General features: G+C 37.8%; 4 protein-coding genes across 12 annotated transcripts; 3 read left to right on the forward strand and 1 right to left on the reverse strand.

Annotated features, from left to right (window-relative positions):
* The first annotated feature begins 489 nt into the window (after positions 1–489).
* Positions 490–8,213, forward strand: LOC103716216 (U-box domain-containing protein kinase family protein). The gene is made up of 8 exons (XM_039124898.3): positions 490–1,182; positions 1,258–1,370; positions 1,457–1,584; positions 1,759–2,212; positions 2,500–2,652; positions 2,734–3,261; positions 4,513–5,205; positions 7,853–8,213. The coding sequence occupies exons 1-8, from the start codon at positions 1,026–1,028 to the stop codon at positions 8,042–8,044; spliced, it is 2,418 nt and encodes an 805-aa protein (XP_038980826.3). The 5' UTR covers positions 490–1,025; the 3' UTR covers positions 8,045–8,213.
* Positions 8,214–11,370: 3,157 nt separating this feature from the next.
* Positions 11,371–24,786, forward strand: LOC103716201 (VIN3-like protein 2). 3 transcript variants are annotated; one of them, XM_008804111.5, is made up of 4 exons: positions 11,371–11,699; positions 18,613–19,279; positions 23,062–23,384; positions 23,483–24,786. In XM_008804111.5, exons 1-4 carry the CDS (start codon positions 11,681–11,683, stop codon positions 24,418–24,420), a joined length of 1,947 nt encoding a protein of 648 aa, XP_008802333.3. In that variant the 5' UTR covers positions 11,371–11,680; the 3' UTR covers positions 24,421–24,786. The 3 variants fall into 3 exon arrangements, with proteins under 3 accessions (XP_008802333.3, XP_089785259.1, XP_089785260.1); XM_089929133.1 differs by lacking the exon at positions 11,371–11,699 and adding an exon at positions 15,714–15,831; XM_089929134.1 differs by lacking the exon at positions 11,371–11,699 and adding an exon at positions 15,714–15,831 and having other exon boundaries at positions 23,489–24,786.
* A 1,874-nt stretch (positions 24,787–26,660) lies between these two features.
* Positions 26,661–39,736, forward strand: RPN12A (regulatory particle non-ATPase 12A). Its single transcript, XM_008804120.6, has 6 exons — positions 26,661–26,868; positions 28,891–28,969; positions 31,449–31,551; positions 37,280–37,543; positions 37,631–37,742; positions 39,347–39,736. Exons 1-6 carry the CDS (start codon positions 26,764–26,766, stop codon positions 39,485–39,487), a joined length of 804 nt encoding a protein of 267 aa, XP_008802342.2. The 5' UTR covers positions 26,661–26,763; the 3' UTR covers positions 39,488–39,736.
* Positions 39,737–40,048: 312 nt separating this feature from the next.
* On the reverse strand, positions 40,049–53,374 carry LOC103716188 (Protein kinase superfamily protein). 7 transcript variants are annotated; one of them, XR_015975775.2, is made up of 17 exons: positions 52,543–53,374; positions 50,859–51,157; positions 50,630–50,774; positions 49,538–49,653; positions 48,762–48,970; positions 48,600–48,659; positions 47,062–47,376; positions 46,888–46,928; positions 45,781–45,849; positions 43,238–43,338; positions 43,055–43,139; positions 42,877–42,975; positions 42,649–42,717; positions 41,518–41,649; positions 41,303–41,397; positions 40,633–40,852; positions 40,049–40,471 (listed from the first exon to the last, which is right to left on the reverse strand). XR_015975775.2 is itself a non-coding variant. In XM_088716776.2 (16 exons), exons 1-16 carry the CDS (start codon positions 53,158–53,160, stop codon positions 40,375–40,377), a joined length of 2,535 nt encoding a protein of 844 aa, XP_088572902.2. In that variant the 5' UTR covers positions 53,161–53,374; the 3' UTR covers positions 40,049–40,374. The 7 variants fall into 7 exon arrangements, 4 of the variants coding, with proteins under 4 accessions (XP_088572902.2, XP_088572901.2, XP_008802317.3 ...); XR_015975776.2 differs by lacking the exon at positions 48,600–48,659 and having other exon boundaries at positions 47,062–47,361; XR_005511188.3 differs by lacking the exon at positions 48,600–48,659.
* Between the last annotated feature and the right edge of the window lie 1,566 nt (positions 53,375–54,940).

The following is a 54,940-nucleotide window of genomic DNA, read 5'->3' on the forward strand; positions in this document are numbered from 1 at the left end:
CCGGCTTCCCTTCTTCTTCTTCTCTTCTTCTTTTCTTCCCATTTCCTCTTTTCTTGACCCGCGACTCAAGGGAGAGCTTCCCTCGTCGGAGTGCCCGAAAGGAGGGTGGGTCGTGGCTGGCCAGCGGCGGCTGCGGCCTGGCCGTTGTGACCAACCTCCTTTTTCTTCTTCTTTTTCGGTAGGAATGGGGTATCGACACCACATCTCCCACAGTGGGGCGAGGGTATCTTCGACATTTTCTTAAAAAAAAAAGGTCTTAGAAATCGAAAATTAAAGTTAGTATGGTTGTTGGACTAAAGATTTAATTATGGTTAACGGGACTTTCTGTTACACTGGTGTCCTCGAGGGTGGAAAATTAATTACCCGTTCTTTTCTTTCTTTTAACCATGATAGCAGCGGTTTAAATTAGCTGACGTGTTTAATTTTTATTGGATTAGTTGATAGACTAAGATGCGTACTAATTTCTCCGTCCGCGACGCAGGCTGACCCAGGATCCTCCCGGAGACCTCGCGTCGTCCCGCACAGGCGAGGCTTCGGTTTTTCCCAGCCCGGCCGCGGGGATCTCTCGCCGCTCGGCTGGCTCGGCTGGCTTCCAAACCACTCCCCGTTGGCGAGTCCGCCGGATCGACTCGCCCGACCCGCGGAGTGGAGGTCGATCAAGGGCCGGGTCAGGGAGAGAAGAGTCGGAGGCGTCGCATTGGAGTTGTGGACGGTTAATCGGTGCTAAAGGACAACGCAAGGAGAGATGTATATCTTAAAAAGCCCGTGGAGTGTAGAAAGAGCCAAAATTCTGGCCGTCCTAGGCTCTAGAAAATGCCGACCGGTCTTACCCAATCCCTTGATATTTCCAAACGGAGACATTTGAATAATATAACCCACCGAGAACGATTAGCTGATTCAAATCCTTGGCGAACATGGAGAACTGCAAAATCTAGTTTGAGTAAGGCCAAGATCTTGGTCATAAACATCAGCTGCAGTCCTGATCGAGAACGCAAAATCTAGTCTGAGTAAGTTTGGGCTCAAACATGGCAGTCCAGCAAGAGAAGGTTTATGTTGCTGTTGGGAAGGATCTACAGCAAGGACTTGGAACTTTAGGGTGGGCTCTTAGGAACTGGTCTTCTCAATCCGTTTCCTTTGTGATCCTGCATGTTAGTGTGTCGAAGGATTTGATATACACCCCATGTAAGCAATGAACACCAATTCTATTTCGGTCGCTCCTCCAACTGGGCTTAATGTGCTTATGAGCTTCTTTTTCAGTTGGGAAGCTTCCAACCAGTTCGGTGAATGATGAGATGTTGGAGGATCTTAGAATGAGGGAGAAAGATACAGTGGACAAGCTCTTGGGCAAATACATGGCCTTTTGTAGCAAGGTTTTATGTTCGACTGATTCTGATGCAACTGCTTATAAATTACTGGGTTGCATTCTACACTCATCACCATTTATTGGTGTTCACAGGTGAAACCAGAAGTATTGAAGATCGAGAGATCTGATGAAAGCATCCATAAGACTATCATTGAGTTGATATCTAGTCTTCAGATCAGGAAATTGGCCGTGGGCATCTCATTCACAAAATCTTTATCACGGTAACGAGTATCTTTATTCATTTCAACATTGGACTTGGCAAAGAATCGGGGAATGCCTGATTAATTTGGAGGATATATATGTTTATTCTTCTTTTCTTTTTATATTAAAAGATCAGATTTTGCTAATCCGCATGCTATTGATATATATATACGCATATTTTACCACCTAAATAGGAAATTGAAGGATGACACCAGTATCCCATATTATGTTCGCAAGCACAAGCCGGAGTTTTGCGATATATTCATGGTATGTGGAGGGAAGCTGGTTTTCCTTAGAGAAGAGGAAGATGGTGGAGACTACTTCGAAGATGAACAAGGAATGATGGTTGCCGATCTCAGGAAGAAATCCATGGAAAAGTGCTGTTTAAAAGGGTGGCTAGGCAAGATACTAAGTGATGGCAGCCTGTGTTGCACTGACCATGGATCTTCTCGTCTTTTGGCCTCGCCTCCTAACACTGTCATGCCTGAAGTAACTAGTAGGTGGGAAGATCATTGGGAAGAAATTGAGAACTATATCCAATGTCTGGTATCATCGAACCCTGAAGGGTCGTCGTTGGAGGAAGAGAATAAAACAATGTCACTTGGCTCCAAGGACCAGGCCAATCTGGAGACCACAGTTTCTGACATGGTAAGTATGAAAGGTTGGCTCCGTAGTACTGCCATTTTGTCAAATTAATCTTGGTAGTAAACATAGAGTTCATGTTGTCTTGGAGTGTAGACCACAATTATGCTAACATAATTAGTGTGAAAAGATTACTACAAGCGCGTGAAAACTGATCATTCTGGTGTGAAACCAAATCAGGACATCCTAGCGTATAGACTTGGACTTTGAAAACTAGAAAACAATGGTTACCAAAGTTGAGGTTACCCGGCAAGTCATCTATATAATCTAACACTGGTCTGTTGCTTCTCAAGAAGCGGCCCCCTATTATCATTAAGGGAATTGAAGCCTTGGAAGCCAAGGTTGAGGAAGCTCAGAAGATGGTGGAGGAGAAGAAGATCGAAGCAAAAACCGATGTTGAGAGACGAAGAAGAGCTGAATGGTTTACCTCCCTCTGTAATCAAAGGGTAATTAATTAAGACCTCTCTAAGCACCGGCATAGTATTTACAAAAATTCTATTTTTAAAAGCTCTAACACTTCGTTTCAGGCTGAGGAGATTGAAGCGAGTCTGAAACAAGAAATAGCTAAGCAAGCCAAGTTGACGGACGAGCTGGACATGGTGAAAGACCAACTAACAAAAGTCTCCGATGAAGTCGTCGAGAAAGGTGGCGTGTTAAAATCGATGCGCGGCCTTAACAAGGCTCTCATGATCAAACTCGAGCTGTCCTCGTGGGACAAGACACGGATCGAGGCTGAATTGGAGAAGGTGGTGTGCGCGAAAACTGAGATGGCTCGAGAGGCGGAGGAGATTCGCCGCCAAAGAGACATGCTGCTTCAAAAGATCAAGTATTACGAGGAGAGAGAGGCGCTTGCAGCGGCGGATGGTTCGAGCTGCGTTTACAGGGAGTTCACCGCCGACGAGGTGTGGAATGCAACCGGCGGCTTCTCGGAGCGCATGGTGATTCAAGCTGGCGCAGAGAGCATGCTTTACAAGGGAGTGATCGGCCATACCACTGTGGCAATCCAGTTCAAGACTGAATTCAGGTTGCAGTTCCCAGACGAGTTCAAGGCCAAGGTGATCAGCTTAACTTCAACTGCTGCATTTGGATTCTGTCACGACTTCAACATCCAGTTGACTCTTTGATTCTCTCTTTTAGCTCCAGTCCATGGTGCTGGTCTTCCTTTGGAAAAAAAAAACCTGAGGTCACTAGGATAGGCGCGATTTCTAGCAGATCATGACATCTAGTTATTTATCTTTGAAACGTTCCCCGGAGGGCTCTCCTTGCTTGTGGAAAATTTTATATTGGACTTTGGAGCCGCAAGCTCAGCGTATGGAACTTTTCTTGTGGCCAGCCACTAATGGAAACTTTGTAGTGGATTGGCATTTGAAAAGAGCCACGTAGTTTACCATGGACGTAACTCCAGGGTTCACATAGCATCCACTTGTTAGTTGAATATAAGTTGCAATATTGGCTCTTGAGTTTCCCACCAAATTAGCAGAGCAACGACCCCTTCCACTTTTGAAAATCTGAGCCTTATGAGTCAACTTTAGAAAGGTTTTCTGGAATCAAAATATTGGTTTCTGTCAGCTGTCTAGGCCTCCACTGCACCCAATCTCCCACACCCTGATGAAAGCAAGGTTTGAAGCATACAACCCCCGAGAAACTCTCTGGAACCTTCAAAGTTAGGTCTAACTTGACCAGTTATAAAAATTAAAAGGCCAAGTCTCATCCGTGTCCTACTGGGAACATGTACGTGCCTAGAACATGAAACCGTCCTTACAATGAGTTCAATCAAGATAAAGAAGTACATAGCCTCGCTAAATGAAAATATAAGCTAATTAAGATCAAGAGTTACATGACTACACTTCGAATTATAGTCTGGTTAAGATTTCTTCCAACTGAGGTCCCGGCATGCCAAGGCTTGAATAAGTGATCTTGAAACCATGGTGTCATTCGATGTAGCCAATGGGTCTCATCGTAGATGGAAGTCCAAGACATAAGTCACTAGAGCTGCATTAATTGAATTAATGCTATCTAATTGCTGAGGTTAGGCATGAACATTTATACAATATTTTCTTGAGACCAGCATCTCGTATAGATTACGGCTAAAAAGTCATCTTGTTTTGGATCTTGTTTGGCAAATTTTTTTAGTGGACTCGGTAGCACTTTTTAATTTTCTAAAAATATTTTTGAATAGAATAAAATTGTTTGGTAAAAAAAAAACAGAGAGCTTTTTTAGTTTCATCAGGTAGCTTGCTTCTTTTTTTTCTTTTTTTTTTTCAGCAAGAAGCGAACTTAATCGACTTTTGTCTCTTTCTACTCAGGTGGGGTGGCTCTGCAAGATCCGGCACCCCAACGTGGTCGCCGTGATCGGCGCCTGCGTGGAGCGCCGGTGCATCGTATTCGAATACATGGAGGGCGGCACCCTCCACGACGCCCTCTTCTCCTCCTGCCCCCGTCGGACCGAATCCGTCCTCCTCCCCTGGCACGCCCGCATCCGCGTCGCCGCCGAGGTGGCCTCCGCCCTCGGCTTCCTCCACTCCTCCCGCCCCCGCCCCGTCGCCCACGGCCGCCTCCGCCCCTCCTGGGTCCTCCTCGACCGGCACCTCTCCGCGAAGATCTCCGGCCTCCGCCCCTCCTCCGTCCCCGCCCCCGCCGCCGACGTCGCTTCCCTCGGTGCCCTGATCCTCCAGCTCCTCACCGGCCGAGAGGCGGACGCGGACGAGGAGGTGAGACGGACGATAGGACAGGGGAATCTCATGGGGATATTGGATCGGACGGCCGGGGATTGGCCGCTGGACCTCGCGGCGGATTTCGCGGGGGTTGGGCTGCGGTGTGCTGAGACGGCGGAGAAGGATGGGGACGGCGAGGAGGATGAATGGACGGCTGGGATGGTGAGGGAACTGGAAGATCTCAAGAAAAGGGCGGAGGAGAGGATGAAGGTGAGGATGGGTAAAGGACACCAGAAGAAAGAACAAGAGAATGCGCCCAATGTGTTCATTTGTCCCATCTTCCAGGTATTTTTTGTTTTTTGGTTTGTCTCAACTTCATCCTTTTAATGTAAACACTTCTTTTATCTCTTAATGTTAAATATTAAATGATAAAAATAATAAATAAGATTAAACAAGTATCATATGCATCCAATCTACTGCAAATAATTTTGATCATGGATCACGACCTTCTATCAAATCTTCTTTTTTTTTTTTGAATAACCATGTAGAATACACATGTCAAATATCATCAGATTATGGAGAAAGCCAAGGAGAGATTGTGATCTATATACATGATTGATTATGAATGGGATTCTTTTAAGTTTGGGAGAGGAGTAACAATTAGTTGGAGAGGAACATTGTTATGGTTACATTGGAGAAAATCAAAAGAAATTGGAGAACTGTTAATTTCCATGTATTTATTTCTTTTTTTTATGTAAGAGTTTTTTTTATAGATAATCATGAGATTTTTCTCTATTATCCTTAATTTTTAAGCTGGGATTTTATAAAAAATCTTGGCTTATCTCTTTGAAGTTTCTTATGGTTTACATTGATTGGATGGTTTTTTTTCATTTTTCACACTATTAACCCTTATTGCTTCTCATGTGTGGTCGCATGAGAACATTAAATGGATTGGCAATAATGGATGTCCAAGAGTTCCATTTTGTATGGTAAGACATGTTTGTTAAATCAGATAGATATCAAAAGGGATAGAATATTATAGGTAATTTATAATGGGAAAGACCCTTTGGAACAATATATTAGAATATTTTACATTGAGTTACAAACTTCTATGAGAAAATTTAATTTCTCTAAATAGTATACGGAATTAGTTCGCTCAAACGCACTCTAAAATTTAATAATTATCTGACTTAGAGCATTGAACTATATTATGTTGTGCAATAGCTTGTCTTAAATTTGGATGTATACATCAGTCTATTTAGATATTTTTATAGGAATTAGAGCAATTGACTGGCCATCTCTCAATCTTCTAAACGCCCACCTAAATCCCAGCCTAAGTTTTGGCTTATGGGCTCTATTGATCCGCATGAAGAAAAAAGATCCGCGGATATTTTTTTTTTCTCCCACAAGATTCAGATTGGAAGGTGTTGGATCGATATGTCCTTGTCTAAATAAGCTACTCAATTCACAAATCCAGTAGGAAATCTAGCCTAATCCTGCTGAATTACCCGACAGGCGCTCAAGAGAATGGGAGCAAGAAGCATGACCTTCATTAGTCACATTTGTGTAGCATCACATTCCTTCCATGAAACAAGACTCTATTATATATAAGCATGTACATATTGTAAGTCTTAGATTTGTCATCTCTAGATTTCTATGTTAATAATTATTTATATAAATAATTATATATGAATAAACTAAAGTTTTTGGAGGGGTAGATAGCACTGATTGTGGGAATGAATAAAATGGCCTCATGCGCATCTATGCCAAACTCGCCTACCCAAAGAAAATTACAAGTTTTGTTAAGAAAATATAGGCAACAAAGCAACTATTAATATAGAAACTTGTATGTGTGAATATTTTTATTTTATTCCTTATGCAAATACAGCAGTTTTTATTTTTCCTCATAAGTATCATTATTTGTGACAGCTGGTGGTATATATTTGCAAATAATTAATTCAACCATCTAGCATGATGACCAAAGAAGATGTTTTCGGTGTTATTTTCAAGAGTGTATAATTCATATTTGCTGTGATAAAGAAGAAAGGGCAGTCTAGTGTACGAAGCTCTCGCCTTCCATTCTAGAATATGTGGAGGGTTAGATGTACATAATATTATCCTCATGTGCAGAGTGGTTGTTCCTGTGAAGTCATCATAGAGCAACCTTAATGTTGCACCCAGGCTCACCCTCTTACTATGATAAAGAAAGAAGAACATAAATTTTGTGAGCGAGATAGTTATTCTTATGAGTTAAGCAACAAATCCATCATTATGGTATTTTCAAAATATACCTTGCCAAATAGAAAGTATCCTTGCTAAATAGAAGGTATTCTATCTTTTGCATCTTAGTAGAGCAATACGTATTTGTGCTCTTGTAAGTAAAGTCATTGTTTCTTCTTCTTCCAGCACTCATGCATAAGATAATGTGCAGTCGTTATTTAGGCTTAACTAGCTGATACAATATACTTTGATAGGAATAGGTGAGTGGTAAATTAATTATTATTGTTACAACCAAAGATGATTGTTCTGGCATTATTTTGAAGAGTGTATAATTCATATTTGCTATGACAAAGAAAGAAGAATGTAAATTTTCCTTTTCCACCACTCATGCACAAGATAACTGTACAGGAATAATTGAGTGGCACACTAATTTATTATGGTTATAACCAAAGATGATTGTTCTGGCATTATTTTGAAGTGTGTCCAATTCATATTTGCTACGATAAAGAAAGAAGAATGTAAATTTTATGAGCATGGCAGGTATTCTCATGAATCAAGCAATAAATCAATTGTCATGATATTTTAAGAATATACCTTTCCAAATAAAAATTATTTTATGTTTTGCATCTTAGTGGAGCAATATGTACTCGTGCTCTTGTAAATGAAGTCATTATTTATGTGATCCACTTCTTGGTATATGACTATAGAGAGAGCTACTTAAGAAGTTCTTATATTAACTTATAAATTTGCTTCCTACTTTCTTTTTATGTAGGAGGTGATGAAACAACCACATGTGGCAGCAGATGGATTCTCTTATGAGTTGGAAGCCATAAAAGAATGGTTGGATAGTGGCCACGAGACATCTCCAATGACCAACTTAAAGTTAAATCATAAGCATTTGATGCCAAATCATACCCTTCAGTCTCTTATTTACAATTGGCAGCAAACAAATCAATCCGTATAGATGATGAATAACTATAATTGACAATTTACAGGAAAATTGTTAAGTCATCTACCTCAAACTCAAAGCAAATTGGAAATGTCTTTGTATACCTCAAGTTTTTACAGACTAGAAGAATGTATGAAAACAGTATTCTAAAGAGTCATGAAGCACTCTAGTGCCTTTGCAAGTACACTACCACAAATGTTCAAAGTCATTGTTATATCTCCAAAATTTGCAAGGTTTGCAAATTTTTAGTCTTTTTCTTGAGGGGTATCTTATTTTGGAATGAGTGTAATACATGATAGTAATATCATGATAAACCTACTTATATAGTATCCAAATCTCGAGAAGGACTAGCTACTCAAGGGCTTGCCCCCCCATTCTATTATATGCATGTCTTGAAAAGTTATCATAAAATTAATCCTTCTTGATAGTAGGTTAGGTTTTTGATATTTGTTAAACAAATAATCTAAAGATTTTTTGACACAAAGGGACAAATGAGAAGCTATAAATAAACTAGCCATACCAATCTATTTTTTTCCTTGTGATCAAAATTATGGATAGAATCCACATGTCATACATTCTTAGTTTTGCATCAAACCATATAGCTTCAATTATGTGAAGCAACTTTTTCTAAGACAATTGAACCTAGCTAGTTACTTAAATTCTTAAGATTAATTATTAACAAATCCTTTACACAAAAATCAAGTATAAGAGGAATTACACATATCCTTCTTCAAAGGTGCAAGTGCAACTTATTCTTTTTGTGAATCTCACTTCTCACTTTTCTGTCAAATTGTCTTTCTTAACTTTGTATCTTTATCTATTCTTTAGCTTCCTCTGCTCTTGTTGGTGGAGCTATTCTTTAGTCATTTTCCTTTTACGGTTTTTCATGTTCTCTCTAATATTAAATGGGAGAAGGTTTTGTGACCAGACTACAAATTCCGTAATTAAAACACCATTTTTCTCCCAAATAAATTCTTTTAAGCAACTCCCTATTGTCTTGTTCCATTTGATTCTGTTATTTTTTTCGCCCATCTAGTAGTGATGTATATTGTATGTGTAAAGTGCTTCTATCTATAATGAAGTACCAGGATGTCTTGCTTCTCTTTCTTTTTTTCTTTTTTTCGTTTTTCCTTTTTCCTTCTTGTTGTTTGTTTAAAGGCAGCATTGCCCTTATCCACCCACATAAGTGATCAAAAAAGTTTTATCTAATTTGTCATTTTGAATTAAATTGCACATCTATTGCACCATGCTATTTTATTTTATCTATGAATATAGAACACTTAGTCTGAGGTTATTTCTACAGCAATTCTTTGCTTAGATACTCTTCATTTGATTTTGTTTCTTTCCATTCTGATTCCTTCTTTCTCTCACTTTTGTTTTAGTAGGAGAAAAATGGTATCCTAAAAGAGAGAATGTGTATATAAATTCACATTATGAGCTCTGAATATATTGGGTTTTAAGATCATGGCTATCCATCATATATTATTCATGGATCAACTGTATTCATTGTCTGTCTTGGTAAGTTTTTTTATGTCGATATTAAAGCTGGCCAACTATGACCTTAATCCTACCAAAAAAAGCAATGATCCCTCGAGCGAGATGTTTGTACCTTTTTTTTTTTTGCTAGAGAAGGAGATGTTTGTACTTCGCATGCCGTGAATCTCGTAGTGCATGGGGTTCCTTAATTGATAATTCCCCTTGGAAAAGACTGCAAGACGCCCTTGTCTTGGGGATGGAGCTCATAAGGTGGAACGCTTCCTTTGGCATGCGAGAGGCAAGGGGTTGGATACCCCGCACCACCACCTACCTAATCTTTTTAAGAAAAAAATTATAGGGCATCTTTTGAGTTTAGACCATATCCATTTAAACAAAAGTTATCAAAGTTTTAAATTCTATGTAATATAGTCCGGCTGTCTATCCCGTTGATAGAGTAAGAAAAAAAGACAAATATCTTTGATTTAGAAAAGCTAAATTATAGCTTCACGCAATCGCAAAATGCTCCGTCCTCTGTCATTCATCTGCCCGCACAGATCTCGAAGCACTCCTCCTCTCATTCATCCACCTGCACAGATCTCAAAGCTCTTCATCATCTATCATCCATCTACATGCATAGATCTCAATGCACTCCATTCTTTGTCATCCATCCGCTTACATAGATCTCAATGCACTCCTTCCTCTATCAGCTATGCATTTTGCACAGATCTCAAAGTACTTTATCGTCTGCCATCCATTCACTTCAACAGATCTCAAAGCGCTCTATCTTGCACAAAATATTAAAACGCTCAAAGCATTCTATCCTCTATCATTCATCCGACTGCATAAATCTCAAAGCATTCTATCCTTTATTATTCATCCAGCTGCATAAATCTCAAAGCGCTTCATCAACTATCATCCACTGCACTCAAAGTGTTTCATCCTCTATCATCCAATTATCTCAAAATGCTTATTCACTATCATTCATCCACATGTATAGATCTCAAAATGCTCATTCTCTATTATCTATCCATCTGCACATATGTCAAAGCGCCCAATCCTTTATCATTCATTCACCTGCATAGATCTTAAAGCATATCATCAATCCATTTGTATGGATCTCGAAGCATTTCAACCTCTCGTCTGTCTTTCTGCATAGATCTCAAGGTATTACATCCTTTGTCATCTATCCACTTCTACGGATCTCAAAAACGAGTAATACTTTGCTATCTATATGATTGGGTAGATCTCAAAGTACTATATCTTTTATCACTCATCTACCACACGGATCTCAAAGCACTATATCCTTGTCATCCATCTGTCTTCAGAGATCTCAAAGCATCCATCTTTTATCATTTATCTTTTGTACGAATCTCAAAGCATTCAATTTATGTGACTCTGATTCTCTCTTTCTTTTAATTCATGCTAAAATAAAATTCCCATGCTCTAAAATAATGAGAAGTGTAGTTTTGAGATTTTATGAAAGTTTGGTTATCGAGTGATCCTTATATCATAATATGTTGTAATGGAGATAGATAATCGGATCATATTGCAACAGATTTGAAGTTTTGGTGATTAATTAATATTTTTAAAATTTTTGAGGTCTAAGAATAAATCATCCAAACTTTAGGTATCTCTAATTATTTTTTTAACTTTTTTTTCTGGTAATTAATTAATTATTAGTTTTATTTTTTAAAGAAAAATTTCACCCTAGTTCCTTAATTATTTATTTCTCTTTTTTTTTCTCTAGACCCTGCTGATTAATTAATTATTTATTGTGAGGCATAAAAACCTGCCTCTTTGAGAAAGAAAGAAAGGCAATGGATTCGCATCAACCCACCTTATCCCAGCCCACTCTCGTGCCGTTTTCAGTAAGGCCAATTAATGTACCAAATTGTGCACCCCTTTCTTCTCTCTCTCTCTCTCTCTCCTCTCTCCTCTCCTTCCCTTTTCCCTCCCTCCTCACGCAACAACCCCCCCTCGGCCTCGCTCTCTCTCTTGCTACTACCCTTCTGCTCTTGGAGTCTCTTCCTCTCCTCCCTTCTCCACCCTTCTTCTTTCTCGTCTTTTGGAACACTCCATTCTATGAAGCTTTGAGGCCTAGCAAAAGGAGTATCCCTTTCTCTCTCCTTTCCAGTGGGTCTCCTCATTGAAAACCCGGTAGGGAAGGTTTCAGCCATGGAATCCATCTTCTCAGGTCAGTTCCCATCTAACCCCTCTCTTCTGTTGACAATGCTGCTGATTTTTCTCCCACATTCTTTCATTCTGCTTTATTTTCCGCACATTTCCCTAACTTCAAAGCATGATTTTTGTTGCGGAAAAGATGGTACATTTCGGCTTTTGTTTGCTTTGTTTTGATATAAAAGAGGCGGCTTTGTGCTTTTTGTGGTGCTTTCTGGTTTTAGTACATTTTGGTCAAGAATGGTTACTATTTGCCAATTTTTGTTTCCTTTGAACAGGGTAATGCATGTAATGTATTTTGGAGTTCGTGTCTTGTTCTTTAATGGGGGCATGAGGATCTGCATTTTTGTGTGTAGTTTTGGTTTAAATGATTCCCCACTCTCAAGAGTACTAGTTTTGTTTATAAAGTTGTGTTGAAGATTGCTTGGGAAATAAAAGAATAAGCCTGCCTGTCAGTCCTTTGTAGGTAGACATAAAATTCCAACACTGCTGGTGGATCTGCATGAGAAATTCTCAAACATGACAATGCTCTTTTCATGTTTTGAAACTCAGGTCTTAGAACTTTGGCTTTTTTGGATCTGATGAAGAGTCAATACACACGTCGTTGAGATTATCCAGAGAAAAATCACTAGTTGAGGGTTCTATGAAATTCTAGATGTTAGAAGAGGAGGATAATAAATGATACCAGTCGGCTTCCTCTGTCTGAATATCTCCAAATGCTAGATGGAAAGGTGATTTGAAAGAATGTATCAAAAATCAAAACCTTATGGAAAAAAAAAAATATTTCAGTAAATTAAGTATTTAAAGCTTCTTAGCTAGATTGGGAGGCTATGTTCTTGGATTTGCAAGAAATATGTTTTGTTGGTTATGGCTGCGTATGAGAGTTCTTTATGTTCCATAGTCATGCAAAGAGGAATGTGTTGAATTTAATGTGGTGACGTCTAAGTGGGTGAATGGATGGGTTGGCATGGATATGGGTAGTTTATGGGAGGTTAAATTTGGGATTTTTAATCTTAAAATTTGCATTGCTGAAGAGCATATTGGTGGAAATATTTTACAATATTATGGGTATCTAAGAAGAGCTGGCATTGAATGGATAGGACAAGATTTTAAATGGCTCTTTGTGGTGGATGATCAAGATCCTGTCTTGACAACTGTCAGATGGAAGTATATGTTTATATATACCCACACATATTTATGCTTGGAAATATGCTTTTCTTGTATGCAATGAGCTTGGTCTAGTGTACACCTGAGAAAGCTGAGTTTTGAATCAATGGGACAAAATTCTAAGGTAGGACCTTTATTTTCCTATGGTGGATGATCGAGATCCCGCATAACTTCTATTACCTGGTAGTATATTGAAGTGACGTCTGTTACCCGGACGATCAAAGAGAGTGAATTGGGAGTTCCAGGGTATTTGAGATTTAGAAAAGTAGTTAGAAACCATTGTAGTAAATTGGTTTCTGCTACATATGCCATTCCACTGGCTGTAAAACTTTCACAGAAACAGAAGTTGGATAAAGCTATATTTCCAATGAGCAGCTGGTATAGTTTTCTTAACAACATTGTAATGCATTTTTGATGATACTTACACATTATTTGTATAAACTCTAAGATAAAAGGTAATTTGATGAAATTAACAGTTTACTAGAAAAGGAAATTTTTGTCTCCACTTTAACTAAACATGCTCTATTCACTAAAATCAGTAAATCAATCTTGATTCTTTCTCAAAGAAAGGCCTTAATTTGAACTGATCAATATTATGTATCAAAATGGCAAATTTGTTTCTATCTGTACCTAATTAAGGACAAAGTGACATATTGACCTAACATCTTGATGTAAAATAGACTAAGAATCATGAATCCGGATGGAGGTAATAGTTCACCTGTTGGAGTGTTAGATAAGCCTTCTGAGCAGATGATAACCTCCACCATCTTTTTGAATGGTGCTCTAACACTTCATTTAGCCACAACATACAAGTTTCATTAATTTTTGATTAGTTTTCTTTCGATCATTGTGCTAATTCTACTATCTGGTAGACTGGCTTGTTGCATTGACTTGAATTATTGAACACCTTTTTTGGAAGATCAATTTTGTTTTTGTATTGCTGGAGGAAAAGTTGCAATTTTGCTTGTTAACATGTCATGTTAACTGTGTCTTCAGGTACATGAGAAAGTGTTCCTGCAATTTACACTTTATCTTTTATTTTCTTCTAATTTCTTTATATGTTTCTAGTTAATGTTAAATATTTCATGTTTTAATAAGTTCATTTTATTTTTAGCACAATTAGTTTAGGTGTTTGCCTAAGTGCTTGCCTTTCTCCTAGGTGATGTGCAGTCCTCTGACAACCTGTGTGCTACAACTACATCTTGAACTCTGCTAAAGCAACCATATTTGCTTCTCCTGATATATTTAGGCTCAACTGCCTATTCTCCTAATATGCCTTTATTGCTACTATCATTGTTCAGCCATCAATGTTGTTTTCTGTACGTCATTGCCACAGATGGTTTACTATTACATGTTTTGCATTTAACCTTGCCTTTTGTGTCCTAAATTTGTTTTTCAATTGAAGTTGAATCCATTGCGTGTTGTTAATGTTTCAAAAAAAATGGCGGATGCTTATTTCTAAACAAATTAGCAAATCATCATTACAAAATATAATTATTGTGAAGTGCATTTAATATTCAAGAAAACTCGTTGAAAGTGGTCATCACCTTAGTTGTGTATATTACATGAAACATCTTAATCTTCATTTCTATTTTTCTATACGGGAGTGCTTATGTCTTCTTCCTTTGCCTTTAAAGTTGCAAGCCTTGTCATTTCTTCATTCCTAGACTTGATTATCTCACAGTCATTTCTTCATTCCTAGACTTGATTTTCTTATAGTGCCAATTTTTTTTCGCTTGTTCATCTTCTTTAACTCTCTGCATAGGCTGTAAACTAGTGAAGGGAACTCTTTCTTTGGATTCTTGCAGTATTATCCCCTATGCTCATTTTTTTAGTTGGAAAAGAAGCCTCTGTTTTTTTGTGTCTTATTTTTTCTTTTTCAATTTTATTATTATTTGATTATATATTTTCGTTGGGATCAAGTCAATGAAAAATCCATTAGAGGGCCTTCTGCTTCTTGCATGGGAATTTGTTGGTGGGAGTCATTTGACTTTGTTGGGTTAAGTGGCATTTATTATGAAGGAATAACCTCAATACGATAGCTGACCTATTGGAAAATTAACATGGAAAGATCTTTGCTTGGACATATATTTAAGTCCCCATTCTATAAAACTTTTTACCTTCTGAAATCCCTCAAGGAGACATCCGAAAAAACAGGTGTTCTAAGATGCTATGCATATCTAGGCGCAACCTCAGTGCCTTGCCTGTTTCAGGGCAAGGCAACTCTGTCGAGGTGCTTAAAGAAAGTGCCTTACACATGCCTTATTGAGATGCTGAGGCACAAAAAAAAAGGGCGCAGGGGGGGGGGGGGTTACATTTGTGACTGAGTGTTGTGTATGTGATTGCGGGCAGCTGAATTCATTGTGTTCTGTGATGATTGTGTGCTGTTTGTTTCCTAATGCATTGTGTATGTGTGTAATTGTGGATTTCTGTGTGGCTGAAATTATTTAGGTGTTGTGTTTGCTTGTGTTAGTAACATCATGAATACATTATCGATATTATACACACATGGATGCAAGCATGTATGCATGCATACGTATAAATGTACATGCATTCTTGCATGCATACATACGTATGTATAAGTTTACATTGTTATACATATGTTCATATATACAAAGCATATACGCATTCATACATATATGCATTTACATGTGTTTGTGTGTATGCATTGCATACATATGAATCTACATGCATGCTTGCATGCATACATGCATACATATAAATGTACATGCTTATACATATGTTCATCTACACAAAACACATATACGCATACATACATATATGTATTTGCATGTGTTTGTGTGTGTGCATGTGTATTTATATGCAGCAAGGGTGTTAATCTCATGCTTACAGGCCCCATATTGATAGCATGTACTATACCGCCAATAAGCCAGGACTGATCCACATTGGTATTGCACAAGCTAGGTTCTTATTCCACTGTATTGAAGTGGACCAACCACGTCCTGATCCATTATGGCTTGGTACAATTTTTTTTTCTTTTGCATTTTTTTTTGCTCATTTGTATTGAGGTATGCTGCCCTTGTATTGAGGATTATACTGTAGAGTCATACCATCTGATATGGTAGTGTTCTTCGAGATTTGAATCCTTGATATGTATGTATATGTTCTTGTATGTATATATACATGGACCTATATATATACTCTTAGACCATCCGATATGGTACTGATCCTTGAGATTTGAATCCTCAATATATGCATATGTATATAGTATATATTCTTCTACATACATATCCATGTACATATGTATCTAAATATTTGCATATACATCTGTGTATGCACACAAACACATAAATACACACATATGCACATATAATGACTTTATTTCCAAATCCATCTTTCTTTCTCCATCACCATCCTGATTGTTCAAGAGTTAGGTCATTCATTGTTCTTGATTTTTCTTTTCATGGATAGATAAAAATATTAGGATTTTCCATTCATCTGGCTCATTTGTCCGTGCATCATAGGAAAGCAAATGAAGACTTCGGCTATTGTCACATCTGATCTCTGTCTAAAAGTTTATTACTTCTTATAGGATAGCAGTTTACTTGTTTTAGTGTGAGGAATGAGGATCCATTCTTTCTTTTTTTAAAACTATTTAATGTATAAAATTTTGGTGTTGCATATGCTCTTTGCTAGTTAACTCCAATGCTTACATCTCTCCTACTCCTTCCTAAAATGATGGTATAGTATTGATGATTTCTCATGCTTTATATGATAGGCTCATTTACTTCAAATTTCCTTGATCTTTAGAGTTTTGCCACCATGGTCATTTTCTTATTTACGTCTGTAGATTTGCTGAGAGCAAGCATTGCCTTATCCATGAGATTTCTTGTTTTGCCCTGAACTCTTATCTAATCATGGTTTACATCATCAGCTGCTCACATTCCAAAGTTACTGAAGAATTTTCCAACACAGTATTCCTACCTTTTCTTAGAAATTCAGGTTTTGGTTGTATCTATTTCATCTTTCCACATGTAGAAAAATTAAATATATGGCTAGCAGTGAAGATAATATGGTCTAGTATCATACTATGAGGTAAGCAGGAGTCTTGGTTGAAATCACCTTATTGGAGCACCAACTAATGAATTTCCTTCTTTTTCACCCAACCTTCTTCCTCTTACTGTCAAGTAATCTCATCTTTTGTGATCTTTCTTTTCTTTTCTACCTGGGATGTTGTCTATTGTACTTTTCTGCTGATGACCATTTTCCTCATATTCACCTTTTAGAATCTTCTATTCTTTTGAGGCTGCATTTATCAGGTCTAAACTACGCACCATTGTGCTGATGCGTTCATAAATGTTCTTTTTATGGTTTCAGATTTTCTTATGGGCTCTCAGGTTGACAGTCTCCTACTTATCAAAAATTTCTGACTACCTTAGGCAACTGACCAACCGATCCTCCATTAACTTTTTTTTTTTTTTATCGAAAGCTGCAAAGTATGTGAGAGGCAAAGAATATTCTTTAGTGACAGGAGGCTAGTATTGGTGCATTCACTACAATCTGAGGAGACTTGTGGTTGGGATTAAGTTTTACTCATGATCAAATGTTGCATGCAAATATGTTCTACATGATCAAATAGAGAAATAAAACTCTTTTTCCTCTAGAAGCTTGTTTCTTATGAGATCTTTGTTTTAAGAGCCAAAATGAGCACTATTCGCTCTTCCTTACTATTTCTTTACTCCGTCGATCCCCATAACAGTCTTTTACTGGGATTGATATAAGATGTTTATATTTCATTGTCTCTCATCCTAAGCTTGCTTCAAGTCTTAACCTAAGTATATATGGGATCAGATTGGCCCCTTCACATTGGCTTGAGAAATATAGTCAGAGAGCTCTGGTGAATAACTTTGTGCAGACCTATTGAACTTTGTCTACAAGATTGCATTGTCCTGCCTGATCCCAGGGATTTTTCTATCAAACCAACTATGAGTGCTGTGAGATACGTTAGGTGTTAATTGTGAGATATTTTTCTTTTTCGACTGCTTTCTTATTATTTGCTTGCCCACTAGCATGTCTTTGATGCCCTTGGACTGTTCCAAAATTAAGGTCCATTCATGTGTTCTAGATCTTGATGTGTTTTACACCCTTTTCCTTTCTCAATTATCGGGTAACTAGATGCCTAGGATGCTGCATCTGTTTCATCAGTTAATCAATTCACCTTTTTATTTGTGAAATAATGGATGAGTCATTTGCCACCAACCAAGAGGCATAATAGTTAGAATATGTTCTCTTCCTAATCATAATCCGCTAGAATATTCCCTGTCATCTATCATGACAACCTTGCATGCGGTTTCTTCACATCACTTTCTAATTCAACTTGGTAGTTGAAAATCTTGAACCTCACGTTCATTCTTTACTTTTGCTGACATAGGTTTGAGCTGTCTGTCTTATAATAAAGATTTCAGCACTGTTTCTCTGTCATATTGTTACAATTTCCCCTCCTTACAAATTGTTGGTACATAAATATTTTAGTATATCTTCTTAAACTGTGATATCTCTTTCATCTTGTTAGTACTTGCTGCATTTTGTTGGTTGTTCTCCTTCCAATTTGTAGTCTGCCATAAACAATTCCTAGTTGGTTCTTCTGATACCTCATTGCCATAAAGTTTTGCTAACTACTTTTCTGGATACCAGATTATGAAATTAAGAATAACATTTACTGATATTATCACTTCCCATATAATTTTATGGAATGCAATTTATTTTTTTTCCTGGGACTCATGCTCCTTCAATTCTTGCAGGTTTTGTGATTGATCCTGCAAAATGCAGCAAGTTGAGTTTAGAGGAGAAGAGAGAGTTAGTGCATGAAATTTCAAAGTGGGCAGACAATGCTCCTGAAATTCTTCAGTCTTGGAGTCGTAGAGAGCTTCTTCAACTCATCTGTGCTGAAATGGGCAAGGAGAGGAAATATACTGGGGTCACAAAACCTAAAATGATCGAACATCTGCTTAGGCTGGTTTCCCAGAAGAATGGAAAAAGGAATGATGACAAAAAAAGCATCTCATCAGCCACACCAAACAATCCTAATGGATTAAAGAAGAGGAAAAAAGAACCACCACTGCAGTTTGAAACTGATACAAGTCATGATCCCTTGAAAAGAAAAGAGGAGCAAGTTGACACCTTGATCTGTCAAAATCTTGCCTGTCGAGCCACTCTGAGCTTAGAAGATGGATACTGTAAGCGGTGTTCCTGCTGCATCTGTCATTGCTATGATGAGAACAAGGACCCTAGTCTATGGTTGGTTTGCAATTCTGATCCTCCTTACCTGAGTAATTCATGCGGTATGTCCTGCCACCTGAAATGTGCTCTTAAGCATGAGACGGCTGGAATTTTGAAGAATGGGTGTTATCCAAAGTTGGATGGCAGTTTTTATTGTGTTTTCTGTGGAAAAGTCAATTGGCTCATAGGGTAAATAACTATTCTATTCACTTTTGACAAGTACATTGAATTTTTTATGTGATTATATTCCTTGATCATTGGTCTCCCAGTATGGTTAATTACTGCATGAGCAGATATAATGGGGAGAAAAGTAGATAATAAGTAAGATAATTTGTAACTATAATTCAAAAGGGGAATTTAGTTTACCTTTTAAAAGAAAAGGGAAGACAATGTCCCTTATCTTGTATTCAGAGCACATTCTGAGGGATTGGACCATTTGTTCTTTGTAAACATAGTGCTTAAATGCGTCCCTGTAGAACGTATGCACACAAATTAATAATGCAATATTTGTTTCTATTTGTGGTCTTATTGAAGACTATCTACACTCAGTAGGAAAAGTTATATTGAGTATGGGTATATTTAATTTGTTTTTTACTTTGCTCATGTAGTTTGCTTTTTTCTTTCATGCTCTTTTTCTAACTGCTATTTTTTGCTAAGTGGTGATCCCTCATACATGCACACGTGTGCCCCACTCCCCCATCTGTGCGCATGTCCATGGATACGCACCCAACCCAGCAGCTGAACACATACACTCATGCCCCCATCTACCTGCATGCACCTCACCTGCATGCCATGCACAGCCCCACATGTATGTGCACACGCAGAGAGAGAGAGAGAGAGAGAGACATATATATAGTTTTTTGTTTCTAAGTTTTTGTGCATTCTGAAATTTATCGCTTTAAGTATAGAACATGTGTGCAAATTGTTGGTTAGCAAGTTTATAACTTTAAAAACCTATTAACATTTTACCGGATACAAATATCGTATGATCAGAAGCATACAATTAATTGATTATTAAAACTTGCATCTTCTGTATCAATTCCATTATTTGTCTCCCTAGTCGCAGTCTTCTTGCTGACCCACCCCAACATGCATTTTAGAGTGCCGTGCCAGAGCGATAGGCGCTCTGCAGTCACGCATTCGAGCAAGAGCCTTTCTTCACTATGTAATTAGAGGGCTTGCATCTTGTGTACTGTATGATGGCACACTGTATAATCATATTGATATCAATTTTATATGGCAGCATGTCATTTCCATATTCCAAGAGTTTCTTATGGTGTACTGCATATTCCTTATTTCGAACGAACTCTATTTTATACTGATTTCCTATATGTTTTCTTTTTTAGTTCTTTTTGAACAATATATACATATATATGTATACACACACATACATATATATATATATGGAATATACATACATACATACGTATATATGTATATATGTGTGTGTGTGTGTATGAAATCTAATGTATGTGAATCTGAAGACTTATGTTTCTGAACGCACTTCTGCACAGGTAAATTTTAAATGCTTTATAAGAGTTTTGAATAGAGAAATCTATTTCAGATTTTGATCCCTTTGGATAAAATTATAAGCAGTGAAAGGGCAATTGACAGAGGCGAGATTTCAGTCAAGATTTGTGGTGGTACTAGGAAGGACAGAACTTGAAATAAGCACATAAGAGGAATTATGCATGGAACTGATTTAGGGTTTTGCAAGTAGAATCATATGAAGTGTTTTCATCATGTTTGATGTACTTTTAAAATGGCCTTCTGAGAAGGGACCTTAAAATTCTGTTTGAAGGTTCAAGGGAAAAAAAGATTTCTTATTTATGCAACTGTTTTATGTTTGTTTTGTTTCAAATGCTTCTTCAACTGCTATCTTTCAATCTGCTTTACTCATCATTGATACCATGTAGTTGCATAATAAAAAGAAGAAAAAATTACAGAAACACCGCTTCAACTTTGGACTAGGTACACTTCGATCCACAATTTTTAAAAAGTTTCAATTAGCCACAAAATCATAATTTTCATTGCAAAGTGGCCTAGTCACCCATTTGAATCCTGACACCATTAACAGAGCAAGTAAAAGGACAAAATACCCTTGATTCAAAGAGGCTAGATCGTGGCTTTCACGCGAAAGAAGATTAATTGTCCTTCTCAGAAAACCACCATTCGATAACTTACCCCATGGATCTCAAAGTGCTCTACACTTCTTCGATCTTCCATCGGCACATATCTCAAAGCATGTTTATGCACTTGATATCGTGTCTATGTCAAAGCGAGTTTATGCACAAATCTCAATGTGGGTCATCTCCTCCACGCTCATGTCACCTTCTCCTTTGGCGAGACCGAGGCCTCCAACGACAATGAGATTCGTGGCACCGGAGAGTCCATTGGTGAGATCAAGCGTCAATGACGAGAGCTGCTGGCGAGTCCAACGACAATGAGATCCATGCCCACTCCTACCTTTTTTCTTATTCCAATTTTCTCCTCCACCTAAGGGCGTCGCTTCTCTACTTCGAGGGTCGGTGCCCCAATTTGGTGAGGTCAAGGGCCGGGGCTGAGGGTTGAGGGCACCATGTCGATGAGGTCGTTAGCCGAAGGGGGGGGGACACCGTGCCTCTGTTCATCTATTCGAGCATGGCCGGAGGGCACCTAACCTGCATCGGGGCCTTAGTTTGATGAGTCTGATCCACCCGCCACCGATCCTCACCTGTTCTGCTGATCCCTACCTCCTCTGTATCGGATTGCTCACCTCATAGATCTCAAAGCTCTTCATCTTCTATCGTTCATATGCCTACACAAGTCTCAAAGTGCTCGATCTTCTATTATTCATCCACCCACAGATCTCAAAGCGATCATCCTCTAGCGTTTATCCATCCACACAAATCTCAAAGCGCTCCATACTCTATTATTCATCTGCCTACACAAATCTCAAAGCAACAAATTGGTGATCCCAGTGGATCACCTTGATTTTTTTCTTTTATTTTTTTTTCCAATCATCTTCCTTTTTCCTTCAATTTCTGCCAAAACAAGAGCCCCCTACGAAGTTAGTGGGAAGGGCGTTTTTTGGAATTTTACGGATGTTTTGTTATCACGTGACTATCACGTGATAACGATTTGTAATGGAGATAGATGGATGGACCACATCGCAACAAAAATTATGTTTTGGTGGCTAGTTGAAACTTTTTGAAAATTTGGGGTTGAAGTGTAACTGGCCCGAAGTTAAGGGGTGTCTCTGTAGTTTTCCTTAAAATGAATTGATGTTTAAGAAAGATGAAATACTACTTGATGATATAAATTTTATTAATTGAACTGGGATATAATTGTTTAAATTAGTCTTGTTTTACCAAACAATTAAACATCCATTTAATTTTCTTATGTAGGGGACTAATGATTAAAATGCCTATGAGAATTATATTTTGTTTTCTCATGAATAATTTATATGAAAAAGTGATTATCTTGGAATCTGTCTTTAATGCAGTTTTGTATGTGTAAGATGCAAGATGTCATAAACTATGAATTTTGACTATTTTATTTCTTGTTACAGTTCATGACTTTTTAGTAGTACCCCTCAATTTAACCCATATAACTATAAAATCTTAGCACTTAAACACCAGTATTGGTGGGCAATTGTAACTGTATTAATTTCAAAGCAATCTGTCCAATTTTTTTTAAAAAGTACATTCTCTTCTAAGCTGCTTGTCATCTTGAACTCTGATTGTAAAAAGGTCTTCCTGGCGCTAACTGTACCACTGCTTGGGAGAATAATTCCATGGTAATGCCTAGGCTGGTCTTTTCTTTAATATGTATGAGGTTACTTTTCTAATGTTTGTTTTTTTTCCACTAAATATTTTTTAAATAATAAAGATGCACATACGATGGTAAGGAAATTATGTAGTTTTATTTATCATCTTGAAGATGTTCATGATATAATTTATAGGCATTATTTTGCATCTCACTTTCCACAGAAGCTGGAGAAAACAACTGTTAATTGCCAAGGATGCTAGGAGAGTTGATGTGTTATGTGATCGATTATCTTTGAGCCACAAAATGCTTAAAGGAACTGAGCATTATAAAGATATGCAAAATATTGTGAATACAGCTGTCAAGAAACTCAAGAAAGAAGTTGGGCCACTAGATAAAGTTTCTGCAGTGATGGCGAGAGGCATCGTCAACCGTCTTAATTGTGGCACAGAGGTTCAGAAACTATGTGTTTCTGCAGTGGAAGCAGCAGATTCCATGCTTTCTAGCTCAACAGACTACTTGGCTGATACAGAAATAAAAGCCCCAGGTAACTATTGTCCCTCCAAAACCTTGAGATCCTTCCAAGTTCCAAGTTTAAACTCAGATTCCAATGGGCTCATTCTACTACTGCTCATTTATTCATAGGATCAGTCAGCACACATTCCCAGGCTTTCCAAATCCATTTTGAAGACATCTCTCCATTTTCTGTAGTTGTTTCCCTTCATTCCAGAGACAATATGTTTGAAGAAAATATCATAGGCTGCACACTGTGGCATCGAAAATGTGAAATCATGGACTATCCAGAAGAACCCACATGCCTTATCCTGAGGCCAGATACAAAGATCATGATATCAGGACTTAGCCCTTCAACCGAATATTCTTTCAAGGTGTCTCCTTTCAGCAGCACAAAGGAATTCGGAAAGTGGGAGGCCGAGTGTGTGACACAGAACCTTAATGGAAACAGTGGCCAATCCTCCACTCATAACTCAGAGAGCACTTATATTCATGATGATCTTATTTCGGATCTGAAAAAGGAACAGGACATGGGTGAGCCGCCTGCGATCATTCAAGCACATTCACAGAAGGGTTCAACAAACTCAAGTGATAACAACCGGGCTTCAAAACTCCCTAAGTGCAACCATAGTAACCATCCTAAGGTTCTCCCATCTGAGGGCACGAGTGACAACAATGACAGACATCTGCAACCATTTTCAGAGACTGTACCTTTTGTCAGCTCCAATTCTGTTCCCTTGGAAATGCCTTGCAAATCCAACAGGCTTAACAGTACGCCAGATTCTGCCAGCAAGGAGTCTGCAGAGAGGGTGTATGAGTACTGTGTAAAGGTAATCAGATGGTTGGAATGCGAGGGGTACATGGAGAAGGAGTTCCGTGTGAAATTCCTCACATGGTTCAGTTTGAAAGCGACTGCTCAAGAAAGAAGGGTGGTGAGTGCATTCATTGATGTTCTGATAGATGAACCTGCCAGTCTGGTTGCTCAGCTGGTTGATGCTTTCATGGATGGTATATGTAATAAGGAGAAGCCGGTCATACGGAAAGGCTTCTGCACCAGCTTGTGGCATTAATCTCGAGGTCCTACGGGTAGCTATTTATTTAGTTTATCTTTAGGAGCCCTACAGCAACTTATCTTGGGTGGTGGGAGATGCAATGCTGCTGCTGCGGAACTCCACTAGAACATTAAAAAAATGATTTCATTTTATTGAATTATCAATGGATCAATCTGCCTTGTAAGGAGAAGCATGTTCCTGGAAAAAGGTTTCCCCACTAGGCCACATTGACTTATGTTCTTCAGGATCTATCTTCCTGTTTCACACTAATTGCTGCCAGATGTGGCTATTTGATCATGCACTGAAATTTAGATTCTGAGATTGTAATGCCGATGTGGTGTCTTTTAATGCTAATTCATGAACTAACTATTCAATCTTTTCAGATATTACTGTCTTCTTGTAGATTTGTCATGCTTGATATGTAAGCACAGGAAACATGCAATCATCTTCTGCTTCTCTATCTTGTCTGCTTTCATTTGCCTTTGTTGCAGCATCCAGTGTGCTGGGTAGGCTGCTTGATCTGCCTAATTTTCCTCAATTTCAGATCACATCATTGGTTTTCTTGTTACCTCTTAAGCTTGGAGAAAATTTGAACTTGACATATATCAAGTGTGTCGTTGCACAAGCCAAACTTGGTGACTAGGAAGGTCATCACCATCATTTGGCTGTCTTTATCTTTCTGAGGCTGTATTATCTCAACACCTGGTGCATGCTCATTGGTATTCCAGATGTTGCTTGGAACAAAATTTTGTTCTTCGGCAGTTATTCGCATTCTGATAATTTATTCCGATCCCAGCCATGCCATCAATTTCAATTCCATTCAACTCTAGCTTTTCAGTAATTCTCAGCCTATGTAACTTGAGGGATACAACTATTCCAGATCACTCAGCTAGAATAAGTCATTAGCTGATACTGGACTTGGCTTGCACCTAAAGCTCAGATGGATGGCATAATAACTGGGATCCACAACAGTGGCTGGCCCTCCTTTGACAAGTGGTCACAAGGGCTATGTACAAAAACTGGGAACTAGCATCATTTTCTCTATGCACAAGCAATCCTACAGATGCCAATTCATACCAAATTCTTGAACCCCTCACCTCTTGTAAACACTGTGGGTTTAAGCCATCTCGGACATGCACTGATGCACTACCACTTGATTTGCTTAGTCTAATTAACATAACCTGCATGACACTGCAGAACAACTACGTCACAGTTGAATTGCACTCATAAAGTTATCAAGCACACAAGATGAATTCAAGTAGAATTACAAAACATTCATCTTCAAAGTCAGCTTCATCTTGTTACCCTAGCTGCACAGAGCTAGCTTATGTAAACCATGAATTAGCTCACAGAATGATGACAAGTTTTATGTGGATCAGTTCTTGCTCAAGTCTGAACTAGGAATGTCCCTAAGACTTGCATACCCAGGTCTTTCTTGTATTAATCTGAACTAAATGTTGAAATCAGCTAGGACTTGCATAAATATATATATATATATATATATATATATATATATATATATATATTTTATTTTTTTTTTAAAAAACTATTCTCAATTACCTTCTGGGTTGGAAAGGTCTTGTTGGATCCTATTAGTGTCCAACATTACAATATACATCTTGAGTTATCTTTTACTCACTAGCAAGTATTATTTAATGCTTTCATAACCTAAGTCACGAAAATTCTTTGCTTATGTGCACTAACTCATGCATCCATTTCTCGAGCCAGCCTTTGTCATTAGTGTGACTAAAATCGCTCAAAAATTAAATAACTAAGCATAATCCAAGCCAATTAAAATAAATCCATGAGGCTGGTTACATATTAATTTATTTATTCGCAGGTCGTAGGTTTGCATATGGTTGAATCATGTTTTTGGAGACAACATTAATTAGCAACATTCAATAATAAAATCCTTTTCTAATTCCTTCCACTTGTTATCCATACCATTAATAATTTTTCTTCTAAATATATAATGAGCAGTGTGTTTTGTTTTTTGTTTTTGTTTTTGTTTTTGTTTTTTTTTTTGTTTTTTTTTTTTTTTTTGAATCTTGGACGTTAATGCATTGGGTTGGGTTCGGTTCATGCCTGACCCAACTTGTCCTGAATAACCTGATATACGTAAAAAGTTTTCCACAAACCAATGAACCGTACCAGAAACGCGACCCAAAATAAAACCATGTTGGATCCAGGTCTTGCACGCCTATTCTAAGATCCGAAACCCGCTAAAAGAGTAGGGCCCTAATATTTGATGAACGACGCATTATATGCCCGACCAGATCCCTGAGGCGAAAGGGGAGCGGCCGAAAGGAAATAAAGTCGAAGTGAGAACAGGGTCGAGAGAGGGAGAGAAAGGAGGGAGCGATGGATCCGCAGTTGACGGAGGTGACGCAGCTGTTCGGCCGATTCAAAGCCTCCTTCATAAGGAACGATTTCGGGACTTGCACCAATCTCCTCTCCCAACTCAAGGTACTTTTTTTTTCGTTGTTGTTGTTTATAAGATTTTGAACAATTTTAGCGAAAGAAGTTGAGTCATTGAGCTCCAATCGTCTCTAGATTTTAGGGATTTTCTCCAGCCATGATGGTCTTTGCCCTCTTTCCTTGGATCTTGATTCTGTGATCTCTTTCTCTCTCTAATTTCTGGAATCATATAAAACCCCTTCTAACCTAATATTTTGATAGATATGATCGGGAGTCTCGGATTCTTGGAAGAATTCATGGGGAAAGCTTTCTTTGGTCTTGTACAAAGTTCAGGGTTTTATCCTTTTGGATCAGCAACTGGGTTCTTTTACGCTTAAGGATATCTTGTTTGATTCTCTTCTGCCTTCTTGAACCACAGCCCTTTGATCTATGCCACCTTGAGGCATTTTCTTTGTGTCCAGCAATTTGATTTTATATCTAGTATGGTAGCAGGAGGAATACTTCAAAAAAAAATTAGGGTTTCAAATGGGTCGATTATAAGAAATAATGTGTTGATTTACTGAGGTTTCTTTTGGGTGAAACAAGGTCAAGGATAACATTAACACAATCCATAAGGGATATGTGTAGATTGGGTGGGTTAATTCTTTCGTAAGCACGTCATCTAAGGAAGCAATAGATATAACAACATGCAGGCATAGTTGGCCAAACGTTTTGCGTAATGTTAATTGACAACTTCATGCTACTGTTGCGAACTATACTAACTGACGATTGACTACATAAAAAGTTATTACTGGATTTAAATTAGTTTCTTAATTTTAAAGAGGGCTGGGTAGTTTGGGAAAACAAATTTGCCTTCGTTTCAGGTTAGTTGAACTTGTTCTGAGTTCAGCTTATTCATAATTGTTTAGTTTAAAGAAATTTAAGAACAACTTATTCATGTTTCAGATGACCCTCTTTTATTTTTAAAAAAACTAGTTCACTCAACTGAGTTCTATTTTGACCATTGATGTTTTCAATCCATGCCACTTATGTGACTAGCTGTTCATTCTAAGAATCGTGTGGAGGGTAAGGATTTAGAACTAGTTTGGAAAGTAAATATCAGAATATATTACGATAACTTAGCAATAATTTTGCAAGATGCAGGTTGCACCTTTAGTTTTGCAGAAACTTGGCACAATGGATTTGGAGAAGTCTCTTTTTCATTGCTTTATGTATTCTGGTCAAGAGGGAAGCTATAGCTTTTCTAACACGAGGTATTAGGGACTTTATTAGATTAATATATATGTATGCGTGCATCTATATTTTTCCTTGTGATTTGTGGTGGGAGGACAAGCATGATCAAGAACATGAAGTCTATTGTCCAGACCATGGAAAAGGAAAGTTACAACTATTTCTCCTACATTCGTTTGTCAGACCCTATAGGAAAATGCCCTTGTATTATGTCAGTATCAGGGTCATGTTTGTTTTCTTTTTGGGAATCTATCTCATGCCCTGTATTTGGAAATGACACAATCATTTTGATGGACAAAAACAGAAAGTTCATGGTATGATTGCCCTGACTTGTTTTGAGTTCATGTTGGTTTCAAATAAACCTTTCAAGGAACTAGTGAGAGGTATAAATGTTGATGGTGATCAAATGAGTCAATGGTATATAAATTTGTTGAAATTAAAATTTAAATTTTCCAATAACATATTTGCACTTATACAAAGTGTCTAAAATATCGATACAAGTATTCAATATAAAATAACTCAGAAAATAGATCAGGTGTTTGTCTTGAAGAAACTATACATTTTGCAACTCTAGAACATTTTATATGAGATTACATGTTTCCTTGTAAGTTTAATCTATATTAATTGATTCTTCATTGAAATGATTGCACATACTTCGTCATAGATGGTTACCTTATATATACATTTAATCTATCATACGATGATATAAGTTGACCATCATCTTATGAATCTTGCAGTGAATCACATTCATTTTCTATTGCTATATTGTTCCAATACCATTTCTCTGATATTTGTGAAGATTTTTGGACTTCTAGTATGTAATATTTTTCTTGATTCCAGGTCTTATTGACAAAATTTCCTAGTCTGCCACCATCATTTCAACAAACACCTAATGCTGTTGAGGAGCTGACAATAGCAAGTAAAAGTTCCAGCTACCAAGCCTTTTGATATTATTATATTATGTGACTTCTTGCAACACTTTCAGTGTATGTGGCTATTTCTACATTTTTCCATACTCTTAAAAATGTGTTGTATGAAATCTTGCTGTCTTCACAAAGATGGCATTAGCAATTCAGTTTTTCACTCTTTTAAATTATTTACATTTTAAACAGGAAAAATATCACTTCCCAAACAATACAATATACTCTAAAAAAATGGTTTTCTTTACTTATCTTGTTTTCCATTTTTAGCTTTCTTTTCTTTTACTTCTTAATATCTTTTGAGTGAAATTGACAGAAGCGTTTCTACCATAATTGGAATATTGGACCAAAACTGTGATCAACTTTTTGTATCTTTGTGGGAGTTGAATCTGCCTTGAGCACAGTTTTCTTGGAACTATTCCACTTTGTTTTTTGGGGTACTGGTGAGTGCTTTAGTGTTTATGGTGAGGATGGGTATGGATGCATTAGCAGGAAAATATTCTCTCTTTTGTTGTACTTTTCCAATCCATGGTGCCTAATCAGTCCTTTTGGGAGTGACTTTTATATTGTCAGGGACTTAGTTGACTTCTAAACACTGTTCTTTTAACCCTTATATCAGCGTGAAGACATTAGATGTTTGACATGAAAGTACCAAACAATTTCGACCTCGGAGATTGTCATGGTCGACAGATATGGCTAACTGTGTGCTGTTTATTTATTGATTGGCTAAAATAAAATTGGAAGTCATGTCCGAAGTCGTTACCTTATACCTAATTAGTGCCTTCTGTACCATTGCTACTTAGCATACATTCCACCACCTCTATATTTGCATAGATAATATCATTACCATCCACAATATAATGCCTCCCTAGCTGCCTAGGGTTTGAGTTATAATAGTTCCATGTCGTTCATTTTTTATAAAGAGCTAAATCAACTAAGTTAAATGCTTTTCCACTTCTATTCGATTCTTCTTTCACTAACTTTTTTGATGTTCCCAACTACTCAGACATGTGCGCCCTTCTGCTATTTGTATATGATCATGTCATATGAGTATCTCTCTCAAACTTCATCATCTATAAATTCAACTTTTATCTTTCATCAATTTTTATTTTTTCTCCCCAACTTCACCTCCACTTCTTTTTAAAGTGTATACCCAAGCCAACATTTTTATTTATTCCATGCTTATTCTTTGATTGGAATCATATTGTCACATATGATCTCTCACTGGTTTCTGTATCACTGAAAGAGATAGCTAGTGGTATTACACCTTCAGAAAACACAGGTGTTGGTTTAAGCACTGTAAGTGACATAAAGAGCGGACTTTCAGGCTGAAAATTATGGCTTTCTACTTATTACTTTGATGGTGGTCTTCAGTAGGGGCAGTCTAATAGCATGTGCCCTTCTTAAGTGATATTAGCTTTAACATGTGGTGTTAGGAGAACATGAGAGAAACTTCAATCATGATCAACAGAATTTTTGATGTTATTTATGTGATATTTGATTCGTTATTTTGTAGCTTAAGATAGTCTCATCAATGTAACACTGAAAATTTTTGATTTGGCATTATAGCTAATAAATCGACTGATGTACATGTGATGCATAAAGTGTTGATGATGTTTTAATTTGGATAAGTGATAACGAACTATTAGTTAAAGTAGTTACCTTGAGAAGGAAATCAATCATGACAAAGAAGGTTGTTCATGCTATATTCATAATAGATGTCCCCATAAGTCTTGTGATGTTTTTCCCTGGAGTTCTAATAAGTGATCAACAAACCATATGAACTCTGTTGTCCAGGTGATGGTGAAATTTGCTTTCATCCAATGATAGCTAATGAATAGGCTGATGATACATAAATGGAGTAAACCTTCTCGATGAAGTTGCTTATCTATTGACTATTCCAGTTCCAGTTTATTGCAGGCCATCAAAGCTGTCGAGGCTATATTTATTGTTTGAGACACGACAAACCTTTGATGTGGATAAGTAACTGCATTTTGTTTGATTTCATTTTACCGTCAGTCATATTTTTTTTTCAAATCAATAAAAAGATTGCATGCTTGGTATACTGTGGATCATTAACAACTTACAGTTTCTTTTCTTGGATGGTTGAGCGCCTTATGAACTTATTTTGCATTATATCTTTACCTTTTTTTTAAATCTATAGCTATTGGAGTTAGGAACATATGGTTACATTTTCTTCTCATTTTAGTTTAATTTGTCACACCCTACTTGGAAGTGAATGTTGCTTTCATATTTTCACAGCCCTATCTTCTACAACTCTCTTTTACCCTTTTCAGTGACAAACCTTTACTCTGGTTGACAATGAAGGTGTATTTGTGATTCTTGGAATTTGCTTTTTGTTTCTCCATGCTTTTCTTTATGAGATATGATTTTTCCTGATATATCTGATGCAGTTGATTGCCTTGTCCATTATAAACATCAATCACTAATCATCTTGCTTGGTTGGAGAAATTTCAGGGGATATATATGAGCATGCTGTTGTTTTGAGCGTGAAAACTGAAGACCAAGATGCCTTTGAGAGAGATTTCTTTCAGCTGAAACCTTATTACACTGATACATGGTAAACAACTACTTTTCTCTGTTTTATATGAACCAATGCCCTTCCATTAGTGCCTGTTAAAACCATCAGTTACATTTGGTATATTGTGATAGGTATATGAATTCTCTCTATGGCTGCAAATGAACTGGCCAAATTGTTGGGCCATCAGGCTTGTCTTGCTTCTGCATGTTCTTGTATATTCATACCGGCCTTATTTTTTGGTCTATATACTGATTGGCCCTTGAATTGTTATTTCTCAATACCATAACCATCCAGCCTTGAATTTACATGCTTGTACCATCTCAATTGATTTTTCATCACTTTCTCCTCAATTTGTGTAACTTCTAGAGCTCTTCTAATATATTCAATTTTCTTGTTCTGTCCTAGTTTTACCATACTTGCATCTTAATATTCTCATTTACGCTCCACACAACTTGTTTTCTTGGACCTTTTTATTACCTAACATTTTTTAACCGTACAACATAATAAGCCCTGTTTCCATTCTATGAAATTTTTCTTTAAGCTGTCAATTAATCATCAATTATTTAGTACTGTAAAAGGCACCTTTCCACTTAGTCCATTTAGCTCTATTCTTATTACATATATCTCCATCTGTCTACCTATTATTTTGTATAATGAATCCCATATAATGAAGTGGCCACTTTTTGGTAGCTTCTGTCCATAAATCTTAGTCGCGGCCTAACCTTTACTTTTGTTTTTACCAAAATTGTGTTATATTTATTGTCATCAGACTGCTAATTTTGAAGCCATTATCCTCTAAAGCTTTCTTCTATAAATTCATTTCAATATTTGATTTTTGTTCTTTTTCATCGATCAACACTATCTCATAATTTGACACTTTTCAAGAATGCATGTCAAACCCACAGTCAGCCATCCAATTTTTCCATTTGGGCTTCGGGCTGTCCTTAACAATGTTTATTTGTTAATACTATAGTTAATCTAGTTAGAACAATTATTCCCTAGTGTGACCTATCCAAGATAATTAGGGTCACTCAGATGTTTTATGAAACTCCTATTGATTTTGAAATGAAATAACTTTATTTTGTTAGTCCTTCACTAGCCCATTGTTGTACTACATGACAATTTTTGTGGCTATCATCATTGCCATTTTACCATTCATTGTCCTTCCTCTGCCATCTCACAGCATAGTCAAAAGCATGGTATGTCGTACTGGCCCGAACCGGGCAGTACGAGGCGTACCGTACTGTACCAGTTCGGTATCGGTATTCGGAATAGGTGGTGTATCAAAATCCTATACCGTACCGACACTGTACTAGTGTAGCACCGGTATGTGGTCTGGTACGGAGATGGCGAACCTTGGTCAAAAGAAATTTGCTTTATTTTCACCTATTTATTTTTATATATGCCCAAGCAAGGTTTGCATAAGTGGTACCATGACCCATACCAGTCGGCTGCTAATACAGTATAGTATGGATCCATACCGTGCCATGCCGGAAGTACTAAAATGGAGGGAGAAGGAGGGAGGGGGGAGAGAGAGGAAAGGTGGAGGTGGAGCCACCACAGCACTGCCGCCGCTAGCGGAGATGAGGGGGGTTGGTGAGAAAGGGGGAAGGAGAGAGGAAGAGGAAGAGAGGGAATGGGAGAGAAACTGGTGAGGTTTGGCTGCCATTTGACCCTTGCGAGTGAAGAGAGTAGCAAGTGAGTGGCAGGTTCTGGTAGTGTCAACAGTGTTGGAGAGAGAGATGAGAGATGTGGGCTGGATATAGAAGTGGAGGGGAAGAGGGGTAGGGAAGCCTTACCGCGAGCAAGAGAGTGGAGATGGCAGAGAGTGGGCGAGAGGGCGAAGAGAGCAAGTGAGAGAACATGCGTCTTGGTTTCTCAAACCTTCCATAGCTTTTCTTGAGAGAGCAGAGAGAGCAGGCGAGAGATGGACCAATCGAGCATTCGAGCCTTTCAAGGGGCTTTTATAGCCGAACCGACCCGCACAACTGAACCATCCTTGGTCGGTGTGGGTTCGGTTTGATATGGGCCGAACTACTTGGTTCGGATCAATTCGGCAAACCATGGGCCTAAGTATGGAGGTTACTTTTGCTTGGTGTCTTGGCTAAGCACCATGGTTCATGGTAGAATGGCCTTGGGCTGTACTTCAGTCTTCATGATAGTCATGCATTATAGTCTATTTAGTTCATCACAAAATAGTGGGTTCGACGACTGCAAGTAGGTTGGGTCAATATGTAGCATAAGCTAGATCCTACCAAAGCTGACTTCGTGCCTACCAAAGCTGTCTTGTCATAGAGCATGAAAGTGGACATCTCGGGCCAGATTCATGTGGCTCAAAATCTTGAAGCTTTCATTAATGTTTGTCTTTCTACTAATAAATTGAAATTTGTAGTATCTCTTGTGAAAAATTTAAGGGTATCTGGCTGGCTGTTGGATATTAAGCTCCTTTTTGAGAGGATATTGAGGGAATATGGGAGAGATTTGATTCTGATCGTTTTCCTCCTCCTTTTTTAAATTGTTCTTTCAGTGTTTGTAGTCTAGAGTAAGCTTAGATTTCATAAAATGTTATAGTTAGATTGTTCCAGATTGAAGTTTGGTATGAAAAGAGACTGATGCAGAAATTTTTCCTTCTCTTAATTTTCTCTCTTCTTACTTGTTCTCATTTTTCTTTTCCTGTCTCCATTTCACTCTCTTGCTCTGTAAATGGCTGGCTGAACTAATTTATAATAGATCTGGACTCAGACTTGATCACATACCTATGCAGAAAGCAAGAGCTATGCTGAGACAATTTAAAGTGGTCCATTAACTGCTCATTCCATGCCTGTATAATTACTTGTATATCTACATGTCCTTGCCCTATAAACTATCATTTCTCCTTCAATTTTCAATTCATTATAAATTTGTTCATCCATTTGCTCATAGACATTGATTGACTTCCTATCAGAATTGCCAAGTTTCCACATGGATGCAGATATGACACAATATGGTTATGTTAATACTGGAAATCTTGAAAAAGGAGGACACAATATGGTTAAGATATGAGATGAATAAATATAGATTTTGAGTTATATCTACTACGATGAGTTTGGTAGCTTTGTCCAACCTATATTCCAATTTTGCCCTTTTCAACTCATACTATGAGTTTGATAGCTTTATCCGACTTTCTTATATTCCAAAGTTGTCCTTTTCTTCTGACAAATTCTTTCGCCAAAGATTGTGAATAACTTGACTGTTTGAGTTCAAGTCTTAAAGATCTTGGGAGAATTCTAGTTACATTCGGATGTTCTTTTAGCTTTTAAACTGTTGGACCTGTCTCAGTCAGTAAGTGGACTGTTTAGAAGTTTAAGACCTTGAGAGAATCTGAGCTAGATTGGGATATGTGGGGCCGAGGATGTATAGATGGATGAACAAGCAACCTATAACTTTTTTCAAAAAAGGGTTGGGGGGACACATAAGCTGTTTTTGATTTGGGTGGTGATCAGGCTTGTAGCAAAACATCTATCTATATTAGAGGTATTATATGCAGGATTCTTCGCCTGTTGTTGATTTCAATTGGGGTTATATGAATCCAAGTATAACCTATACATGGATTTTTTTTTTTTTCTACTAGTGCTTTAACAATAGAATTAAGATGTACAAATTCCATCATTTAGTCATCATTCAAATCAATGGATCATAATCCATACTCTATACACCAGTATTAACATCACAGAACTCCATAATAAACCTTTCATCACATAATTATAAAAAAGGGACCAGACCGGTCTCTACCGAAATAGCGATGAACCAGAGTCCTGGCCAGTCTGTTTTTTATATGGAACAGGAATCATGTTTGGACCAACTAGGAAACAGCTAACCCAACTAGTTTACAGAAAAAAAATCGGTGGCAAGAGCGGTCCAAACTGGATCAACGGGTTAAGAAAAGCCTATCAAACAATAAGTTGGTACGAGGATTTGAATCTTTGGCCTTGAACCAAAATACCACAACCACCCGACCATCAAGATGCAATTTCAGGTTGTTTGTGATACTTGTAAAATTTTATGTCAGATATAATCCAAGCACATTAACATATTTTAGTCATTAGTTTTTTTTCATCCTAAAAATTAGTTGTATATACTTTTACTTATAACCCAGGGGTCAGACCAATGACTTGGTGATTCAGACCCTTTGCCAGGTCGCTCTCCAATCTCGTCTTTATAACTTTGATTCATCATTAAAGGCCAACATTTGTCAAAAAATAAAAGAAGATAGAATGTTCCCCATCCTTAGTGATATTGGGGGAGTATCTCAAGTATGTGTAGGAAGTACTTGAATCCTCTAAATTTCGAGAATATTGTACTAAAAATAAGTATCGATAAGTATTTTAAAAGTATCCAACAGGTATCAGTATCCAATACTTATCTAATATAGACACAATGGGCTTCATAGCCCCTAAGTGGTAATGAGCTTTATTATCAAAAAACCAAATTTTCTATAAATGGATAACACTGGAATATTCACGTCCATTTCTCTTTCCTTATGTGATTAGATGTAGAGCTATGAATTGAACATGGAATAAGTCATTGTTCTAGTTATTATTCTAAAGGAATTTTTTTTATAAAACTATGTTCGAGAATCTTACCTTGCTTGTTTAAGGTACGAATGCTACATGTTTGTGTCCATGCAATTGATTTTGACGTACATCTCTGAAAATCTCAAGAAATAAAAAAATTGGTGTGTGTGCACGCATGTGTGCATATGTGTGTTTGCGTCATTGATTTTGATGATTTGATATACATTTCTGAAAAATCCCAAGAAATAGAAATTCATATGGAAATTTCTAACCTGTGTGCAAAAATCCCAAATGTTTGAGAATCCACTTTATTGATCATGATGTTGAAACATGTCTGCATTATACTTCTATAAAAGATCAATAAATTTCAATGTCTAGATCATTGAGAACATCATAACATGCTATTAAAGCCATCCATTTTCCCACTCACTTGATGCACAAGTTAAGACCATCAAAACATATAACTTTGGTTTCTAGACAATTGTGAGGTGTAGATTACAATCAATGGGGATTTCTAATTTAGAGGATCCATCATTGATTTGAATAGTTAAATCTTTGCCAAAGTTTAAATTTTAGTGTGCAGTCGAACTCATATATTAGATATTATTTTTCATGTGAGCATATTGAGAAGCAAAGATTAAATATAATCTATGCACCATAATATGTAATGGACCTCAACTTTCTTTGAGAGGTGAAAAATGTTTATTATTTCAACCTGCTTGATATATGTTTATGGCATTATTTTTCATGTGAGCGTACTTATAATAAATGTCTTTTATCGCAGTATAACAGAGTGAAGTAAGGGCATCAAACATTGCAAACTTAAATTATGTTAAGGTTTCTTTTTACGGAACCAGAGTATCTGCCATGGACTCTAATGTTATTTGGGTTCATGAGAAAACTTGTAAAGCAGCATTCTTTTATTCATCTATATTTGGGCTACTTGTTAGTAAATCCTCTTCATATTGGGTAGAGCTCTTCATCCTGCAGTGAAAATTGATCGATATATATTTAATTTTAGTCTGTGGTAATTATAAAGTTGTCTCTAGTATCATGTTGTCGATCAATTTTAAAGGTGGCTAGCTCAAAGTTTAATACATACAGAAAGTTAATTTAATTTTTGCTAGTCGGGTTCCAGGCTACTAGACTTTTTCTCTTATTTTGCTTTTCTTTGTTTTAAATTTTTGTTAAACCCTTTTTTTCTGCCTTTTTAGTGGTATTATTCTTCCATCACTGCAAGAGTATCCAATCTTGGGCCTTAATCTTCTAAGGCTCCTTGTTCAGAACAGAATAGCTGAATTCCACACGGAACTAGAGCTCCTTCCATCTAGTGCTCTAGAGAATCCTTGTATTAAGCATGCTGTGGAACTGGAACAATCTTTCATGGAAGGTGCTTATAACCGTGTCTTAAGTGCCAGACAAACTGTTCCACATGAAACATACGTTTATTTCATGGATCTTCTTGCAAAGACTGTAAGGTAATTTTTATTGGTCATTCCGTATTGCTGGTAGTTTCTTTCATAAGTAGTTTGAGGTCCATACTTAAGTCTCATTTTCTATTTCAGAGATGAAATAGCTGGTTGCAGTGAGAAAGCTTATGATTATTTATCAATTAATGATGCAAAGAAGATTTTGATGTTCTCCTCTGATCAAGAGCTTTCTGAATATATAACAGAGGTATGGATCTTTGACAGCTTTTAACATGAGAATCTCTCTCTCTCTCTCTCTCTCTCTCTCTCTCTCTCTCTCTCTCTCTCTCTCTCTCTACTGCATGAATCATTTGTCTGAGAGAAGGTGCATCTTAGTAGTAATGTCTTAGTAGTAATGTCTGTGAGAGGTATAGTATCTCTTCCCCCTCTCCTTTCAAATAATTTTTTGCATGCTCTCCAGCCTGTAAACTGCTAGTTGTTTTCATCCTTAGAGTCAACCAGTTCAGATACAAGGACCTGCCCCTTATTTCCAGTTTGCTCCCAAGGGCTAATCTTCAAAATGGTTTTGCTAATGCACAACTGGAAGGCAGTTTTAGCATAGACCAAAGCTTAGAATGGCACAAACTGTATCCGAAAGCTGGCAAGCGAGCCCAGGTCATGACAAGGCACTGGACTCTTCTGTCCAACTTGTCAAGGTAGTAAATATTGTACTTGGGTGATAGAAGTGCCTTCAACAGTATCTCCTGCTGGTAATTTACAACAGAGAACTCTCTGCAGTCTTACCAATATATTTTGGCCATATGCTATGAATTAATGCCATATTAACCTCTCAATTTCATGTCTATGGTGCTTTCGTTTGAACAATAGATCATAGGTGAGGAAGCACGAGTCATTTTTGCAAATGATCAACATAGGCTCTAGTTCTGACAATTTAGCTTGTTGAAGATTAAGATTACTGTCCATGCTTATTATATTAGTCAGTGGGCTGTGAATTCTGCATTATCACATTTATAGCTGTATTTCCAAAGGAATTTAGTAAATATTCACTATCCTTACATATTATAATGCTGCAGTTCCAAACCTGCAAGTTTCGTGGCTCTTCAACATCCTCATTCACCATTATAGTAGATATGCCTTGGACCTGAAGCCTGACCTTCAGATATATAGATTGAACGCCCTTGAGTTCTTCCCCCTCAACACCCCCCCCCCCCCTCCCCCCCCTCTCTCTCCCCCCCTTTTCTCTCTCTTCTTTGTTTAATTATTAAAAACTTATGTCTAAACAGGAGCTTAGTCTGTGCTTTCAACCCTAGGAGCTCCCCCTTGTTTTTTATGTTTGATATAGAGAAGGCTATAAATGTTAGAACACTACATCAAGTTGTGATAAGAGAGGGGGAGCTCCCCCTTGTTTTGATAGCCTTCTTTTTCCGACTATTGTGACAAGTTGTGCTTTCAACCTTCGGAGCTCCCCCTTATGTCTAAAAAGGATAAATGTTATTCATTTCATTCCTCTAGGTGCTTTAAAACCTTTAGTTTTTAAATATATTTCTGGCATGCCCAATTGACACCGCTGTTGGTGTGGTGACCGGTTACCTGACCCCTTGACCTGGCAGAGTTGACTTTCATTTGTAATATATTTTCAGTTTGGTTCTGACAACTGAAAACAGTATATGCTTAAGTTAGGTAGAGTTGTACTTTCATTTTCACAGCATACTTTTGTTATATAAGAGATTGCTGGCTGTTATTTATGGAATAGACTTGGTGGGAGTTGACAACCACAGAATTGCCCAATTTGGCATGTTGGTATCATTATAAAATTTGTCAAATTTTATGTATTTATTTACTGTTTGACAGGAGCAACCTGAGTGGGAGATTAAGGATCACTGCGTGTTCTTCCAAAAGGCAAAGGAATCCCAACCATGTAAGGAGATACCATCACTACAACTAATCAACCAAACACTGAGTTATGCAAGGGAACTAGAGCGAATAGTCTGACTGGCTACGCCTTTCGGAATCTTCATCAACAATATCTGTCAGGCTTTGTTGCTGTTGAATTGCTGTTATCATGGTTACTGTAAAATCTAGTTTCTAAAACTGCGGTTACTTGTGTTTGAGTTTAATTTGCTGAGCCATCAGAGATGTTAAAATTCTCTTTTCTTTCTCTTCCCGTTCCGCTATTTTTATTAAGAAAGCTTTTGTTCTTCCATTGAATGAAGGAGAATCTGAATCAGTGATTTTGAACTATTTTGGTGGTGAGATGATAAAAGCAACCATCTCTTAATCCCGTTTTCAGCTTCTTTTGATCTGATTTAGTTTCAATTATTTAAATCCATAAATGCCTTGACAACCTTTTGTCTCTCCACAGGAAGGCATTCCAAGCTGCAGCTACTACTTTCCCAAAGGCAGTTTTCATCAAACAAAATTCATTTTATCAATTGATTTTATGCTACCATATTTGTCAAGCTTTACTATCGTTTTGATGAACAAATACCAACCAATGTGTGTACAAGCTAGGATGCAATTATGATGTGCCAGACATTCTTTTAAAGGGAATACTTGCAGAAATCCATGATAAACCTTTCCTTTTATGATAATATAATGCGATCCATTCAAATGTAACATCGACTAATGTTATATTGGAGCAGGGAGAAAGGTAAAAAAACGCAACTACAACAGTTGTGCCAGATTCGCATCCCTGGTGTCTTTTTTGATGGAGATTCGCATCCCTGGCGTCCCCCCCTTTATTTGGCTATTTCAATATTTTGGAATATGTTGATGGAGAAGCACCATGCAAGCTCAGTTATGTCTAAGACTGTTCCGTGGTTAACAAACATTAGAGTTGCCAGGACCAATCAACAGCTACGAAACTGCATGATGATTCCTCACGGGGCGCCCATCCGTGCTGATGGCATCGGTGACTTCACCAACTTCTTCAGTGTATCGACAATGCTTGAGAAGGAGGGCCGCTGTCTGGGATCACTGCATAAGAAACTGAATTAGTAACATGATTTACGCCCCAAAAGCAATATTGAAGAGTGTAAATTATATTTTTGAGAAATATCAGGCTGTACTAATTTTCTTTTCCTCTGAGACCAGATCAAACTCTTTTTCTGAATTTCAAAGGCTGCAGAGAAATTCACCCCATAAGCAGCCGAGATTGATTCCTTGAGTTCTTGACTGATTTTGGTAGTACGACATGACCAACTTAGATGGATTTCAAAATGTGTATCCAAAAATCCCCTGGAAGCTCCTGTAGATTTAACTTATAATCTCTCCACTGAAGATGCTAAATGCTGCAGATGCGGGCTCATTGCTATGCGCACTAGAAGTAATTTCTCTCTCCACTGAAGATGCTAAATGCTGCAGAGGAGGGTAATTTCTAAATTGAACGCAAACCTTTCGACTTTGTTCATAGTCTAGAACATCATGATTTGTGGTACTAGACACTCGGCTATCATTTTTGGCATGGTTAATGTTTCAGATATGAGGCTTGGCAAAAGATAAAAAAAGGGATCATGAGGAAATTCATATATGTGAAAAAGGAAAGGGACAATGAAGAAAGATGGTTAATAGTAATCCCTTTTAATGATTATATTCACCATTGAAAAAAAGAAAAATGTGTGCGCTTGGTGGCTGGCTGATTCTTTACAAGCTTTTTTCACTGGGAACAGCTATTTTGAGGTAGTCTTTATGCACAACCTATCCCATTAATTTGCGCAAATTTATAAGATTACAGAAGTAGGTTGTTTTTGTTAAACCTATTTATATGTCTATAGCCAACTGATCAAATATAGGAGAAAGCACTCTTACTCAGCGCAGCATGATTCCACAAGAGCGGCTAACAGAGGACAAATATTTTGAGGGATTGTGAGCCTTCTGTTCTGAAATGCAACTGCTCCAACTACCTGCACATATACTCAAAATAAGTTTCAAGTAAAAATATCATATTGATGGCAGGCATTGTTTGATGGGCAAACAAAAAAGAAATATATAGGAATTATAATAACAATTACTCAATTAAATACCTGTGCTGGACTAAGACCTCTCCAAGGTTGCTGCATTGTAAGAAGCTCCCATAGGATCACTCCAAAGCTGTAAACATCAGATTTCTCATTTGATGGCTCTCCCCGGAGAAATTCTGGGGCCATCCATTCAGGCTGCAGGGCAGAAATTTCATGCTGAGTATTTTTGTATAATGCCAAACAGAAGCACAGCTTGCAACAACATCATGCTAATATCAATCTTCTCATTCTAAGACGAATATTTTTCAGAATATCTGAATAGTGCTAACAAGAATAAACTTGTATTTATATCCACAAGCACACTTACAAATGAAATCAGAAACATATTACTCAAACTCATATACAGATTCAGGTTCATATAATGTCACAATAGTTTTAAGCTGACCGTCAACCTACTGCAACATTCCTTCATCCATGTGCGCACGGGCATGCACGTGCGCACATGCAGTCGCCCACACCTGCCCGCCCATCCATGCACACACCCAGAGAGAGAGATGGAGAGAGAGGTTGAACTTGGTGAGTGTAACAATCAAGAGCACAGTCCAGCAGTCAACAATAGATGGCCTCCCTAAGAGAGAGCCACGTGACGTGACTTTAAGACAACGCAACAGATAGTCATTGTAACGTCCTTAACGCAAAGCAACAGATACCCAGCTCTCCGGAGGTTAAAAAAAAAAACAGAAAAAAGGAATTCTCATGGCTTGCCCAAGCCACACAGTCATGTTGCTATGGGCCAAAAGGCCTACAAAAAAATTCAGAAGGCAAGGAGGAAAGGTAATGTAAAAAATAAACTTATATCTTTCCCATCAAATGTGGGATAAAATGGAAGTTAAGCTTTAAGGGTCAAACCTTCCAAGTCAACTAATGATCCAGTGACTAAGCAAGATGCAGAACATCAAAGTAAACATGCATATAAATTCTGAAAAATTCCAGAAAACTAATTGAAGAATTAACAAAAATTAATACCCGACAAAAAGCATCAGTTGTAAGCTATAAGCCAAGATGCAAAAGATCTTTCTTCTTTCTACATAGAAGAGGTGTGGAAGTGCATGAAGCAAATTTCAACACCAATGCACATGTCAAACTATAAAATGTGGAATAGAATCAGAACTTCAGAAGAATATAAATGCTAACCGTTCCAGCAACAGATTTTGAGGATATAAAAGTGGTTGCCTTGAATCTGGATAAACCAAAATCACAGACCTGCATACATAATAGCATGATAAGGGGAGGGGGAGGATTTTTCCCGCAGAGGAATAAAAAGGAAGATTTTTTTTGTTTGTTTGTTTGGGTTGTGTTGGGGGGGGGGGGGGGGGTGTTCCATGCACAATAAAAATAAAATTTGCAAAATTTAGATCTTACCTTCACGGACCAATTCTTATCTACCAACAAATTAGGAGATTTAAGATCCCAATGAACGATAGGAGGATTGAGGCAATGGAGATAATTGATGCCTTTGGCCTGGATTTGGACAATGATTCAAATTTTAATGAAATTTATGCTTTTCTCATCAGCGAAAACAGGGCATTGGTATACAAACCACATCTAGTGCCATACGCAATCGACGTCGGAGGTCCAAAATTTCTCCCGCGGCTGCTCTATTTATCAGACGGTAAAGACTACCCCTGTTTCTCGAAGATATTAAAAAGACTACAGCAAAAATAGTAATTAAGGCAAAGCAGTTTTTGTTTCCAAAATTTTATACCATGTTACCCCAGGTTACCTTGGCAGATATTCCGTCACTATTGACAAATGAGGGCGTTTGGTGACAGCACCCATGAAAAGTACAACATTTGGATGTCGAACACGCTTCATTATTGCAACCTACAAGTGATCATGATCTCGCTTTAGGATAGAACATAAGAAACTGGTGAACTACCTATAATGAACACTTGTGATAAGTGCAAAGAGGAAAAAAGGTGCCATTATACGTCAAAGAAGCTTCATGTTAATTACAAATGTCATCCAGACTGTATATACTCATTTTGACAGGGTTATCCAGCAGATCATGTTAAAGCCTCTTTGTATGTATGGCTGTATGATGTCCAATATATCTCATTTTCTAGTACTTGTGAACGCCATAGCTCAAATGGTAGATTACAATAAAATGAAGTTTGCCCGTTTTAGGAAACTATGAAAACAGAAAACATTATCATTTCTCTGCTGACTGAATTCAAAAGCTTAAGGAACTCAACGGGAAATGTACTGAAGGTTGCAAATCTGTACTAATCTACTAAGTAGGTATGATATCCCAATATGTATAATTTTAAATAGTATATCATGTCATAAAGTAAGTAATCACTGTAATTACAAAGAGGCTGAGAATTGAACACAATGAACAGATCATAAAATTATACTAAACATTTGTGCAAAATATTCCATGTAAGGGTATTTAACGCACTCTCACTTTGAAAACACTAGCAACTGAAAAATTGACAACATGTCAAATAATACATTTATATCTGTATATTGCTCCTCATTGACAGACTACCCTTGGACCTTTTTAAATCATCACAACCTTCCACTGCAATTCAGAGTACTATAACCTAAGTCTGGACAATCAACCAGCCTCTCCTAAAAAATGTTGATGGTGATTACACTGATACAGGAATTCCACACCCTGACAAATTTCAAGCCACAATGATTATGACTGCTTCCTAGATCCTAGCATGGTTGTAATAATGCGAAATGATGCAACAAGACATAGGTTTCACTAAGTGACTTGTTTTCTTCTATATCTTTTTTTTTGTAGAGCAACTATGTATGGATGAAATGATTGCTGGGCAATAGGTGAAACAATGCTATAACAAGTAATTTGGATTTTTTTTTTCTTCGCATTGATATAGCCTTAGGATAGGCTTCTGAGTACAATAATCAAACTCATAGCAGACCAGTGACACTGAAGCCTAATTTCAAACTAGACCTGAGCAAATGAGGCTCAGCCTAATCTTGGACAGGCTTAGGCAGGGATATCCGGTCCATTGTGTTGAGCCAGGCTTAATTTTTTTGACCGAATCAATTTTTTGGCCAGGCAAGGTTGGCAAAAACTTACTAACCCAGCCTAACCTGTCTTGAGGTTATATAGATAAATATAAATTATCTATAATATAAGGAATATAATGGAATATATATATATATTTATATTAAATATTATTTAGAGGTATCTCAAATCCTCTCCTCTCAGTTCTTCCAGGATTTTTGTCTCTTGAAACCTTTCTTCACCATCTTACACACATACCATTCCCCGATCCAATTCTTCATAACCAACTTATTATGATTAAATCAGTTAAGAACAGAGGTACTGATCACTGGTCCTCACATTTGATCTGCTGTTCAAACCATAGCATAGATATTGAAATCCACTAAGGAATTGTCGGTTTTCTGCTTTTATCATTATGTGCTTACACAAAACCTAAAATAGATGAGTTTTACGAAACACTTGCTTTGCTGCTTCTCATAAACTTGTTTTTTTTTTTTAAAAAAAAAAGCCTGATAGGTCATAATGTTGTTCTTGGTGGAGTCTATAGCGAAGAACACCTGACTGAACGAGGGCCGTCCAGTCCCTGGCCGGATCTCGGTTCTTGAGCAAGCTCCTCCACTGCTGCTAGGGCGCTCATAGATGAGGAAAAGCGACTTTAGGAAAGTGGTTCAGGTAGCTCAGCAGGTTAGAGCAAAGGACTGAAAAACTGAAAAATGAATCTGACGAGAAACAGGTCTCCTGCTTTTCACAAAATCAAGTTTCATGATTATCAACTTTAATAAATTAATAGGCAACCAAACAGCACCTTAATATGTAGCTGATTATGCATCAAACAAATCTGTTTTTAGATGACACAGACTAGTGAATCTAAAGAATCATGATACTCAAAAACCAACGAATAATAGCAAAATGTATCTCAAGCTAGATTAATGATCTTGTTGATACAATGACGACTTGTATGAATAAAGTTAATTAGTGAATGAGCTAAGCATCAGTTTTGTTGGCACGAATTCTTGAGCAAAGAATTTGCAGTTCAAATTTTTATTCAGCAAAAACATTCTCAAAAAGAGATCACAAAAGTACTGGAAGTCTGATTACATCTTATAATACTAGAAGTGAAAATAGATTAACAATTAAGAGCTCATAAGTGGATATTAATGTCAGATGCTATTGATTCTCTAATTAATTTTGTATAGAATTCATCAAGATGTTACTATTTATGCATTACTAAATTTATAAAAAGCCTTCATTTTTCAATTACATATTCAGTATATGTACAGATATACCTCTCTTAGAAACTCCTTCTGCTGATCTTCATGAAAATCTTGGTCAGCAAGAACCTTCACTGCAACATCCTGCATTTCACAATTTTAGTGAAACAGATTCTTCCATTGTATAGTGTTAATTTATGGAAGGATAAAGTAGAACAAAATTTCAGCAAACAAACGTTGCAGAAAAGCTAATGAAGAGAGAAAGACTTCTACATCCAAGCTAAGTCTTTCACTCCACATCATATTTTCCATTTTCTGCTTGTTTTTTACAATACGGTATTTAGCTAACACATATTATGGATGCGGATGACTTATTTGGCAGGATTTGGACTAGACCTTGGTTGAATAAGTCTTCAAACGAGTAGTCCAATTAAAGCAGCTAGTTTAACTAAGTGGAATTCTTTGAAGAATAGAAGTGGTAACATAACATTTTACCACTCTTTTTACATACCACAAACTGAAGAAAAAGAGAGGAGGGGGGGGGGGGGGGGGGTCTTTACCCTTCTGGTTATGTACTTATTAACTTCTGTGGTGATGGTGGTACTTGACTCATGACGTTGGATCTTTCTTCTTTTTAAATAAGTCAGTGTTTTATGTTTCAAATAGCAGCTGCATTTTACTGCATAGTTCCTAGGCAGTACGTTGCTACTGCACCTAGGCAGCTTATATTTGATAAATATGTAAAAAAAAAAATACTAATACGTAAAAAAGTAAAAAATAGAAATAAATCAGTATAAATTTAGATAAACCTTATAAAGGAGGCGCAGGGCCAAATATCCGGGCTTGGGCTAATGCATGCTAGTTGGGCAAATGTCATTCAGCCCATTGACATACAGAAGGCCTTGATTCTATGAGGGGCAGCCAGGATGCCACATATGCATGTGACAGCATATGTAGCTGCATAGACCATTTTCATAAAAAATGATCTACTTGTTTCTTTGAAAATCGTAGAGGCAACATTTGCATTATTATCTCAATTAGGGAAAAGCATTAGATTGCTTTCTGTATAGGTGCATAATTCAATCTAGTGACATCTTTTGGATGTAAAGCCCAAATAAACTTTAATTTAATAACTGAATATAAGTGACTTAAATCAGGAATACAGAAGTATAGATTAATTACCGATCCATGCCATTCAGCACGGTACACAGTTCCAAATGAACCTAAAGATGGAAAATATGCAAATAAGCATAAACTCATAGTATGAGAGGAAATAAAGCATAATTATATTAACAAAAAGAGTCCTATATAGTAGGTATATGCTTGTCCAATGCAATCTTTTTATGAAAGAAGTACCAGCACCAATGCGCTCCTTGATTTCCAATTCGTCCCAGGATATCTCAAGCCAGTCCATGACAAGAGAAGGTTCAAGACTCAAGTGTCTTGGTATGGCGACTCTTGAAGGACCCTTGCTATTCTCACCCTTAACTCCAGTTTCCCTCCATTCCAGTTGTCGGGATACTTGTATTTCAGATGCGTCATTCCAATTCTTTGTGAATTGACTACATCTCGAAGCAATACCTTTCTGATAAGCTTCTTGAACAAAATCTTTGTTCTCAACAACCTTGGTATTTCTGTGTATAGAGGTTCTTGCAACTGCATCCAAGATACCTAATATAAGTTAGGTTAGAATCCTGCTTGAAAGAAGCCATAGCATTTATACGAACTCTTAACTGAGAGGCAAGGGCTTTGACAACTAACAGCAGAGAATAGTCCAAACTTCAAAGTTCAATTAGGTACATGCTTCTCTGTAAATATTATGTAGTAGTAATAACAAGAAACCATGAACACAAGATACAAAGACCCCAAGCAAATAAGATTCAATAGAAAGCAAGAACAAATATGATGACAAGCATAGAAGAAACAAAACTAGCTTAGAACATGCAGCTTGGGCAGTTGAAATGTTGCAACTCAAACAAGTCTCAACAGGTAACGAGGTAAGCCCGTGCTTAATTTTTGGTGAGTAAAACTGATTTGCCCTTGAGAATCTTCAAGCATAGTTGAGAACCTTCTGGCCCACTTTAGGAAATTCAACTCTCAGTTAAACATATTAGATGTCATCATTGTTTGAGAACACCATGCGCATAATTGGAAAGTCTATGGTAACATGATAACCAATAACCAAACAAATCAAGGTTTGCCGAACCGACCGTACCGACGAGCACCAGTACCGCTCATCCGCGGCCCTGCGCAAGCGCGGACATAAAAAAAAAACAAAACAAAAAACAACGCGTCCGCGCGCGTTAAGTGCCACAGAGTGGCATTAAATGGCCCACGCGGGCTGGCAGCAGCCCGCGTAGGCACGCTGGCTGCCAGCCCGCGTAGGCACGCTGGCTGCCAGCCCGCGTGGGCACGTTGCCCAGCGCAGGAAACCGCGTCTGCACATTTTTCCCCAAAAAAAAATCTACGAGTCCATGGGCGTTTTTCCCGACTTTGTGGCATTAAGTTGCCCGTGTGGGCGCTTTTCCCAGCGCGCGGGGCGCGCTCACGCGCGAGGAAAAAATAATTAGGCCGGTGCGAACCGGGCCCGGTTCGCATCGGTACAAGTATGGAACCAACCGGTTCCGACCCAGTTTGGGTCGGGACCGTTTTTATATGTTGTACCATACCGGTGCACGTCGGCACCGGTTTGGTACAGGCTGAACCGACCGGAACCGGTCGATTCAGCATACCTTGAAACAAATATATACAATCAAAGGCTCATATATTCATTTTCTTGATAAAAGATTGGAAACTATTTAATAACATCCAACAATTTATCGGAAGGATGACTGATATCTTTTGGAAGAAATATTCAACAAGGCCTCATCTTGGTAACAGACTATAGAAGATACCTGCTAAATGGGATTTTGGGTGCCCATAAGGCAACTTGGTTTTTTTGGTTCCGGCCAATACTGCCATTTTTATTGAACATATCCATTTAAGTAGTTGTGTACCACCAGAATCTCAGTCAACTATCATGAGGTAGGAACATGGGGCAAAAAAATATATATTACCTGAATAATGAGCATTTGCAACAAGGGCACCTGCATGTTCTTGAACTAGCATCTGATTCCATGGAGTCTCAGCACTATAATAATTTTGGCAACCTACCGAGCAAGAAACTTGGAATGGTGAAGGCACAGATGAGAGTAAGTTCCCATTGATGGATGAATCTGGATCATGGACATTTCCTGGTTCACCAAGTAGATCTACCACATACTCCCTGTTAAATTTATTTAAAAGAGAGAGAGAGAGAGAATGAAAGGAATGAAAAAGAGATGCTATAAAATACATCAGAACTTGTGGCATCCGACCTTAAAACTTGAATCAGCTCCTAAGAAGACATTTATATGAACAGCCTTGAAGTTTCTCAGTATTGCTTCTTTAGGTATGTAGTGGTTGTTGTGTTTTACTACTTATCTGAGTATATTAAACATGTTAATATTATTTGTCTCAGGCATGGTCATGTTCATTTAGTAGTTAGACTCATCTGTTTGGTTGTTAATCAAGAAGCATGGCTACAATTGTATAGCATATTACCTTAGGCTATGCACTGTATGTGTTTGACAGCAATCAACTTTAAAATAGGTGATGACCAATGGTTCTAGGATCTTACCAATTACTTCTAACCTATACTTCTGCTCAGAAACAACTCTTAAGTGACTTAGAAGTCAGAAATGGTTTCAGTGATGTATCATGATTCATGAGTGGGAAGTTTGTCTACTAGAGGATTATGAAGTAAAACAAAAGAGTAAGAAAACTAAGCTTCAGAGAACTACAAGGGACTTACCGTAATGATTTCTTCCCATCATCAATTTTGATAAGACAAGAAGAAGGATGTGCTGAAGAACAATACTTGCAACCTTGAGCTATCCGGCATGGTAAACCTATGTAGTCAGCCAGTTCCTGCATATTTTAAAACAAAATGTAAGAGCTGCTGCCCTAATTACATTTGTGCTCTTGCAAAAGGACAACTCTATAATCTATTTTCAAGATTCTTCTGCCCCAATCTTGTGAAAGGCAAATAAAGCGTTCATATAAAACATCATAAGAACGTAAATAATGGCCCATATTTATGTTTTATGACATGATTTTAATAGAAAATAATTAACATAATTAATAATGTACTTTCATGATCTGTCTTTTTAACGTTACAGGCTAGAAAATCCTCACTCACTCATCCTAGAGGCAGGTTTCTTTAGACATGCATAATTGGTTTCAATAGATACATCTAATTTTGAATGTCCCTTTGACATCTATGCCCTGCTCAGCCATGATTTCCTCCTCAAATTCCCAGCATCATTAAACATTAGATATCAGATTTTCACATTTCTTGCATAGCTTAAATATCTGATTTTGATAATAAATATAATGATTGTTACAAAAACATGAAGTGTTGAGGGCCACCCGAAAGGAGAGTAAAAGAAGAGCTAGAAAATTAGAATAAGCTTTTTCACAAACTACTCTTACAAGATTTTCTGCCCAAGCAGAGAAACAAACATCCAAATAACCACAGCAGTTGTACAGATCACCATCTTGTTATAAACCTGGAAATTTTGGGGAAAAATTTACAAAAGTACGAGGTCTATAGGAGAAAAAAGGTGTTTATTATAAAATCAGAGGTATATAAAACACATGTTGATCAAATTTTCTCCATTCAAATATGAATGACGGTAGTTTTCTCCAGCCAACAAGGACGGCACCTATTCGGTCAACGTTACTTAAATATCTTAGCACGAGTGCTGAGTCTTGATTCACCATAACTGTTTGGCAGAACAACATCTTGAAAGCACAGAATGGACAAATCTTCACAAATATAGCAGTAGTACTATATCAGGACTGTATTGAAGATAGCAGGGGTAGTATGTAAAGAATTGCATACCTTGAAAAGAATGGCACGGTGCCTACAAAGGCCAAAAGACAGGCTACCTATTGAGATAACAATGCACTGTTGATTGTTTCTCAACTGTTTACTATGTCTTTTCCATTGCCTATAGAGATCTCCTTGCTCTGTTTTGAATGCACCCCTTCAAACTCCCAAAATATACTCAAATTAAACAACCAATAATAAGATGTCTAAGTAATCTGCAACTAAATAATCACGGACATACCCCATAGAATCTGAAACAAGTCTGGCAAGCTTTTTTACAAGCTCTAAGGTAATTCCAGATGCATAATACAGCTCTAGAGCTCTATTTTCAAGTTTCATAAGGCCAGAATCGCCATGTCTGTCAACAAGGACAACTTCCAATGATGACTCAGCAGGATCAACTGCTTTAAGTGACATCAACAAGGGTATTCTCCTTCCTTCATCTGATTCATTGCACATGGCCCACAAGTGTGGATCCATTCCCAATATGTTATAAAACCCATCAGATATCTTATCGGAAAATGACAAGCAACCATTTACCTGCACAAACAATTGACAGTAAATCAGCTAAAAGCTTTCAATTGTTCAGTTATCTTGATTGAAAGACAGATAGATGAATGTGCTGAAACAACATCCTCTTCTTAAGAAGCCAACTTAATTTGCTGGAACAAATGAAACTTCCAATCTGAATACCTCAATTTCTACTTCTAATTGACAAACACAAATAAACCTGCTTCTCTGTCAAATGCTTTTTTACGGTATATAAGCAAAATCTGCAGATTTCCTTGTCAACAATTGACTTATTCAAGAAAACTCCTTGTTTGTCTATGTACGCCTTTCACACATATATCTCTCGCATGAACCTATCATTTTTAAAGTTAGTTATACAGAAACTTCTTATTAGTTCATCATGAAGGGCACAAAGTCATTGACTATCCATCAAAATCATTCAAGAAGGACCATAAAATGTTGCCACATTAATGGACATAAAAGAGCTTGCCATCTCAAAAATTTATCCGAGACACGCTTCCAATTAGCATAGATTCTACTGTTATCCCTTGTTAAATTATTACAAACGGCACATGGATCATTACAGAGAAAAGGAGAAAAGCTTTAAATAGCTGATAGCTAATTTTTAACGCAAACTAGGAAAAGATAAGGTTAGCCCAACATGATTTCTATATTCAATATGAAATCTTGAATTACTTAAGGAAAAAAAAAATCAGATAACACCATTTAAAATGATGCTTGCCAAAAGCTCTTATAACAGTATAAATAAAATCACAAGGATTTGGTTTCAAGAATGGATATATGCACTCCTGTTACTCATAAAGAAAGGTTTAAGAACAAAACCTTTTTTAGAAAAATAATGCAATCTAAACCAAAAATGTATGTTAACTAAATTCACATCAAGCTAAATCATGCAAGAGGACCCATCCAACGACCATACATCGGAGATTCTTGCAAAAATAATTTGGCTTACAACATAGAATTCCTTTTTCCGTATGACAAGCAAATTAAGTCAAAATATGTGTATTAACAAATTGCAGTTTGGCCTGTATGTTGGAAAAATGAAACATACTTAATAAATAGAACTAATCCGACCCTCTTCCCGATACAAGTTTTTATGAACAAAATATTTTCCTTTTACTGAAAAGATCTGATTCTGGCTTTACTTTTAGGAACAGAATATGTCTGAGGAAGGCAAGACACGTGCCCAGCTCAACAAGCAAAACAAAATCAGACATTACTCTAATCCTCGTATTCCGTTTCCACCTAGAAAGCTTAACAAACAAAAACACATTTTTCCCTAAAACTAGCCATTTCCTTATAACAATTCCAAAACAGTCTGCTTTCTGAAACCAAACATGGATATTAGAAGGGGAGAAGCCCAATTTTGGCATCATATCAGAAACGAAACATACCCAGAGACGATATGACACGGTGTCTGAATCTGACGAGACTCCACAAATCTCCTGCGCGCTCTCCGGAAGCAGGTCCGGCTGGTCCGCCAAGAACGCCTGCGACGTCAGCCGAGCAGCAAGCGAGAGCTGCAGATAGTAGCTCTCCCTCGCTCTCTGCGCCCACTTCCGATCACCGGGCTCGTCCTTCAACTCCCCGCCATCTACCATAAAGCTGCTTCCAACCCCTGTCGTCGTCGTCCCCGATAGCACGTTCCCATCCATCGTGAACAAGCTCCCACCAAAGCTACTACTCCCACCATCACTCGACAGCCGCTGCAGCGGCACCGCGTCCTGGTCATCGATCATATCCACCGCCACGGGAACGGTCAATTCCCATCCGCCATCGGGTTGGAGCACGGGGCGGCGGGCCTCGTCGGCGGCCGGCCGCGGGCGGGAGGGAAGGAAGACCCGGCGTGCCTTGGAGACGGCCGGCGGCAGGCGATGTCGGGGGGGCAAGAGGGGGGAATTGGATCCTGTAGGCGGATATAGATCGCATTGGGAGGGTGTGACGTGCTCAGAAAGCAATTGGGCGTTGGAAGGATCGAGGGGGCACGGGGGGAGCCATCGGGGTTGGGGCATTCTCACGGGCGGCGTCACGGGAGTCACGGATCGAGCTCCACGGCATCTCCAGGACTCCAAAACCCTAGCCCTTCGATCGGCAAAAAAGTGAAAAAACAAAAAAGTTCAAGAAAAATTGGCGCGGGGGGCGGTGTTTAAGAGGCGGTGGAAGGCGGACTAAAGGATGGAGGGCGGCGAAGGGACCGCAAAGCGATGGGGGTCGGGGTCTCAAGTCGAAGCCAGGGGGGGAGGAGGGATTGATAAAAATTAAGCGGGAAAAGCTAATGTGCGCCGGATGCGCAAGGGGTTGAACGGTTAGAATATTGACACGCGGCAATTAGAGTGTCTGGGTGGCGACACGTTAGCGCGAGAGAGTGGGTGCGGCGTGCCACCTATTGGACTCGCTTTCAGCGCCCCCGCATTTATTCGCGGCGGCCTTCCAAGTTGAACGGTTTCAGCTAAAAACATAGTCCGCATAAATAACTACATACGAGAATCGCTATATATATATATATTAACATTGGCAGCTCATAACCAGAGTACAGCCAAAAAAAACAGACAATAAAAAAAGTACAAAAGAAATAAAATGGAGGCGTGAGTCTCAAACACATGCTTTCAATCATCCTTATGATGATGTATATTTTTGTTTGATGTGCTCCAACAACTATATTGGATGTGACCATTATGACACTGTCCTATAAAATCTACAAATCACTATCTCAGTTTTCATTATCTTAAGGAATTTGATCATGCTTTAACTTATTGACAAATTAAGTTTTTTAACAAATACGAATATGTTCAGTTTATGTCCAGCCATGTGAGTTGCCTTATATTAGATTTAAGTAGTCTTTATTAGAACAGTTGGTTGTTATATGTTTGCTGTCAATAAACAGTCAATCTAACAAAGATCCATGAATGTATATAATTCTTTATTATATATACATATCTATTGCTTGCTCTATATTAACAGCCAGCACCAGCTTATATGTGATCTGCCATTGTCATGGCAAATCTGAGCTTCTGCAACCGAACCTTTATGCGGACGTTTGCATGGAGCAACTTCTGGTAGCAACGAGGAGACACTTAAAATAATAAGTGGCATTTCTTTTGTCACCTTTTGCGATTGGATCCTCGTGGAAGGCCGTTTGGTCGAGCCGGGAAGGCAGCCTCTTTTTGGAGCTTTTGCCAAAAACAGAAAGTGTAAACTGTACCTCCATGTCCACTGAAATGGAGCATTTTTTTTTTCTCCCTTATGGTAATACAACTCATTGTTCTTGTCACACCCATGCCTAAATCCCTACTTATATCAAAGAAAGCTCCAGGGGAACTCTGATCTTAAGCAATGTAACTCCTAAGCGATCGTTTAATTGCGGCGCTAATATTGCAATTTTGTTTCGGATTATACCAATTATCCAAATATTTGATCGCAATTATGCACTGAATTGAACCTAGACATGTCAACATCTATGTGGATTTCTTAGAGCAATGATTTCTAACAATTGAACATTTGCAGCATGAGAAGCATCCACTTGCAGATGAATTGGATGGCCCCCTTTATCCATTTAAATAAAGCCATGTCCTACCATCTCACCTTCTTCATTTGAAGTTTTAAAATTCTTGTAAATAGGATAGAATGACAAGATAGCCAACTATAAGAAACCAACATCCCAAATACACTAAACATCCAATGTATTTTCTTCTTCTCTATTTGTGTGTGTGAGTGTGTGTGTGTGTGTGTGTGTGTGTTTAGTAGTTATATATCTTTAACAGAGTGTATAATTTATGATTTCCTTGGTATCTT

The sequence above is a fragment of the Phoenix dactylifera genome, chromosome 2 (genome assembly GCF_051530095.1).
Source record: "Phoenix dactylifera cultivar Ajwa chromosome 2, Ajwa_hap1_PhDact_Kaust_v1.1, whole genome shotgun sequence".
Classification (NCBI taxonomy): Eukaryota; Viridiplantae; Streptophyta; class Magnoliopsida; order Arecales; family Arecaceae; genus Phoenix; species Phoenix dactylifera.

Excerpts from the sequence above, each read along its gene's own strand:
- RPN12A (XM_008804120.6), top strand. The coding sequence starts at position 26,764 with ATGGATCCGCAGTTGACGGAGGTGACGCAGCTGTTCGGCCGATTCAAA. Across the intron at positions 31,552-37,279 it reads CCTTATTACACTGATACATG|TGGTATTATTCTTCCATCAC; the intron begins GTAAACAACTAC and ends CTGCCTTTTTAG. Across the intron at positions 37,743-39,346 it reads TTTCTGAATATATAACAGAG|GAGCAACCTGAGTGGGAGAT; the intron begins GTATGGATCTTT and ends ACTGTTTGACAG.
- LOC103716201 (XM_089929133.1), top strand. The coding sequence starts at position 15,720 with ATGTACTATACCGCCAATAAGCCAGGACTGATCCACATTGGTATTGCA. Across the intron at positions 19,280-23,061 it reads AAAGTCAATTGGCTCATAGG|AAGCTGGAGAAAACAACTGT; the intron begins GTAAATAACTAT and ends CACTTTCCACAG. Across the intron at positions 23,385-23,482 it reads TACAGAAATAAAAGCCCCAG|GATCAGTCAGCACACATTCC; the intron begins GTAACTATTGTC and ends ATTTATTCATAG.
- LOC103716188 (XM_088716775.2), bottom strand. The coding sequence starts at position 53,160 with ATGCCCCAACCCCGATGGCTCCCCCCGTGCCCCCTCGATCCTTCCAAC. Across the intron at positions 43,339-45,780 it reads AGAAGGAGTTTCTAAGAGAG|GTTGCAATAATGAAGCGTGT; the intron begins GTATATCTGTAC and ends GATCACTTGTAG. Across the intron at positions 42,976-43,054 it reads TGCGTATGGCACTAGATGTG|GCCAAAGGCATCAATTATCT; the intron begins GTTTGTATACCA and ends GTCCAAATCCAG.
- LOC103716216 (XM_039124898.3), top strand. The coding sequence starts at position 1,026 with ATGGCAGTCCAGCAAGAGAAGGTTTATGTTGCTGTTGGGAAGGATCTA. Across the intron at positions 1,371-1,456 it reads ACATGGCCTTTTGTAGCAAG|GTGAAACCAGAAGTATTGAA; the intron begins GTTTTATGTTCG and ends TGGTGTTCACAG. Across the intron at positions 1,585-1,758 it reads TTCACAAAATCTTTATCACG|GAAATTGAAGGATGACACCA; the intron begins GTAACGAGTATC and ends CCACCTAAATAG.